A 72089-nucleotide genomic window follows, 5' to 3' on the forward strand; every position below is an offset into this window, starting at 1 on the left:
GTTAACCATTTCACACAGATACTGCCATATATAATTAATAAAAGGCATTTTTTGTATTCATTCCCATTTCATAATTTGGCCACTCCTTCTTTAGGATCTTTCTCTCACCGGGTTATTCTGAATCTGTTCAGTTGAAAGGTATTCAGGTTTTGCAGTAGCCCATCCCTAAATCCAAGGAAAGAAAGAAAAATGAAAAAGAAAATCACCTTTGGATTTAAATTCCCTTTATTGTCTAAGTAACAGACATGAGCTGACATGCTTTGTACAAGCTTTTCTGTAGACAAGGGCCTGGGGTAGCTGACATCACTCACTGTCTTGAAGATATATTTCATTTCACCATCTCACGCAAACCTTTCTGTGCCTGGACTTGCACATCCAGCTAGGGTCACAGGATTTGCAAAGCTTGCATTCTCTCCTGCAAGAGATCTAAAGGGTCCCATAGAAAATTCATCTAAATTCTATTTATCTCATATAAATCACATTTGAGATAGCATGGCATGTGAGTGTGAATAGTAGAGAAGATGTAAGGATATGTATGAGATACATGAGGTACACATTACATTGTTCTGACATTAAAAAGACGTATATTTGGCTATTTTCTGGATGTTTCCTTGTTCTCTCTCTCTCTCTCAGTGGTGAGTTGTATGCATGAAGAAATACCCCTCTTTCATCCAGGATTTTCTTCTAATTAAAATCATTGAATGATCTTAAGCAGGGCTTTTTTACAGCAGGAGCTCATTCACATATTAGGCCATACCCTCTGACATCACCATTGTTTAGCACAGGGCTTTTTTTTGCAGAAAAAGCCCAGCAAGAATTTATTTGCATATTAGGCCACACACCCTGACACCAAGCCAGCCGGCACTGTTTTTCTGTGTGTTCCTGCTCAAAAAACCCCCTGATCTTAAGTTTTAATATTTTGAGAAACAGTAAATAATTTTCCCTTGTGCTCCTCTTTTTTTTGTAAGCTAAGTTTCTTATGCTCTTTTTTTTAATGACAATCAACCCCCTTGGCAATTTTAAATGTACCTTCTCAAGCTTTGTTCTTGGAAACCTTTCTTTATCTATCTGTGTCTCTGTCAAAAGCATCTCATGCATGGTCATGCTGGAGATCCAAAAGGTAGGAGAGGATCCTTCCCAATCAGCTCTGGGCATGGGTGGCATGCACATATTCACCCCTGCCAAAAAGAAATAATACTGGACAGTAGTCCTGAAATTTGTATCAACAACATTAAATCAGTTGGTTTGAGGGTTAATTGTGTTGCTGTCAGGAAAAAGTTGTGACTCCCTTTCCAGAGTCAAAAGAAGGAGCTACAGATCCCTCCCTCCAGCTGAACTCTCCTGGCCTCTTTCCCTACAAAGTGACCATGAAAGAAAGAACAATGGGATTAAAGCTGTCTCTGAGCCCATGTGTCCTCCAGTTTCCTTATGACTCCATCCCCACATAGGAGATTGCTGGGAATGGATTTCCTTCACAAGTACATGCTTTCCCAATCTCACAAAAAAATCACAAAACTCCATGAGCTCTCCAAGTTACTTCTATTAAAATGCTTATCTTATTCTGTTTATAATTTTAAAAAGTTTTAAAAATGTATTATTAATGCATAAAGTTGGAAATTTTGCAGACTATATTCTTATATGAGAAATAGGTATTTCAAAGATTTTTACATATGACTGGTGGACTCCTATAGTAACTTTGCTGAAGCTAAAACAGATTGACACCTGGACATTGTCTTGATGGGAAACCCTGGTAAGCAACTTTGAATTTCATGGTGGAAGAAAAGTGAAAATATCTAACAACAGCAACAAAAAGGTCCATAGACCTTTTCAATGAGATTGATTTACTTAGGCTTCAGATTGGTTTCAGTTTCTCATTTGCTTTCATTCATGATTTTCCCCTTTTCCAAATTCATTTAAACTTAAGAATTTTTAAGTCTTAATGTAGGAGAACAAGAGTGAGAAATTGCAGGAACTATAAATCACACACAGTCCATTGAAGACAACATTGAATTATAGCAGCTGAGATTCTAACCTTTTTATTTGTAGAAAAGAAGCAGGTGTGTGTAGTTTCTGAAACTTCCATTCAACAGATGTGTGCCTGGAGTAGCACTTCCTGACTAAAAGAGTAAAGGAAAAGATTAAGCTTTACATTTGTGTATGTGCTTCATTGCTCTTGATTTGAGCATTTCTTCTAGTCAGTGGCTATCTCTTGCAATGCCTCTGTCTTCATTATTAAAATTAAACATCACAGGTGTGTTTTTTTTAAAATAAAATTATCTGCTCTTTCAAGGATAATGTGCTGACAAGAACTAGCAGATAGTTTCAATCACTCAGCTCAGTAATTTCTGAGTTTATAAGAGTTCATTTTCCAAGCAAGTATGGGTTGGGCTATATAGTAGGAGGACAGCATGATTGCAGGGATCTGTTGGAACTTAGGCCTTTAGAAGATATTCAGATGTGAAATTTACCAGGAGCAGATAGCTATCAGAAATGCTGTGGCTTAGCAGCTAAACACAAGGTTTGCATGTACTGTAGATAGGTTCCATCCATGGCCTCTCCCGTTAAGGAAGGAAGGAAGGAATCTAAGATTCTATGAAGTCCTGGGAAAGAACTTTCTTTATAGCTGAGGCTCTGGAGACCTGCAGTTAGTCCGAGAAGCTGACATTAATCTAGATAACTAATAATTGAACTTGGTGTTAGGCAGCTTCATATACGTTCATAATGTGTAAGCAGTGATTAAAGGTTCATATGTTGTTAACAGCTTTGTGGTCCTACCATAAAGGTGTAGCAGACTTCTTCTGCAAGATTCTAATGTAACTGGAATATTATTTATAAATTTTATGAGTTTTTGAAAATGGCTTAAAAATAGTCTTTGAGGCTTGATACATTATCTATGTAATTTCGTTTTTAAATGGATTGTAAACTGTCTAGTGGACCCAGTGATAGGGAGGACAAGGGTTGAAGTATTTGATTAAATGATTTTAACCACAGACTTGTGAAGTAAGCCAGTCTTACTGTCTTCACCACAGGGATGGCAGAGGCTGAGCAATTGTGACTTTAGTGAAGGTCAATAGTGAGTTGGTAACCCTTTAAAATCTGCTTGGGGGTGTTAAATGGAGGACTGAAGTGATAATAAAGAGGATCAGGCTGCAGGTCTCCTCTGCTTCATTTTCAAAGAATAAATGAAGAAAAACAATGGGGATTATTCCCCAGTTTAGTGATGTGGAATAAGGGGGAAAACAATGAATTAAAACTGTTAAATACTGGATTCATTGGAAAGAACGAGGACTCACAGAGTAGTGATCAGCATCTTTTACTTAGTAATTTCAAGCAACTATATACAGCATGCAAACCTTAGACCCTGTCCTGGTTAAATACAGTGAAACTCTACTCCCCGCACATAGGTGCATAGCCTCCTATGTCCAGGGCAGTGATCCAACCAGACTGCAGTTGCTTCAATCCTAGTGCTTTATTGTTTTCAGGGTTGAAGCTCACAGAGACTCTAAGAAACTTCAGCTCAGATATAACGAAAAGCAATACTCTTTTTCTTTCTTCCTTTTTCTTCCCCAGTAAACCACCCCCCTCTCTCCTTGTGTACATTTGCAGTATATTCTTTCTAAAGACAGAGGAGTCACACCATTTATGCTGTAGTGGTTAATTTTGGGTCAGCTGTTATAACCCCCTACAGTATTAGGACACATTTCTATAGTGTATCTGCAAGAACTTGTTTATGGCAGTAGAAAGGCAGGAAAAGGGCACTGTGTTTCTTCTTAAAAGATGAATAAAATACACTGGAATGGATTCATTTTCAGCAGATTTCTTAGCTAGGCTAATAAACTGCAAATTTGAAAAAACTATGAACAAAGCACTCAGTACAGGACAGGATTGGTTGGTCCTTCAGGTGTTCCCTAGGAGGGATATTACCAGATGTTGCTTCCTTGTCTGCCATAATAGAGATGCATTTTGCCCAAAATTTTCTCTTCTAACAGCTATTAAATATACCTAAGAACCAGTCTGCATTTTGGGCAGGAACTCACAGGAGTGGAGCACTGGGGAACCTCTAAATTTTATTGTGCTCCTTCTTTCTTCCTCCCCTCCTAAAAGACCCCCCTCTTTCTTCTGGGCTCCATTGTTCAAACTCCCTGAATTTTGCTGACCTCTAAGATTTGACATACTTTCTAATATTTCCCCTCACAAAAAATGGGGAAATAGCCAAAACATATAAAGCAGACAGATGGAAATTTGCCTCAGGTCACTGTGGCCACTTAGGAGAAAGTAATTTTAAAAGTATGGTGGGAGTAAGGTTTTATTACAACAATTATAATTCAAGAAGCATTTTAAGATAGATGCTAGTAATGATAAAAATAGTCCCCTGTGCAAGCACCAGTCGTTTTTCGACTCTGGGGTGATGTTGCTTTCACAACGTTTTCACGGCAGACTTTGTGAGTGCGTATATGTGCATGTATGTGCACAATTCTGTCTGTGAGCAATTTGCAATGAAAAAGCTCTTAATGGCCTAGGACCCATATATCTAAAGTTCTGTCACTCTCCATGGGTTGAATCCAGCCAGCTTTTTTGCTTAATTTACACCAGATTGCCTCCTTATTACAGCCACAGTTCCACTTTACATTTGTCCAAGGAGGTTCTAAGATTCCAAACATAGCCTTTTTGGTGGTTAAAGGGGACCCCTTTCTCCCTTTTCCACCAGTGGAAAACAGGGTTGCCAAGTCCTCCTCAAGCTCCGGTTGTCAAGCATCGATATTTTGTAATAATCAAGCTTTTGTTTTTTAATCAAAGACTTGCTTTATTGAAACTCCATGACTTGCTCCAAGGACAGATTCCTTGGAAGTAATCTCCATTTCTCACACATTCTCAGCTAGCTGATAAGACATGGCTGTGTGAATCTGGGGGAGAGGCACTTTGCACCATTAATACAAGGTTACTCTAAACATCCTGGAGTCAGAGGAGTTTATTATGCATCCACGGGAGGGAAGGGAGGGGGGGGAGTGAAGAAAGGTATGGATAAACCTGCACTTAGAAATAGCATGCTTGACACCGATGAGGGACATTCGTGCACACTCAATGCACACATGTGACAAAGTGACGTCACCCAGAAGTGACATCATCAAAATGGCAGCATGCACGCAGACCTCTCTAGGCATTTATGGTAAAACTCTATGGTTTTCTCGAATGCTCTAGCCATTTGGGAGGTTAAAACTCTATGGTACCTATTGTACCATAGAGTTTTATCTCCCAAATGGCTAGAGCATCTGGGGAAACCATAGAGTTTTCCCGGAAACACCTAGAGTGGCCCCGCGTGTGTGCCACCATTTTGATTATGTCACTTCCAGGTGATGTCATCATGCCGGTGACGCAGGGGGAGGTTCTTCCCGCCGGCCCAATGTTGGCCAGTGGGTTGGGAACCTCCAGGGCGGGAAATTCCCTGCCCGAACCGGGGTCTTGGCAGCCCTAGTGGAAAAACTGGTTGGATTCAACTCTGCATATCCCCATGCACTAACTATGCTCCTTGAATTGCTATCCTCTGGCTCTTCCCCATATAAAGTAACCCATCTGGCATCAACTAAAATTCATACTTTTTCTATTGCAGCTTGCCCTTTGTGGAAAGGGATTCCTGAGGTGGGAAAGGGTTGCCACCTTTACAAGACTTTTGGAGATGCTGAAAAGCCTTTTTTATTTCTAGCACTTTTAATGAGGAGTAAACTGCAAGCATTTTATAGGAAAGGGGGTTAATTAGGATTTTATTCTACTTTGTATATTTTTAAAAATTAGGAATTGTAAGTCACTTTGATTCACAAGAGAATGGTAGGGTACCTCATAATGAGATTATAGTAAGAATAAAATGGAGGAGAGGAGAACAATATTGCAAACCACTTTGGGTTTCCATTGGGAAGAAAAGCAGAGTATAAATACCTAAATGAAATGAGCATACATACCTACATGAAAGCAGTGTTTAAAACAAAGGTCGGTTTTAGTTCATAATTTCATAGTGAAATTCACAAAATATTATGCAATGATGAGACTACCAAATTTACACCTCTTTTCACCCCCTCCCTTTTCATGTATGCTTGCTGTCAGGACACGAGTGAAAATTAACAAGAGTTACACAAATAGAGAAGAAAACCCTGTAGTCTAAAAGATAAACACATTTCACAGCATGACATTTCCAATTAATATTGCCTAGTCCTATTGCATTTCCTCATTTGAGGCAAAGTATGCACATAGATAGACACTTGAGTCATGAATTCCAGAAATTTGTACTTGTGCTCAGTTTAGTTTTTGCATTTTTAGGAAGCAAGGTAAAAAGTGCTTCCCTTGCAAAGATGGCAGGTCCTTTGTTTAAGTCTGCATTTGACAGGGGTGTTAGTGTGTGTATGGCTGGGCGTATCCACTTCTTAAATTACTTACTAAACTAACTCTTGCACTTATTGGATTTATCATGCATTCCAAAAGTTAAGCTGGTCTGGCCTCAGGAAAGATAAAATCTGCTTCGCACTGGGGATTCTTGCAATCCATAGCTAGCTCACCAATTCAGTGGAGCTCTAGCAAGGGATTTCTACTAATGTTGTGTCGGGGTGGGGTAACCTGAGATCCAAACTCCAGCATAGTTATCTTCTTCCATGAACTCATAACCTTGTGTCTGGCCCCTTCAGAAGTGCTTTTCAGATTAGGAGTGTAAAAGAGATATTTTGACCACAGAAAGGTAAATACAGTCTTGAGAAATTGTCTGCTTCTTGAGTCCTCTCTACAGCCTGCATGAACAATATCCTAAACTTCTAAGAGCTGTTGCAAGCTTGGAGATTTTCAGTGATGGCTAATGTCTAGTGTTTTACAACACTGTCAACCTCAGGTAGAAGGTACTGTCACTAGGATGGCAGCTGTATTGAGCAACTGAGGTCTTCAGTATCTGCATCTGTTGAATACTACTAAGAAGAGGGGACTGGGTAAAAAGCTGCCCTGGCAAAAAATAGCCTCTTTTACAAAACAATGAAAAACATGAGCCCCATCCTGTCCTACACACTCTGACAAGAAACATTATGGAAACAGAACAGCTCCATGATTTCCTGGATGATACATCTGCCCTTGGCCCATTTCAGTCTGATTTCAGACTTGCATTTGGTACCAAGGCAGCTTTAGCTGCACTGAGGGATAATCTTCATTTAAAGATGGATATAGAATAATCTTTCCTGTTGATACAGTTGAACCTTTCAGCAGCCTTTGACACAGCTGACCATTCCATTCTTACCTACTGGCTTGAATATGGAGTTGGTATTAATGGTGTAGCCTTCAGTAGTTTCACTCTTTTCTGTTTGACTAGATACAAAGAGTTTCCACTACAGTGGCAGAATCAACTGTATGGTATTTATCTTGCGGAATGCATCAGGGTTCTGTTATCTCACCCATGCTCTTTAATGAGGCTGCTGAATGAAATTGTCTGGAGCTTTGTGGTTGGGTATCATCAATATGCACATGATACCCAGCTCTGTCTTTCATTATCCAAACCTCCAGATGTGTGTGTCTTGGTTCTGAACTGGCATTTTGAAGCTGCAGTCATAAGAGCATAAGAGAAGCCATGTTGAATAAGGCCAGTGGTTTATCCAGTCCAAAACTCTGTATCACACAGTGGCCAAAACCCAGGTAGTTAAAGTAGAGCAAATGAAACCTGAATCCAGGTAATACAGAAGTAGGGCACAGTTTGAACATGGCATTCAGTCTGAATTTAAGCAAACATCTAGTAAAAGTGATCTAGTAAAAGGCCCAACTTGTGTTTCAATGAATATTTTGGATGGTAGATGAATATTTTAAGCTAAGTTTAAATGTAAACTTTTTACATGTGAAAGATCTTACCTTCACTGGAGCTTCTGCTTTTGTTCTGGCAGATCCTCTTCAATTTTCTTCCATCCAGGTTCTAGTCTGGTAGTGATCCTAGTTGAGAAAGCAAGTGAGAATGAGGTGGTAGTGGTAGTGGTTTCAAGGGAAGAGCCATCAGTGCTCTGCTTATCCACACCTTTTGTATATTAATCTTCACATTTATTTCCCAAGTTTCACAAGCCTGGCATAGAACTGTGTTTTAAACCTGAACTGTTTTAAGTGTTATATGGTCCTTAGGTAGGATAATTTTTTGTGCAGTGCAGTGGTCATTAAAAGATGCAAACAGAGCAAAAGAAAAAAATGGCTTGAAGAAAAAGCATCTTAGCACCGCTGGGCTATTTGTGAAGTGGAGCCTTATCAGAAGGGGAAATCTGATGGCAAATATAAAGACAAAAATCTGTGAAACGTGTCTGAGAGGCAGCTCAAAAGGTAATGATGTGAGAACTATGAAGCACAAGAATTACAGGAGTAAACATCATATGAGGCTGGATCCAGGTGCTAGGATTCCCTCTCACTGTGATTTTCCCATTTCCTTCCTGCTGAAACGGCCTGAAATGCTCTCTGAAATCTTGTTCCTGGGGGTCTCTTCTCCTCCAAGGAAAGGATTTTGAGAGTAGGAGTTGAGCTACCACGGAGGTGGGAGTGGGAAAGTCATACTTCATAAGGGGACAGCCTTGCATCTGCAGAAATATCTAGTTTGGATCCAAAGTCATGGATGAATGGGCTAAAATGATTGAGGGTCTACATTTATGGTTTAGGCTGAGACTTATTAATGAAATTCATTTTCATAATAGTATTTGTAGTAATCTCCTCCTCTTCAGATTGAAGAAAGATAACAAGGAGGTACCGGAGAATACTCCTGGTTAATTTTATGTTGACAGACCAGATAATATGTTTTGCAGGCTGATAGAACGTACTACTACTACTACTAAAAGAGAGGCATGTATGAGGTTTAAAGGCTGCTACTAAGGTCCTCTAAGTGGCATCTGAGCAAAATATGAAAAGGATGCAAAACCATATTTTGGTTTTGATATTATTTATTTGCTGTGTAAGGCTTTTTAAAATGACTGCATTTCAGTAAGAAGCCACAAGAAAGTAGGTATCATAATTTTAAGAAATCTGAGGGTTGCTCATGTGATTAAATATACAGTGGATGACTCTGAAAATCCAGGATAGGGTTGCCAAGTCCAAGTCAAGAAATATCTGGGTACTTTGGGGGTGGAGCCAGGAGACATTGGGGGGTGGAGCCAGAAGACAGTGGGGGTGGAGCCAGGAACAAGGGTGTGACAAGCATAATTGAACTCCAAGGGAGTTCTGGCCATCACATTTAAAGGGACAGCACACCTTTTTAAATGCCTTTCTTCCATAGGAAATAATGAAGGATAGGGGCACCATCTTTTGGGGCTCATAGAATTGGACCCCCTGGTCCAATCATTTTGAAACTTGGGGGGTATTTTGGGGAGAGGCACTAGATGCTATACTAAAAATTTGGTGCCTCTACCTCAAAACATAGCCCCCCCCAGAGCCCCCAATACCCACGGATCAATTCCCCATTATTCCCTATGGGAATCATTCAGTAGACATTTCCCTCCCTCCCCACGCTTTCTAAAGCGGGGGGAGGGCCTCCAAACCAGGGAATCTCCTGACCCCTCCCTCTCTCTCACACACACAAATACTTACTGGGTCTTGTTCCTGCAGAACTTTACTTGATGCGAAAACAAAAGCAAAACAAAGGGAGGGGCCTTTCTCCAAAGCCCTTCCTGTTTCCTTTGTCCTGCTCAGCCTTAAAGGCACATATTTTAAAAACTGACCTGCAGGAGCTCTAAAACTACATGGTGATTGTGGAGGGCAGGGTGGGGAGAAGCCTGTAAAAATGGAGGCTCCCCCGCTGGGACCTGGGGATTGGGAAGCCTAATCCAGGAGCACAAAACATTTGGTATTTTGATGCTCCCAAAGGTCACAATGTGGTCTTAGCTTTCCTAAAACTCTCTAAACAGACCACATTCTAAATAATGCAATGAGGAAATTGAATTAGAAATGGCACATTTTCCCCTGTGTATTAAGTACATTAGGTAAAAAAATTCAGCTACTAATATCAGCACTGGGCCAAAGACTCTTGCAGTGGAAGTGAAAAGCAATGCATTGATGGAAGTTTATGTCTTGTTATAAGGGATAATGAAATACAAATCTTTTTCAAATAAGCATCGCTTAGACCAGGAGTGTTGAACTCATTTGTTATGAGGCCCATATCTGACATATAGGCTTCCCAACCCTCCCGCCCTGGCGGGGGACCCCCGAATTTGCAGCCTCCTCCCCCGCTCTCAAAAAATCTGGGGGCGGGGGGGGGAGAGAGAACATACCTGTAGGCATCATGTTATTGTAGAGCTTCTGATCCGTTTTTAAAATGTGTCCCTTTAAGGCTGCACAGGAAACAGGAAGGGCTTCATGGGAAAGGGTCAGTAACAGTTTCCATGGAGAACAGCCCCTCCCTTTCTTTTCCTGTGCAGCCTTGCTTTCGTTTTCACAGCAACGTAAGTATTTGTATGTGTGAGAGAGAGGGGGGGCAGGGAGGGGGGATTCCCTGGTATGGAGGCCCTCCCCCCCTTTAGAAAGCGTGGGCGGGAGGGAAATGTCTACTAGGCACTCTATTATTCCCTATGGAGAACGATTCCCATAGGGAATAATAGGGAATTGATCTGTGGGTATTGGGGGCTCTGGGGGGGCTATTTTTTTAGGTATAGGCACCAGATTTTTAGTATAGCATCTAGTACCTCTCCCCAAAATACCCCCCAAGTTTCAAAACAATTGGACCAGGGGGTCCAATTCTATGAGCCCCAAAAGATGGTGCCCCTATCCTTAATTATTTCCTATGGAAGAAAGGCATTTAAAAAGGTTTGCTGTCCCTTTAAATGTGATGGCCAGAACTCCCTTTGGAGTTCAATTATGCTGGTCACAGCCTTGTCCCTGGCTCCACCCCCAAAGTCTCCTGGCTCCGCCCCCAAAGTCCCCATGTGTGTACCTATTTAAGATTAGTAGCAGAGATATAAATTTTATAAAGAACACAAATATATATTTTTAAAAACTTAAAACATGGTTAAAACATTAGCACTCATTGGTCTTAAATATGCTTTCTTTGTATTTCTCCCAGGGCTGGTGCGTGCGGTTCTGCTGCCTGAGGCAGAACCCTGACATGTGCCCATCCCTCCCCCCCCTGGTGAAAAGTTTTCACACATGTGCAAAGTGTGCAGGCAGTGTGATGACATCACCCAGAGGTGATGTTGATCACTTTAGCGCTGTTGTTTCTGGGTGCTGAGTGGGCGGGGGAATTCCTCCGACCCCTCAGTGTCCAGTTGGAAGCTTGGGAACAGCGCAAGTGGGGAGGGGGTGCCACAAGATATAACAATCTTTCCCTCTCTTTTCGTTCATTTTTCTGCCTTTCCCACACTTTCCTCATTCATTTTTCTCTCCATCCACCTAATTTTTCTATGCCCCTCCCCCATTTTTACTTCTTGGCCTCAAGACCTTCTCATCCCTATTTTGCTTGGTGACAGAATGTACTTAGAAGTAGCATACTGGCAAACCTTTGTTAATATTATGAATAGATGGGGTGGAATTAATATTTTTTTGTGCTCTAACAACATAGTAAAAGAATACTACCACTCTTTACATGCATGGTAATGGAACCCCATGTGAGCCCCATGGCGCAGTGGCAAAGCTGCAGTACTGCAGTCCTAAACTCTGCTCATGACCTGAATTCAATTCCAGCAGAAGCTGGGTTCACATAGCCGGCTCTAGGTTGACTCAGTCTTCCATCCTTCCAAAGTCGGTAAAATGAGTACCCAGCTTGCTGGGGGGGGGGGGGGAAGTGTAGATGACTGGGGAAGGCAATGGAAAACCACCCCGTAAAAAGTCTGCCATGAAAACGTTGTGAAAGCAACGTCACCTCAGAGTTAGAAACGACTGGTGCTTGCATAGGGGACTACCTTTACCTTTTTAATGGAACATTAATTTGTTAATTATTGTATAATAATAATCAGCATTGTGATGTTGTTGAAAAATTCAATAAGCCTTTGTAATATTATTAAAATTAGATTTATAACAAATGTCATACCATCTTTCTCCCCACTGGAGCCCCAAAGTTGCATTGTCCTCTTGCCCTCCATTTATTTATTTATTCTTTAATTTATACCCTGCCCCTCCCCCAAATTCATTTATCCTCACAGCAACCTATTTAACCTTGTAACATTCCATGGTAGGTTGGAGAACTAACTATTAATGATCTATGACAGGTTGCTTAAAAGTGCACTTATTACATGTTGCCTGTTGTGAAGATAACTTGCTTCAGGGTGTTCCAATGCCCTTAATTTTTGGCACTACAACTTCCATCATCATTCTGTGGTTGGAGGCCAGTTTTCAAACATGCAGCATTATATGCTAAGTTATGTCTGCCACAGAGATCATTAGTTTCCATTACAAACGGCATGATGTGGATATAGTTTGTCTGATTTGGGCCAGGATTTTCCCATGCCTTTCAATTTTGGCCCTGGAAATCCCACAATCATCCTGCAGCTGGTGGCCAGTTTTGAGTCTCCTGGCTTTATTCTCTAATGAGTTATGTCTGCCAGCTTGTTGGGTGTCCTTTGGCCAGTCACACACTCTCATTCTCCAGGCTTGTTGGGAGGATAAAATGGAGGAGAGGAGAATGATTTAGACAGGAGTGGAATTCCAGCAGGAGCTCATTTGCATATTAAACCACACACCCCGATGTGGCCAATCCTCCAAGAGCTTACAAGGCTCTTTTTTTGTAAGCTCCTGGAGGATTGGCTACATCAGGGGTGTGTGGCCTAATATGCAAAGGAGCTCCTGCTAGAATTCCATTCCTGGATTTAGGGTTCCCAATCACTAGTTAGCACCTGCAGATCTCCTGCTATTTCGATTGATCTCCAGATGACCAAATAATTTTTCCTGGAGAAAATGGCTGCTATGGAGGGTGGACTCTATGGTATTATATTCTGCTGAGCTTCCCTCCCCTCCCCAAATTCCTCGCACCCCAGGCTCCACCCCCAAAAACCTCCAGGTATTTCCTAATCCAGAGCTGGTAACTCTTTCACTATTGGAGAGAAAGGTGGGATATAAACAAACAAACAAATGATGGACAAGCAGACTAATTCTTTTATTACTATACAATCATGGTAACAGCAAGCCAAATGATTTGTTTTGTTATATTTGGTTTGGATCAATGTCATATGAGGGGGGGACAGGTGGAATCTTTATCCATAGTGGCTCATAGCAGCCCTGCTTAACAAGGGGTTTGCTTGATCCATGTAGAAATCACACACAGTTGGTTCCTGAGACTGGCAAAAAGTTTTGATCTGTTTTCATTTTTTTCTGCCAGGAATGCAAGCTGAAGCATATAGATTCTGGATAATTACTTGTTTTAACTCTGTGGTTGGTCTTATCTTGTTAGCATACTTGTAAAAAAGTTTCAGTTAATTATATTGTGTTTTCCTAAATAAAAATATGAATTAAAAACCCATATTTTAACAGCCCCAATGGCATTAGGCTCAGAAAAATCTTTAAAAGCTAGCTGTACCATTTTGGGTAACATTCATCTGACCTTCCTAACAGCAGCTGAATGATTGCTCTGCAGGAAACCCTTTTGACACCACTTTGGGAGGTGGTGGGTAGGGGTGTGCATTTGGTACGGCCGAACTGAAAAAACCACAGAACCACCCCTGATTCGGAAGTATACGGCGCCGTATACTTCCGAATCCAATCTGCATAATACGGGAGCTATATATGGCTCACAGTATACTTCCGAATAGATATTCGGAGCTCAGAGCTGCCTTGGCCCCTCCCCAGGCTCAACCCTCAACTGGCCACACAACACATATCCAGCCAGCCTGGAAGTTTGGCAGCAACATGGAATTTGCAATCTTTTGCCAAGGTGATCAGCTGCCAGCCAGTGAACACTTCCTGTCCAGAGCTATAATTTTCACACAGATACTCTGTGAATGAAGTGCATTTTCAGTACATGGATGAGTTAAATCTTCCTGAACTCTTCTGTTTTCCTTCAGAACTCTTCAAATGTTCACATGAGCAGAAGCCTCCAAAAACACTTTAAATTTTGCTCTAGATGAAGTCTGGTGAAAGCCAGTAATCACTCCCTCAAGGCAGGTCAAAGCTGCCTTCCGAATAGATATTCGGAAGTATACGGAACTCCATGAAAAAGGTGGGAAAGGAGTTTCTGCAGCCTCAGGGGAGCTGCTTGCCTCCTTTCCTGTCTTTGGAAGCCTTTTCCCGCCTCTCCCATAGCCTCCCTGTGATCAGGGAGGGAAAAGGAGAGGAGCCCCAGCAGCCAGTCCAAAGCATTCATTTGCAAAATGCATTGCAAATGCATGCTTTGAAGGGCTGTAGTGTAGGTGATGGCTGGGCTAATCCCCCAGCCATCAGCAACATTGTTGTTCTTTTGTTTACTTGGGTATCCAAGTAAACAGTGTTCTCTGGCCAATCACAGAGCAGTGGTATTTTTTGAAACTGCTCTGTGTAGGGCCAGAGAACCTTTTTAAGGAGTCTGCCTGGCTGGACTCCATTCCATTACTGCTGTGTTGGTGTGCGAGAGAGATTGTGCTGCGCTGGCCCTTGGCCTCAGCTGCTGCTCTCTCGCAGCCTTGCCTGACCTGCCTGGAGAAGAGAAGACATCTAAGATAAGACAGTCTTGGGGTTCTTGTTTTTATTTTAGTTAGTAAAAGGACTTTTTAAGACTCAGAGTCCCTTTACTTATCCAGATTTTGGTGGGTGAGTACTGGGTAGCTTATTTGGGGTTAGGGTTAGGGGGTTCTGCTGGGGGTGGGGGCCTGGGGTGGGGGGTTGCCAATTTGCCCATATCTTATTTTAGTGAGAGGACTTTTAAAAGTGCAGTGTCATTTTACTTTTCCTGATTTGGGTGGCTTGAATTTCTTGGGGTTAGGGTGAAGGTTTTTTGGGGGGAAGGGGTTGGTAAAGTTCCTGTATTGTTAAAAGTCAAGTTTTTACTGTTTTAAATGGATTCTGTGTTTGATTTGTTGCTGCTGTGCTGTGCTGCTGCTGTTCCTTTTCTCTTCTGGTTCTTGGGGAGGGGCCATTTGGCCTAATTTTTACTGTTGAAAAGGTCATTTTTTAACAGTTGAGTTTGTTGGCCTTTTCTCAGTGCTCTGTTTGGATCTATTCTCCGTTGTTGCTGGTTTTGCATCCTGTCCTGTTGTCCCTTTTCCTGGTTCTGGTTTTTTTCTTTGGGGGGGGGTTAAAAGTTAAGTTTCTTTCTGTCACTTTTTTTTTAAAAAAAAATTACCTTTGGTTGGTGTGGGGGTTGATGTGTGGGCTGTATGTGGTGGATCACTTTCATGTTTTTATAGAGGTTCTTTTGGAGTCTGAGGGTGCTTTCGTTTTGGCTAGGGCCACTAAATAGGCTGTCCCACTAATAAGGGTGTTTTCAGGGATTCTGTTTTTTTAAATTTAAAAAAAAAATTAATCCAGTTTAGGGCTTTATCTTCTTTCAAAATTCAACTAGGCCAGATAGGGGTGATTTAAAAAAGATTTTAGGTTTCTCATAAAAGGCAGCATGATTATTAGACCACATCAGGCTCCCTTTTAAAGAGACTAGGGTTGCAGTGCATCTTGCTTTCAGCCACTGAAAGCTGGTGCATCCTTAGATTTCCATAGGGTAAACCACAGCTTCTCTCAAGTTATAGGGGACACCTGATTTCTAGGTTGCAAAGAAAACTGGTTTGTCCCAGGATGACATCAGCACATGCTGGAACTCCACCTGTGCCATGTTGGAGCGCATGGTGGAGCAGAGAGCAGCCCTGGATGCCTTTGTCTCTGAGATGAGGGTCTTTCAGGATGAGAACCGTCTCATCCAAGATAATTGGGTAGTCATTTCTCAGACTGTGGAGGTTCTTGGACCCTTCAAGACCCTCACAGAAATGTTCTCGTCTGACACGGCGACCATCGCACTGGTCGTCCCCATGGTTCACATGGCCCGTGAGGACCTGGCCTCATTTCTAGTGCCAGCTCAAGGCTGTGCAGATGTTCTTGCAGTGGCGTGCACCCTGGTTGTTAGGCTGCAGGAAGGGTTTGAGGCCCGCTTTCAGATTTTCACCCAGGATAAGAGCTACATGATGGCGACCATGTTAGACCTGTGCCTTAAGGGCATGATTGCTGAGCAAGCCAACAAGCTCGATCGCTGGCGAGATGAGCTCTCCCAGAAGGTCGAGTGCTGCAGAGTCAGGGCAGCCCAGTGCCAGTAGCTGAGGAAGAGGGGGGTGGAAGCAGCTCATTTCCCACTTCCACTGCTGTTCATCCCCAACCTCCCTAGCTAGGCAGTGTTTCCCACCAGACTCACGCCATGAAGAGTCCTGAGATGACACTCATCGGGCGGCTCATTGGCCCCTCTGGGAGTGATAGGCCCCTGAGAGTGGAGATGGGTGCTGAGATGGTGAGGGACTATCTTTTGGAGCCCAAGGAGTCACAGGAAACATCCCCTTTGGACTACTAGGTCATGAAGGAGGGGTTCTGACTGGCTTTCTCCTCCGTGGCCAAGGCGTTCCTCTCATGCTGACCGACAAGTGTGCAGAATGAGCGCATCTTTTTTCATATGGGTGACTGTCTGCCCACATCGCAATGGCCTGCAACCCTGGACAGTTGAGCAGTTGGTCTTATTGAAGGTCAACTTGCCTCTGTTTGGCTCCCTGAATGTAGACTTTGAGAGTGAAGCACCTACTTGTGCCTGCATCCTCTCTTGGACTGCACTTGGAACGTGGTTGTAAAACGGTCTCCCACTAAACATAGACTAGAGACCAAAGACAGCCCAAAAACTCACTCACAAATTGATTGGCAGTGCACTCCCCCACCCCTCATCCATCCCTAAACCAAAAGTGAATGCTGGTTTAAAATCTGCAAAGCAATTCAAATTTCCCCAGTCTCCATCCACACATGCCTAATAATACTGAAAGGGCAATTGCAGCCCCCAACTGTAATTGACAGCACCCACAGGCCCAGCCAGGATAACCCAGGTTCTTTTTTTTTTTCAGAGGCAGGAGGAAGAAAGAGGTAGGTGCCAGTGATGATGACAGGCAGCCAGCAGCCATACCAATGCTGAGGTCCCTCTAATGGGACAGTGATAGCTGGTGTGCTGATGCTGAGCTGAGAGAGAAGGAATGGTTCCCTTCCTCTCACACAATCTGAGGCCCTCCCAGTGATCTTCCTCATTTGGGGTGTAACTCTGGCTCGCCTCCTCGTGGTGCACCCTGGGTAACACAAAAGAGCCTGGACCAGCCAACCATCCATCACTCAAAGTAAGTCTAAATGCTTCTTGCTTTGTGTCAGTTACAGAATGATGTGGAGCTAGGTGTGGTCCACTGCTTCTCTTGTTTGAGAGTTGTGTTGTTCTGTGGCAGGGAAGGTGACATCTGGGTGAGAGACCCAAAACGAAACATACTTGTTGTGCTTGGCCAACTCTCCCCGCGTTGTTTGGGGCAGGGCTGGAGAGCTGGCATCTGTAGATTGTGTGTTCTGTGGCAGGGAAGGTGACATCTGGGTGAGAGACCCAAAACCAACATGCTTGTTGTGCTTGGCCAGCTCTCCCCATGTTGTTTGGGGCAGGGCTGGAGAGCTGGCATCTGGGTTTGCTGCAGCCAGATCTGTAGAGGAGACCTTGAGCAAATTGTGTTTTGTGTGGCAGTGACACTGGCAACTGGGTTTATATTGGTTCCAGGCCAGCAAGGTTCATAGAGTAGATAGATGGATGTAGTGCATTTGGGTCCTATAGAGATTCTCTGGTGTGAAGTTAGGTTTGGCTTTGGGTTCCCCAGGAAATGGACACCCGGCACATTTTTTTTTTTTTGGCCTTGTGGGTTTTGTTTGGGACAGTGCCCTGAATCTGCACAACAGTTTTTTTGGGGGGGTGGGCTCTCCTCAAAACCGCCTGCTCCCCAGATCCACTTTTCCCACGACAATTACAGTGGGGGAAGTGGCTCTAATTGTTTTTTCCTCACCATTGGAAACAGTGTTCCTTTTGGGGTGCTCACAGATGGGTGTAGTCTTTTTGGGTCAGGGGGGTTGCATGCGGGAGAGTCCCCTGAAGCTGCCCTGCAGTTTTGTGGCCTCTCCCTCAAACCCCCCTCTGGCCAGAGCCACTTTCCCCACAGCAATTATAGCGGAGGAAGTGGCTAATTGGGCTTTCTCCAGCATTGGTGGCAATGGGCCTTTTGAGAGCCCAAAGACAGGGACCCACTGGCCCAATCTTTTTGGGACTTGGGGGTTTTGTAGGGGAGAGTCTCCTGTGGGTTCCCTGCAGTTTTGGGGTCTCTCCCTTAAACCCCCTGCCCCCCAGTAACCTCTAATTATGCCCTATGTTTCCATTGATTTCAATGGCCCTTAGGGTATAATGGTGGAATGGGACCCCCTGGCCCAATCTTTTTGGGAAAAAATCTTTTTTTTTGCACACCCCTAGTGGTGGGCTCTACTTCCTTGGAGGTTTTTAAACAGAGGCTAGATGGCCATCTGACAGCAATGAAGATCCTGTGAATTTAGGGGTAGGTGTTTCTAAGTTTTCTGCATTTTGCAGGGGGTTGGACTAGATGACCCTGGAGGTCCCTTCCAACTCTATGATTCTATGACATTGTTGGTCTTTGATTGATGAAAGTAGTTTCTTTGCTCTTCAAGGTTTTAGTTCAGGCATTGCTTGAGAGTTCTCAGATGAGGATTCAGTTTTTACTCTACCTCTGAAATCCTGAAGGAGTCTTAAAGGGTGAAAAAGTTCCTTTAATTAAACACCAGACCTCTCAATGCATATTATTCTGCTGGGGTTTTTTTCCTGTGTGTGTGCGCTTTTTTTTTGTCAAGAAAAAGAAATCCACACATAGAATTAACCTGAGGAACTGTGGCTAAGAAGACCTCCTGGGACTGTGCCTACCTTCCTGCCATTTTAGGACACTTTCATGCATCCTGTAAAAAGGCTGCAAGGTGGAGCTTTATAGACATAGTTTCATCAGTATGTCTTCTATTTATTTCTGTCATCAGCAGTAGGGGAGAGAGAGAGAGAGAATTTCAACAGAAAATAGGAAACCACCTTTTAAAACTTGGGTTCACTTTGCATTTGAGTAGCTGTAAATCTGCTTGGGGCCTCCCTTGTATGTTGAAATCATGTTCATAAACATTTTCATGCACACCAAAAACTACCACTGTATGTAGAAAGGTGCAAATTCTTCTCTTTGCTGGTAGTTATGGGTTTTGTTTGCATGATTTTTTTGAGCTAGCTGAAACATTACACAACGTGGTCCTTCATGATTATTCACATACACTGAAGTGGAAGCAGTCTATTCTTTTACTTCATTCACACACCATTCTGCTGCATGTGTGTGAACTAGACCCAAATAATCTTCAGATATTTCTGTGGACCTTGGGCTTTGTTGGAGAAAGGTGGGCTATAAATGTTTTAAAATAAGATCCCATCACAAGTAGTTGCCCTTCTGCAAATCAAGCCAAAATCTTCTTGATGAAAGGCTGCAGTGGGAAAGGACCCTGTGGGATGGGTGTCAAATGACTGATTGAATAAGAAACTGTTCTGCTCAGCAAAGTGCAGGACAGGCTGAGGGGGAAATATTATGAACATATGAAGTTGCCTTATACTGAATCAGATCCTTGGTCCATCAAAGTCAGTATTGTCTTCTCAGACTGGCAGCGGCTCTCCAGGGTCTCAAGCTGAGGATTTTAACGTCTACTTGCCTGGACCCTTTTTGGAGATGTCAGGGATTGAACCTGGGAAGGGTTAAGAGAAGGGCTGAGCCAAAATTGGGAGCATGTTTTGCAAAGATTCTGTAACACTGAAGTGTGTGTCTCCCCTCTCTCAATTGTAGAATGTCAAAAGAGAGTGAAAGTGTTTTCACCTCCCCCAACAAATTCAGGCAGCCATACTTCCCTCAGAGAACTTCCATGGAGAACTTCCTTCAAAAGAACAGCCTTTCTATAATACCAATTGGCAGTAGCTGTCTCGTACCTTCAGGTAGTTGCATTCCAAATAATAATCTGTAGACCAGGAGTGGGGAACATCCATCCCAAGGGCCATTTACAGCCCTTGAGACCACTTGGTGTGACCCTCAGGGATTGCTGGGCTGAGCTGAGCTATGTGGCAGCCTCCCTGGGGCCTGGCTGCCAGCAAGGATTGCTGCGGGGCCTGGAAAAATTACTGTCACAGTTCATGTAAGTTTCCCCCTCATTTCTTCTTTCCCATTTCTTTCCATTTCTTCTCCCCATTTCTTTATTTCCATTTATTTCCCTTTATTCCCATTTCTTTATTTTCCTTTCTTTCCATTTCTTTCTTCCTTGTTTACCTTTATTCCCTTTTCTTCCTCCCATTTCATTTCCCTTTATTCTTCTTTCTTCCCCCCATTTCTTTATTTTCCTTTATTACCCTTTCTTTCCTCCATTTCATTTCCCTTCCCTCCATTTCTGTTGTGGGGGAGGAAGGTAAAGGAGATTGTGAGCCGCTCTGAGACTCTTCAGAGTGGAGGGCAGGATATAAATCCAATATCTTCTTCTCTCTCTGTGGAGCTTGTGTGGTGGGCATTATGAAGGACTGCTGCTGGGGTATGTGAGCACCTTTAAAGGTCTACTGGGAGCAGCTGCAGTTTCCACATGGAGGGAGGGAGGGGTGGCAAGGGTGGGTACCACCAGTTCAAGTTGCACTTGATTATCCCTTTTTTTCTGCCAAGGGCCATATAGATATTTATAACATCATTTGCGGGCCATACAAAATTATCAACTTAAAAAAAACAGTGCTCCACTGAGGGAGAATGATTCAGGCTGGCAAAATTAATGCAAATAATTGTTTTTCTATTTGAAGTCATGTGGGAAGAGACTAATTTGGCACACATCCCTAATATTAGCAGATTAGGTCACAAACTCATTAGCATATTAGGCCACACCATCTGGGATAATCAAGTGCAACTTGAACTGGTGGTAGCTGGCTCCCACCCCACCCTCCCTTCATGTGGAAACTCCAGCTGCTCCCAGCAGACCTTTAAAGGCATCCACATAGCCCAGCAGCAGTCCTTTACAATGCCCACCACACAGAGAGAAAGAAAGAGGGAGGGAGGGAGGAAGGAAGGAAAATAAAGAAATGGGAGGAAGAAAGGGAAATTAAATGGAGGGAAGAAAGGGTAATGGAGGGAAATGAAAGGGAAATGAAGGGAAGAGAGAGGCAAACTTGGTGACTCTGTCAGCAGCAGCCATACCAGGCAAGTTAGGCAAAGAGCAGCTCAGTTGCAGGTTGTGAGGGCTGCAAACAGGAGGGAAACGGGGGGGGGGGGGCAGCCCGGGGCCCCTAAATGCATGGGGGCCCATAGGTCAGTACCTGCATGGCCTGTTTCCAGCCCAGTTTTTCAGCCTGTCAAGATCATCTTGGATCCTATTTCTGTCTTCTATTGTATTTGCAACCCCTCCCAATTTAGTATCATCTGCAAATTTGACAAGGATTCCCTCTATTCCTTCATCCAAATCAATAATAAAGATGTTGTTTTAACTGTTTTAATTACATATTTATATATGAAACATTTTATGTTGTGCATCACCCTGAGCCCTGTTCCCACAGGAGAGGGCGGTTTAAAATCCAATTTAATAAATAATAAAAAATAGTTGTTTCCAAATTTCATGTCTATGTATCTACTTCACTATTTTCAGCAGGAAAGGAATGAAAGAGGTAGTCATAGTTATTCTGGAGCAGAAGTCTAGGATGGGGCCCTAGAGATACCACCACCCACTGTTGCCAGTGACATGCAAAGGGTGGCTCTCACCCCATACAAAGTAGCCACTGTTGCTACCAAAGCCCTGGATAGGGTAAGTGCAAGTGGTGGCAAGACCCTGTTATTTTCCTTCTTTCTCCCCTCTTGGTGGGGGCATGGGCAGTTGGGGCTTGAAGAAGCCCTCCTGTTGCCAATGGACACTGCTTTTGGAAAAGGAAAATGATTCCTATGAAACCACCACTGGTTGTGATCACCAGTGAACTGAAAATGTTTGCCAATGAACATTTAGCTTACCCCTAATTCAGAATTAGATACACCAAGAAGTTTAAAAACAGCTTTAAATTCCAAGAGTTTCATGGTTGCAAGGTTCTCCTGGAAATAAAGAATAATTGACAGAAGATATTTTTGTCTTTAGAAAGTCTGGTACAATGTTTAGGATGAAAGTTTTCCACTCAGAACTGTTGATTGTTTTGGGTTGCTAAGGAACACTTGTGAAAATGCTTGTGTGAATCACCTTGGATCTAAGCCATAGGTCTGTAAAGATATTGAAGATGCCACTGCAGTTAGGGAGGTAGTGGAAAGGAATGGAGCTGGTTCTCAGAGATGCTGACGAATAAACCACCTGAGTAATGAAAGAAATGATACATAAAGCAAAATAGAATGTACCCATCCCTGTGGAAAATAGACAGTTGCATATATCACAATTAGGAGAAAAGAATAGATACTTTGAAGAGTGGGCAGAGTTATAGTTTTAATCAGGAAGCTCAAATACTTGATTCTCTTGTTTGTCTCCAAACTCATTCTGAGAAAATTGTATTCTAGCTGCCTATGTCATTCCTTTTATGAGGTATTGGTACCTTTTGTTTCACTGGCTCAGCTTATAGGGGGTTTGAATGGAGGGGGAGATGGGGGAGGAGGAGGAAAAATAATAAATCTTTACCACCTGCTGCCTAATAATCACTTCCTCAGATAATTCTGTTTTAAGGTGCATTCCAGACATGATGGGCTTGCCCAGACATAGCAAACAGCAGCTTAAAGAAGTTCTGGTTACACAAAAGGAAGGCATAAAGGAAAGGAAAGATTTCAATCCTCACCCAGTGCTTAGAGTTCTAATTCTAGACCCAAATAACCTACATGTCTATTTGGCAGCTAGTGCTAGAAAGCTGAATTAACATGATCTAAAGCAAATCAAATATTGCAAAGAAGAAACTGTTGTGCCAGGGAATCTGAAGGACAAAAACTTTCCTTTTAAGACAGGCCAGTGAAACTTGACCTGATGGTGAAAGTAAATCACATATTTATTTATTTCTGAAAGACAGTTTTTTTTTCTCCCTGTAATGATGAACCAGAAACCACTCAGAAGTTCTTTGTAAACACAGTAGCTTCTCTTCACTTAAGAACAGTGTGTGTGGGGGGGGGGTCACTGGGTTTAGTGAAGTTATTTCTGGCTAGTACTATGGAGTAGGATCAAAAGCACTCCTTTTAACACTGTTGGCATAGTTAGATTTATAGAAGTTGTATGGTTGTTTGGCTTCCACCCTTTTTTCAGATGCTGCAAAATGCAGGGTGTAAGATTTAGGATGAAGCCCTATCCCATTAGACACTTGGCAGGCCTGGAATGCCAACCCATCCTATTGTGCTGAAGTCTGCTCTTTAAGAGACTACATTTCCAAAGCACGTGCCACTTGTTCTTTATGGGCGTTTTCGCACTCACCTTCAGCCGGCGCGACCCCCCTCTTCACCGCGCAGGATCTGCGCAGATTTCGCACTAAATGCCGCGGAGCAGCCGGAAGAGCCGGAAGCTCCCGGCGCAAAAGCCGCTCAAACGTAAACCGCCAAAAAGCAGTTTCCATTTGCGCGGCTTTTGCGACGGGAGTTTCCGGCTCTTCTGGCTGCTCCGTGGCATTTAGTGTGAAATCCGCGCAGATCCTGCGCGGTGAAGAGGGGGGTCGCGCCGGCTGAAGGTGAGTGCGAAAACGCCCTATGTCAATCAAATAAGGGATGTTGGCTATTCATCTCATTACATATACCTAACCCATTTTCATTTTATGTATTCTTGTTTTCTAATGGCAGACTAGAATGATGTTTATAATGTATATATTGATGCTGATAAGTAAATTAGGTAGCCTACAACTACAAAATACATGTCCTTCTGTGATTTGCAAAAATATCAATTGGCAGGGAACAAACTTTCAGTTTGTTAATTTCACTATGAGTTGTTTTTTTCTAAACTAAGAACTCAGTATTCAGGTTAAATTGCCGTGTTGGCACTTTGCGATAAATAAGTGGGTTTTGGGTTGCAGTTCGGGCACTCAGTCTCTAAAAGGTCCGCCATCACTGTTATAGAGGTTTACAAGATTATGCATGGGATAGAGAAGGTAGAGAAAGAACTACTTTTCTCCCTTTCTCACAATAAGAGAACTCGTGGGCACTCAATGAAATTGCTGAGCAGTTGGGTTAGAATGGATAAAAGGAAGTACTTCTTCACCCAAAGGATAATTAAAACATGGAATTAACTGCCACAGGAGGTGGCGCCGGCTGCAAACATAGCCAGCTTCAGGAGGGGATTGGATAAATATATGGAGCAGAGGTTCATCAGTGGCTATTAGCCTCAGTATATTGTCTGGGGCAAGTGATGCTATGTATTCTTGGTGCCCGGGGGGGGGGGTAACAGTGGGAGGGCTTCTAGTGTCCTGGCCCCACTGATGGACCTCCTGATGGCACCTGGGTTTTGGCCACTGTGTGACACAGAGTGTTGGACTGGATGGGCCTTTGGCCTGATCCAGTATGGCTTCTCTTATATTCTTAACTTTATTACCTTTTATGGCTATTCAGACCAAATGGCCAAGCCACACTGTTTTATCACATGACCATAGCCAGTTTGCACTCTTAAACAACAAACTGCATGTATTTCAGCCCACAATACCTGGTCCCCTCATCTGATGAAGTGTGCTTAGAGAGCACACGAAAACTTATGTTCTGAATAAAACTTTGTTGGTCTTAAAGGTGCACTTAACTCCTGCTTTGTTCAACTGCTTCAGACCAACATGGCTGCCCTCTTGGATCTATCTACATAAATGAGTCAAGTGCTCCCAAAGTGGCAGACGCAACAAAACAGAAGAAAACCCCCAAATTATAGCAGGTACAAGAGAGAAATACTTTCTTACAGTGTGTATATCCCAGTACACTTCATGCAGCTCTGGATGGCTTTATACCATCTGTGCTGGACCACAGGCATATGCATACTTAGAGGCAGTGCATATGAGTGACAGCTAAATGGGACTGCAAATTAGTGACAGCTAATGGAACTCACTCTGATTGGGGAACTGCAGCTATCTGTTGAGAAAGGGGGTCAGTTAGGCTGTTGGAGAAAGCAGCAGGAGAGAAAAGAAGTTGGAGATTGGATGGAGAAGGGAGTGGTTGCTTGAGACACTCTGTCATGTGAGAAAAGCCTAATAAAGCAGAGTCTGTGCCAGAGCCAGTGTGGAGTGGCTTGGAATATATGAGAGACTGTTCCCAAAAGTACAAACAGTCTGTTTGTGTGTGAAACAAAGAATAGCACATTGAGAGGGAATTTTAGTTCTCCAGTATTAAATTTACTCTCCAGTGGGAAAAGACTGTCAGTCTGGAAGATCAGGATTTGGCAAAGGGTGTGCAGTGGCATTGAAAGGTCCTCAAATGCCAAGGTCCCAAGTTATTTATCTTAAAGAGGAGGTAATGTCTTGCCAGCGAAAAGGGGTCTAGAGGGAAGACCTTAATCTGAACCAAAGGGACAACACTGAGTACAATCTTAAAACTGTATGATTATCAAGTGTAAAGTTTAAAAAAGGAAATCTGTGCCAAGCATCTTCTAAGACTAACCATTATAACATTAACTAAAGCTTTAGTGAAAGTCAAACAGTTTTAAGTGTAAAACCATCTCTTGCAAAGTCAGCAATCTCAGAGACAGTTCTGTGTTTAGTTTTTAACTGTCTGCCTACATATTCCTAATCCCAGACCCTATGTACATATCGATTCCCTTCCCTGCCAGTCTGTTCAAATAAACCCAAAGTTGTTTAAATCTTTAACTATGCCTCTTGTGCCAATTTCTGAAGAGAAATATTTGACAACACAGGGGGCGTTTTCGCACTCACCTTCAGCCGGCACGACCCCCCTCTTCACCGCGCAGGATCTGCGCGGATTTCGCACTAAATGCCGCGGAGCAGCCGGAAGAGCCGGAAGCTCCCGGCACAAAAGCCGCTCAAATGTAAGCCACCAAAAAGCAGTTTCCATTTGCGCGGCTTTTGCGACGGGAGTTTCCGGCTCTTCCGGCTGCTCCACGGCATTTAGTGCGAAATCTGCGCAGATCCTGCGCGGTGAAGAGGGGGGTCGCGCCGGCTGAAGGTGAGTGCGAAAATGCCCAGGGTGATCATTTTAGTGGGGATATAAATAAAGTAGTCACCTTGTCACACAACCCAACTTGCATGACTCAATAGACATGATAGCTTGCTACTGTTTAACAGCTGCCACTGTATGAAAGCCAGTTTGGTGTAGCAGTTAGAGCTTCAGAGTAGGGTCTGAGATACACAGGTCTGAATTGCCATCTTGCTATGGTTGCTCACTGGATGAATTTGGCCCAGTTACATATTTTCAGCTAAACCTACCTCACAGGGTTGTTGTGTGGACAGAAAGGAGGAAAGGAAAATAATGGCAGCTGATTTGGTCTCCACTCTGGGGAAAGGTCAAGTAAATAAATAAATATAGGCAAAGATAGGATACAGATCGAAAGCTTTGGTAAGGTCGACAAAAGTCACATATAGACCCTTGTTCTGTTCCCTGCATTTCTCTTGGAGCTGCCTGAGAACAAATACCATGTCGGTGGTGCTCCTGTTAGCTCTGAAGCCGCACTGGCTCTCTAGGAGGAGTTCTTCTGCAATGGTGGGCACCAGTCTGTTCAGGAGTATTCTGGCAAGGATTTTGCCTGCGATGGAGAGCAGGGTTATCCCCCGGTAGTTGGAGCAGTCTGACTTTTCTCCTTTGTTCTTGTGTAGAGTGATGATGATTGCATCGTGAAAGTCCTGTGGTAGTTTGCCTTGTCAACCTTACCAAAGCTTTCGATACTGTTAGCAGGAAAGGCCTGTGTCAAATCTTGGAACGTTTAGGATGTCCCCCAAGGTTCCTCAGCATGATCATCCAGCTACATGAAGACCAGCGAGGCCAAGTCAGACATTGCAACGACCTCTCGGAGCCCTTCCCAATAGGCACAGGTGTAAAGCAAGGCTGCGTTCTCGCGCCAACTCTCTTTACGATCTTCTTTAGCATGATGCTTCAAAGAGCCGCAGTAGATCTAGATGATGACGATGGTGTCTACATCTGCTATCGCACTGATGGCAGCCTGTTCAACCTGAGGCGACTAAAGGTTCACTCCAAGACAATGGAAAAACTCATCCGAGAGCTACTATTTGCTGATGATGCTGCACTCGTCTCCCACTCGGTATCAGCTCTGTAGCATATGACGTCCTGCTTTGCAGAGGCTGCCAAGCTATTCGGCCTAGAAGTTAGTCTGAAGAAGACAGAAGTTCTCCACCAGCCTGCACCCCAGGAAGATTATCACCCTCCCTGCATCACTGTGGGTGAATCAGTTCTGAAGACAGTCCAGCAGTTCAGCTATCTGGGGTGCATCATCTCCTCAGATGCCAAGATCGACAAGGAGATTGACAACAGGCTGGCAAAGGCAAATCATGCATTAGGCCGACTGCACAAAAGAGTGTGGAGCAACAAGCATCTGAAAAAAGGCACAAAGATCAATGTTTACAAAGCGGTTGTGATGACAACCCTCATCTACGGCTCCGAATCGTGGGTTTTATACCGTCATCACCTGCGACTCCTTGAGCGCTTCCATTAGCGCTGCCTTCGCACCATCCTCAACATCCACTGGAGTGACTTTGTGACAAACACTGAAGTCCTCAAGAGGGCGGAGGTTACAAGCATCGAAGCACTGCTGTTGAAGACGCAGCTGCGCTGGGCAGGGCATATTTCTAGGATGGAAAACCACTGCCTTCCCAAGATTGCTCTGTATGGCGAACTTTCCACCGGCCATCGAAATAGAGGGGCACCAAAGAAGAGGCACAAGGACTCCTTGAAGAAATCCCTTGGCACCTGTCGCATCAACCATCACCAGTGGTCTGACCTAGCCTCAGATCGCAAAGCATGGAGGCACACCATCCACCAGGCTGTCTCTTCCTTTGAGAACGCACGCATAGCTGGTCTTGAGGACAAAAGGAGATTGAGGAAGAATCGCACTGCTACAGCACCAACCCCAAATCAGAGTTTTCCCTGCAGCCACTGTGGCCGGATCTGCCTGTCCCGCATTGGTCTTGTCAGCCACCAGCGAGCCTGCAGCAGACGTGGACTACTGCACCCTTCTTAAATCTTCGTTCGCGAAGTCAAGCCGAGAGAGAGGATACAGATCAAAGGTAGGTTGGTGAATGGCTGAGAAGAGAATGAGGCAAGGAAAAGATTATCATCAGAAGGGAAAGAGGAAATAATGTAGGGAGGGTGATAATGGGGAAAGTGAAATACTACCCCACAGTTCTTTGTAGCATTGCCAAGTTTCCCATGGCCTCCAGTGGTATCATAGAGTTTTCCTCCCAAATTACTAGAGTGTCAGGGAAAATCATAGAGTTTTCCTGGAAGCTCCTAGAGCAGCTGACGTGCGACATCACTGGCACAATGACATCACTTATGAGTGATGTCATCATGCTGGCAATGTTGGGAGGTGATCTCCCCACCAGCCCACTGCAGGCTGGTAAGTTGGGGACCCCCAAAGCGGGAGAACCCTCAATCTGCCCGGGAGCTTGGCAGCCCTGGTTCTTTGAGAGTTTCAAGTGGGCCTGGCTCAGTGGCCATCACCATGCAACTGGGTCAGTTTTCCTAGGTAAAGGCTGCTGGGAAGGGGATAGAGGGAAAGCTAAAGTCCAAGGACAGATAAAGGTAGGATGGCTGTTGGGTGTGATGGAGATAGGACTACCAATTCCAAGTTAGAAAATTCCTAGAGATATGGGGGATAGGTCCTGTGGATGAGATTTGAGAAGTAACAGTAATTTTCTCCAAGGGAACTAGGGTTGCCAACCTCCAGGTGGGGGTTGGAGTTCACCCAGAATTACAACCAAACTCCCCTGGAGAAAATGGCTGCTTTGGAAGGTGGACATTATACTGTATCACATTATACTCTTCTGAGGTCTCTTCCCTATCCAAACCTTACCTTCCCAAGTCTCTACCTCCAAATCTCTGCAAATTTCCCAGTCTGGAGCTGGCATCCCTGAAGGGGAACTGACCTTTGCAGCGGAAAGATCTGTTTTGATTCCAGGAGATCTCTTGGCCCCACCTGGAGGTTCGCAGTCCTAGAAAGAGAGAAGGAATCAGGAAAATGGACGAGGCTACAGGGTTTTTTTGGAAATGCAAAGAACTAGTGGAGGAGGAGTGAAATGAGATTACTCCCACAAGTTCTTGTGAGTTCCCACTTGTATTAATATAGAGTGTCATCACATGAGCAGTTTGGTCCACCAGAGCCTCCCCTCCAGATTAAATGGGTGCGATCACATGTGCACATCTAACATTCACAAAAGGCACAAGCTCATCTAGGGGACTTGGATATGCTTCAACAATAAGGGCTATGAACTTATGCTCTAAAAGAAAGTTTCAACAAGGAACTTCTCTATAAAAATTGTATGGAGCAGTGATGTTAAAATTGGTTAGAAATGTGTGTTGTGGAATCCACCCCTTTGGAAAAATTTTCTGTACTGTGTATAAGGTATCTTTGGAAAATAAGAAAAGGCTCTTCAGGTTTATAAATTCTTTATTGTTTATATACACAGTGGTGTTAATTTTGGCTCCCTCCAAAGTGGAAGAGGGCTGGGCAAGGGGCGGGACAAGCAATCGGAGTGAAGAAAGAAGGATGTGGCCCCTGCCCAGCTCCCTCTGAAGCAGAAGAGGGCTGGGCAAGGGGCTGGCCAAGCGTTCTTCTCAACTCTGAGTGATCAGAACTGAGAAAGAATACTTGTGCAAAGTGTGCCATCACAATGGCATCACTTCTGGATGACATCATCGTGCCACATGTGCTTTGCATGTGCAATTAGAGGCCAGTGGGGGGGGGGGGCACAGGGTTCTCCCTGGGGTGGCAGAACCAGTAGCACCAGGGCTGGCTTCAGGGGCTTGGTTGTGGCACATTAGCAATGTGGAGGACTAGCCATGAGCCTGTGGCACTATGATGTGGGCTTAGGGGGCACTTTCTGATTGACATAAACTGCCCCAAACTCACATGGTTTATTTATGGGATTCTGCAAGTCTCCTGCAATATGCAAGAGGTTGAACTTTAGAGAATCAGAATGATCCCCTTTGGACTTTAAGGTTTGCAGATCATCATCAGTAGCAAAAATGACTGTTCAGCCTTTTCTTCATGGTGCTACTGAAGATACAGTAAAATTTCAGTAGGGTACAAGGCATGCTTCTCTTTTTGACAGGTACACTATAAAATGCCTAATTCATTTGGATTTCTCCCAGTGAAATAGAAAGCTGGAACAATGTGTTAGGGGGAAAAAAGTTTCCTGTGATAAAAATAAAATCAACCTGTAAAAATGTTTTTGCAGAGTTCCTAAATTTCAGTTTCTATTTGTCATTCAATCTTAGGGTTGCCAAGTCCAATTCAAGAAATATCTGGGGACTTTGGAGGTGGAGCCAGGAGACTTTGGGGGTGGAGCCAGGAGACATTGGAGGCAGAGTCAGGAACAAGGGTGTGACAAACATAATTGAACTTCAAGGGAGTTCTGGCCATCACATTTAAAGGGACCACACATCTTTTAAATCCCTTCCCTCCATAAGAAATAATGAAGGATAGGGGCACCTTCCCCTCAGCCTCGCCTGGCCTCAGCGCCGCCACCGCTCACCACAAGCCTTCCAGCCCTGGGCCGCCGCTGCTCCTGGCACATGCCTCACTCCGCTCCTTTGCTCGCTCACTCGTCGACGACGGGGGGTCGAGGAGGGACGGCACGGCATGGGAGGCAGGGAAGGCAGAGGTTCTCTCACGCCCAAGCAGGCAGCGCCGGCCCCTGCGGGAGGGAGGGAGGAGAGAAAAGCGGGAGGGCGAGGAGGAGGAAAGCAACGTCACCCCAGAGTTGGAAACGACTGGTGCTTGCACAGGGGACCTTTCCTTTTTCCTTGCCATTACCATTTAAACAAAGGTGCAATAAAGAACTGCAACCAGTCACAAAGCTCCAAGTCTACCGAATAGCCAGCACAGAGACAATCACCCTTGACGTTTGGAGTTGGCTACAGGGCGCAAAACTAAACCAGGATAACCCCCAGACCAGACTCTTAAGAAAGACGGGTTTTTTTCCCCCCATGCGCATTTACATTTCTTAGTACAGCAATAAAAGTTTGCATTCTGGGAAAAAGGAACACTTTGCATTCCCTCTCCCGCTCCACCACAGTCCTCCCTCGGGGAGGAGAGAAAAATAACAAGCAGACTAGATCAAAGGCTGTGACTTTGGAAGCAAGGGAGATTTGTTGCCTGGTGCAGTGGTGCCACTAATAAATACTTCTATAAATGTGATCACAGTAGCTGAAACGGAGGAGGGCCAGTGTCACAGGGTGGGGGGGGATTGCAAGGCTCTCCTAACGGCTAGTTTGTTGGGCTAGTTAAGGCAACAACAATGAGAGAGAGAACATGCATACAAATAGGAGTCTGTTCTTCCTCTCTCCCACCCGCGCTCTACCTCTTCCTGGGCCATTCTCTGGAGTTGTCGTTGCCAGGGTTAGATCTGGACAAGCTGCCTCCAGCCAGCTCCTTTCACCTTCTCCTCCCTACCAGGCAGAGTTAAGAGGCAGCTTTCCACACAGGCTGGCGGCCCAGGCATTGGCACGCCCCCTACCCCCGCACACAGAGCTTGGCCCTGGATCAGTTCCCCCAGCTAAGCTGCTGGGTGGCAAAGGGCTTCTTCCCCTGAAAACAAAGCAATGCAAAGCGTTGGTACTGGCGACCCCACCCCCGCCGCTTTCAAAGTTACTAGCTCGCTTGTTCCCCTCACCTGGCCAGGGAGCAGGCAGGCAGATCCCAGCTGGTGGCGCCAAAGGGCTCGAGCCCAACCTCCCCCCCCCCCGACGGCAAAGCAAAACGCGGGCATTGGGACCCCACCCCCACTGCTGGCCCACTTGTTTACTCGCTGACTGCTGATTGCCCTCACAGAACCTAACTGGGAAACTCAACAGGGAAGAGTGGCACTAAAATTGGTGCCGTTTCCCACCCCCCACCTCCCGCTTCCGGATTTTTGGAGAGCGGGGGCAGAGGCTGCAAATTTGGGGGTCCCCCGCCAGGGCGGAGGGGTTGGGAAGCCTATTCAATCTCCAAGAAAATGTGCCCTCTTCTGGGTTATAAAAATTAAGTGGTAGGAAGGAAAAGTCAAAACATATCACTACAGGACAAACATAAGTTTGGATCTGAGCAGCATTTTTCCCCTTTTCCAAAAGGTAGCTATTTTCAATAAAGAGTCTGCCAGATATTTCAGCAGTGATCCCTGCCTCCTAAACCTTTCTAAGAAGAATATTGCTGAGAAGTGATCCCGAAAGATTCTACAAACCCTAATGATTGCTGAGAAATGTTAATAAGTTCAGTAATAATAGCTTGCACAATCATGCAGAATGCCAGTCTGAATAAGAAAACTGAACTGGAGAAAAGAATTTTAACAGTAGCTTAAATCGTTTTTCTCCCATGTCATCTGCAATTTCTCTAAATGTACTCTCTTTAATTAATACAAAAAGAAATCTTCTCTAATTTATTTTTAATCAAAGAAGTATTTTTTTCCTAAGGATATAGTTAAAGTTTCTCTGCCTTTAGAGCTGTATTATGGGCTGTAATTAAACAAAAATGAGCAGTTTAACATAAATATGCATAACAGTGAATAAAATCTGGCTTTTGTGAAATTACGGTCCTGGGGCTTTTGTGAAATTACAGTCCTGGGGCCAGACATTGCTCCCCTCAGAATTAACAGTGGGCATGAGGAGAATTTCAGAAAATACAATGCTACAATAGCTTAATGTTTTGTTAAAATATGCTGCAATTCTTGATTTCTGTATGTCCACATTAATGATTTTTCACAGACATCCCATATCAAGACTGGTGATGAATCTCTCTCACTCTGGAGCCTGTGCCTGATTAGAAGATGAAGATATTGAATTTATATCCCGCCCTCCACTCCAAAGAGTCTCAGAGCGGTTCACAATCTCCTTTACCTTTCTCCCCCACAACAGACACCCTGTGAGGTGGGTGGGGCTGGAGAGGGCTCTCACAGCAGCTGCCCTTTCAAGGACAACCTCTGCCAGAGCTATGGCTGACCCAAGGCCATGCTAGCAGGTGCAAGTGGAGGAGTGGGGAATCAAACCCGGTTCTCCCAGATAAGAGTCCGCACACTTAACCACTACACCAAACTGGCTCTCCTGACTTTTGGCAACTCATGACTTTTGGAGGGTATTTTAGGCTTAGTCACATCCCCAGGTTGTCCATCCATCACCATGATAGGAGAAGGCCTCACCATTTTGGAATCTGAGACCATGCTCAAACTACCGTTATAAGACGCAATATACAAATATTTCCTCTTTTCCACTTTTCTCCAGTCTTCTAGTGTTCCCTTCCAGCCTCCCTCACTGAAGCTCTCATTCTCCACTGCAGCAGATTCCTTTGAGGTGTACCTGGCATAGCTACAACTTCCTTGTCTCATCTTTCTGTTCCTCACATTCAACACCCCCTCCCTCTGCTTTTAGGACATCATACTGCATCTCTGGTGGGCAGGCTCCATTTGGCCTAGCTGTGCGTGATGACATGGTGCAGCTTTCACTAGGAAACATCCCATTTGCCTGTTGAATATTTATTCTATGGTTTGTACAATTCATTATCTTTTAGTACACCCTCCAATCTTGGTGCATGTTATTACATAGGCCTTTTATCTGATGTCCTTTCTCATCTTTTCTTTCTACTTACATATATTGAAAGATCAAATCTATTCAGTTCATAGTTGCCCTCTCTCCCCCCATCTTTTCACAGCTCCACCAAAGATATTGTACTGAAGATTATATCTATGTACACACAGACTAAGGTCCTTTGCGTGGTTTGGAAGGTGCATGTACAAAAGCCACACATGGCTATCCCCCAGTCCCTTGGGAATCCTTTAGGAACACTAATATGACTCATACCAAAGGATCCTAGAGTGCCAAGCAAGAGTATGTGGGGAAGGTGCAGAGTGGCTGCAGTAGGGAGGAACAATGTGCACTTCCCCCACATATTTTTGCATGGCATTGTAGGATTCTTTGGGGTAAGACAGCAAGGCTGCAGGTTTGGAACATGGAGCACTTAAAAGTGCACACACATGCGTACTTTTCAAATCTAGAATAAAATGCCTTTCTGTCTCTGTTTTCCATGATAGGACTTAGATGGCTTTGATGGGACTTAGGGCTTGTTTTTTGTCTGCAATTAATTTATATTAGTTAATTATTCTAACTTAAGTTTCTCCAGGAAGACAACCTGGCCACAAACAATCCAATACGGCCTCAGGTGTGCCTTTAAGACCCTTCAAATCAGTAAGTTTAATTGTGCATAACTTTGGGCCCTGGTGTTTGCTAATTATTCTGGTTTAATACATTTTCAATTAATTTATTTATTGTTAAACATCAGTGTAACAGAATCTGTCATAGGTTAGTGAACAGAAATGCCTAGCTGTGATTGTGAGACTGAGTAGTTTGACCTAGTTTGTCTAATTTTACTAATGAGGGTCTGGATAGAGAAACCTTTCTCCTCCCTCTTTAGAGTTCTCAATCTGGGGAAGGGGAATGAGAGAAACTAAACCCTGTCCTCTGCCATACCGTAACTTGCTGTGTTCTATTCCTCCCCCCTTAGCATTTTCTCACAGCATAGCTGAGTTTCTATATCAAAATCTTTTCAAGAGAAAATATGCTGCAGGCAGCAGGGCACAGTGATGTAAATTGAGGAGAGGATTAAGTCCTCTTGACTATGTGTTTTGCCTTTGTTTAAAAGTAAACCATGGGGAATATGACAGGACAGGCTTTATACACACACACACACACACACACACACACAGAGTCTCCCTGGGTTACAGTTCTTTTGAATGTAATAGAGATGTCTGAGAGATATCAGATCCTGAATCAGCTGTTTCCTCTAGTTGATGAGCTGATTCTTTATCATCACTGATTTCTTCTCTGGGGTATCCTAAATGCATGTTTGTGTTTTTTTTTTGCTTTTTCTATTATGACAATGGGAAACCTTAACCCTGGTCATCTATTTCTCATAGGTCGTTTTCGCACTCACCTTCCGCCGGCGCGACCCCCCTCTTCACCGTGCAGGATCTGCGCTGATTTTGCACTAAACGCTGCGGAGCAGCCAGAAAAGCCGGAAGCTCCCGTCGCAAAAGCCGCGCAAACGCCAAACTGCTTTTTGGCGGTTTCCGTTTGAGCGGCTTTTGCGCCGGGAGCTTCCGGCTTTTCTGGCTGCTCCGCAGCGTTTAGTATGAAATCCGCGCAGATCCTGCGCGGTGAAGAGGGGGGTCGTGCCGGCAGAAGGTGAGTGCGAAAACGACCATAGTCTCTGTAACTTTATATGCTTCCCTGCAAATTCCAGCAAATTCTTTGCTTCTTTGCTGTGCTGCAAGTGTGCTTCCTACCACTGGGGGCATACAGTCTGAGACTGGACTTTGTTTCCCTCTCTACTCTTCCATACAGTGCATGTAAACAAACCTAGTAGGCATCAAGTACAGTACCAAGAAATGAAATAGTTCATATATACCAGCCCAATATACTGTTGGAAAGTATAAGCCAGTTATAAGCTAGTGAGATGGCATACTGATTGACAGGAAGTGGACATACTTTCCACAGAAATGCCTTTCAGGATTAATCATGTTTGCAAGAAAGTATTTGTAGGATGACACCCCTATCATTGTTTCCTACTTGTTGCCTTTCCTACTGTCCAGGAAAAGAAAACAATACAGCCTGGACCCAAAATTGTCAGAATGGGAAATTTCCGGTCATTCTTGAATGATGATAATAATTCCAGTTAAATTCAAATCATTTACAACTTTGGCATATTTTTGGTTTTTATATTGGGTTGGTCACTATTGTGTGTATCAAGTACTGTCAAGTTGTTTCTGACTTATGGTGACCCTGTAATTTAATGACCTCCAAAAAGTTTTGTTGCTAACAGCCTTGCTCAGGTCTTGCAAACTGAGGGTTGTGGTTTCCTTTATTGAGTCAATCCATCTCATGTTGGATCCTCTTATTTTCCTGCTACCTTCAGCTTTTCCCAGCATGCATTTCTTTTCCAGTGACTCTTATCGTCTCATAATGTGACCAAAGTATGATAGCCTCAGTTTGGTCATTTTAGTATCTAGGGAGAGTCCAGGCTTGATTTGATCTATAACCCACTTATTTGTCTTTTTTGCAGTACATGGCATCTGTAAAACTCTATTCCAGCTAATGTTCCCTCTCAGCTGTAGAGTCTTGTGAGCAAAAATTCTACTTTGCGAGCTACTGGCATTAAAGTTTTGAGCTACTGCATAAATTAGTGTGCTCTAGGGCTATTTTTTCTGAGCTAAGACAAAAATGTGTGAGCTGGAGGCTAAAAACCTGTGAGCTAGCTCACGCTAACTCAGCTTAGAGGGAACACTGCTTCCAACACTACATTTCAAGTTAATCAACTTTCTTCCTGTCAGCTTTCTTCAATGTCCAGCTTCCATACCCACAGAGAGAAATGGGGAATACTATAGTATGAATTATCTTGATCTTGGTCACCAAGATCTTTTCTAGCTCCTTTTTTGCAGTCTCCTTTTTGGTTGATGATGCAGCCAAAGAATATTTATTTAATTATTTAATTAGATTTGTCAACAACCATCCCCCAGCAAGCCAGGCTTTAGAGCAGTGTACAACATAGGCCTAAAACAATATTTAAAAACTTTAAAACAGTAGCAAACAAGAATAACAATTTCAATTTCTGTTAACTTTAAAGTTGTGTAATCCCTCAGTAATGATTGTGCCTTCTTAATGTTCAGCTATTATCCTGTTTCAGCACTTTCTGCTTTGGTCACTATTACTCAGTATAAAATAAATAAATGTGTGTTATATATTTAAAAAAAAACCTAAAGTGTTCAGAAACTTAAATTGGTACAAAATGGTGCTGCTAGGATACTGATTGCAGTGGGTTGTATCGCTTCAGTCTTGGCTCATCTGCACTGGCTCCCAGTTTGTTTCCAAGCATAATTCAAGGTGCTAGTGTTGACCTTTGAATCCCTATATTGTTTGGGAGCAATATATTTGAAGGACCGGTCAATCCCTTATGAACCTATGCTACCACTAAGGCTATCTTTAGAGGCTCTGCATCAGTTACCCCCACCTTCTGAGATTAGGCAGCTAGCAACCTGGTCAACCTGGCCTTCTTTGTCATGGCACCAGAATTCTGGAACTCTCTCCCCAAGGTGTTCCATCTGCTCCCTTTTGTTGCCATCTGCTGCCAGCAGATAAAGATGCTTTTTGTTTCATTTGTTGTTCCCTCAATAATCCCTCCTTCTTGTCCAATATTTTAATTGTTCTCTTTGGCTGATAACAGATGGCCGGAAAGACAAACTGCCCCAAAGACAACTGGCCAGAAATAGAGCACCATGGAGCTGCCGGATGGCGCTCGGAAAAGGGGTGGGCCGTGGGCACCTGGGGAGCATCCCTGGGCACTGTCTGGGCACTTCCTGGCCTTCCAGGTGACCGGGGAGGTGCCTTGGAGGTGCCCCAGTTAAAAGGCACCACTTTCAAAGTGGTGCCTTTTTGAACCAGCTCCCAGCAAGCTGTGGGCAACTCAGAGGCAGGAAAGGGACAGGTGGCAGATGTGCACATGTGGACACGCTTTTCTGGTCCACCTGCCTCCCACCCCCCAGGTGGCTTTAAAAACCCATCTGTTATTGGCCTTTATGCACTTATATGTATTTTAACTCTAGTTTTAATTGTTTTAATGATGTGGGGGTTAATGGTTGATTTTAATTGATTTAAAGATTGGTTTTAATAGTTTCAAATGCAATTTTATTGTGCATGTTTTAATTTGTTAGCTGGCTTGGTTGCCCTTGTGAGGGTAGAAGGAAAGGAAAGGTCCCCTGTGCAAGCACCAGTCGTTTCCAACTCTGGGGTGACTTTGCTTTTACAACGTTTTCACGGCAGACTTTTTATGGAGTGGTTTGCCATTGCCTTCCCCAGTCATCTACAGTTTCCCCCCAGCAAGCTGGGTACTCATTTTACTGACCTCAGAAGGATGGAAGGCTGAGTCAACCTCGAGCCGGCTACCTGAAAACCCAGCTACTGCCAGGGATCGAACTCAGGTCATGAGCAGAGCTTAGGACTGCAGTACTGCAGCTTTAACACTCTGCACCATGGGGCTCTTGTAAGGGTAGAAAGGAGGTTATAAATTGTGCAAAATGAATAAATTGCTAAAGTATATTTGGGGACGAAACTGAAACTGACACACCAATAAAACTTTGGTCCTTTTATCTGCTCCATTATTTCAAAACAGAATCTCAAGAAGAGCTACTTTACACTTCTAACATTCCACCTTAAACAAATTATTTGATCTAACAAAGGAATAACTTAAGCAATTAGCATGTGGGTAGAAAACACACACCTGCATTGTAATGTTCTTCCAGGCCACCAGATTTAAGATTACAGGATTGGTTTTTTAATGCAAATGTAAATGCACATCCACATATGGGGCAATGCTATTTATAATTGATGGAAGCATGATCATTTGTAACCACTGCAAGCACATTTCTTTTTGTCTTTCAGATACATATCCCAGGGATCATTTTTGAGTATGAATTACACAGGAATGAAAAAGAAAAAAGAAAACAATTCAAAGTGACAGACAAAGAGCAAACAGTTCCTGTCCCCAATTGTTATAGAAATTATCCTTGTAAATTCAGAACATCGGTGGGTTGGAACACAGAGCAGCACAAGCCTATAATGGGAAGACATATTATAAAATTACACATGGGGTGGAGAGAGTTGATTTAAAAAAAAAAAAAACCCTTTTCTCCCTCTCTCAAAATACTCAGACTCATGGGCATCCAATGAAGCTGAAAGACAATAGACAATAGATTCAATAGAAGCTGAAAGACAATAGATTCAAAACAGATAAAAGGAAATACTTCTTTAAACAGAAACTGATTGAAATATGGGATTCACTGCCTAAGGATGTAGTTATAGCCATAGGAATAGAGAGCTTTAAAAGGGGACTAGATAGATTTGTGGAGGATAGATTTATCAGGGGCTACTAGCCAAAGTGACTAAAGGGATCTCCACATTCAGAGGCAATTAGCCTCTGAATCCCCGTGCCAGGAGGCAACATCAGGGGAAGGTCTCAGCCTCTGTGTCTTGTTGTTGGTCCTCCAGAGCAACTGGTTCACCACTGTGTGAGACAGAGTGCTGGACTAGATGGACCACTTTTCTGATTCAACAGAGTTTTTTCTTATCTTATAGAGGAGCAACACAGAATCATAGAGTTGAAAGGGTCATCTTGTCCAACCCACTGCACAATGCAGGAAATTCACAAATACCCTCCCACACACACCTAGTGACACTGGGTCATTTATTGAAATTCAGATATTTGGGTCATTGTACAGCTTCCAATCTGTATGTATGTTGTTTGTACTATCACTTATGTGCCAGTGAGACATGGTGGTTTTTTAAAAAAATATGGATTTTTTATAAAATATTTTTAAAAAACGATACAAATATATCGAATGTTCATTTAACTGTTTATTACAGTTTTTGTAAGCCATATTAATACATATAGCTGTCTGTAGCACATTTCACAGTGAGGTTGTATGTTTAGTACCATACCCAGAAGATGCCCCCTTCCACCCCCCCCCCAAAAAAAAATCTAGGATCCCCGGCCAAATTGTCCTGGAGAAAAATTCCTGCCTGACCCCAAAGTGGTGAACAGCATTCCCCTGGGCATGTAAGAAAGGGCCACAAAAACAAAGCACTCATGCTACCCTTCCTGCCCTCCTTCCCATGATCTGCCTAAATTCATAGAATCAGCATTGCTCATGGAAGAATGGAGATAATTCATCTATTTCTTGTCCATAAAAGGTGGCAGCCTTAACCATGCATTATTTCAGGATTCCATTGTCCACTAAGGCCAAGATCTACAAACCAGTTCAAATAAATGAAATTCACATAAGATTAAATTGGCCAAATTCCAGAACACTTCAGGCTTTGCTTGTTTGTCTGTTGACCGGTAACTTATCTGGCAATAATAATCAAAAGTCCCCGAGATGCTGCTGCTAATGCTGTATTGCTACATAAATATTCAATGAGAAAAGTAATGAAATTGCAGGATTTACAAAGAATTAAAATCTCTGTCATCATCTTTCCTCCTGGCACTTCACCTTCAATAATAGATGATCTCCCCTTCCAAATAACTTATTTTAAAATTAAGTCCTTGTAAGTTTCCTTCTGCCCTGAAGTGAAAGAACCTTATATCTGAAGCTGGTTATAAAGTGAACCAAAATATCCATCATCCTCAATAGCAGCCTTGAATAACTTAAGTACATAATTTGGGGCAAACTCACTTCTATGTAAATGACCAAATATAATGCAAATATCTACTGAAATTTCTTCTAAAAAAACTTTTTTCAAACTTTAGTGGTTTCTTGCTTGCAGCTACTACATGTGAAACTATAAAAAATATCATATCAGTCTCCCGTTGGATAATTGCCTAAGAAGGAAACAGACAAAATAATACTAGTATTTTACACTCCTCCACCTCCATAATTGGTGGGAGTTCCAGGCCATCCTTTTTTTATAGGATAAATTCTATGTGAGTAAATTGCAAAAACAACAACAAAAGTGTCCTGTGGCACCATAAAAGCTGAAAGATTTATTATACCTTTCGTTTTTATGGGTGAAGAATGCACATGAAGTGAGCCCTCAGTTGGAATACGCACAGGGAGAGAGAGAGAGAGAGAGAGAGAGAAAGAGAGAACACTATTTAAAATGAGGCATAAACTGAAGGGTGAGAGCCAAAGGTTTTTGCTCTGTGGCTCACAGTCTGGAGACCTGATGAATTTCTAAAGTCCTAGATGTGTCCTGAGCTGCAGTGAACTGGTGAATGATCCTGGTTGAAGCCACTGAACCTGGGTTACTGTTTGAATTGGTGTGAGGAAAAGACCCCTAATTCCAGAACATCGTAGTCACCCGTTTGGTTGCCAGGGTGCCTGGAGACTCAACTCACACATCTGCCAGGAGAATGTGGGTTTTGTCTACCAGACTGGAAGGGACTTATGAGTACTAACAGCCACAATGTTGCAGCAGCACTCTGTGTCTCTCAAGGAGGGCTAGCCAGGAGAACAGATGGTTTCCAGTTGCTCCGTGCGATCCCCATCTCGGCCGTTGTAGCGGAAGAAGTTGCGCCGCCAGGAACTGTCCAGGCAAGCAGTTTCCAGCCTTGACCAGAGACTCCATCTTGGAAGGCTAACATCACCAGCAGCTATCTTCCTGCAGTGCCAGACTCCATAACAGCGAAGCGGGAGGCTCACGTACTCAACAGATGTCACCTATGCATAAAGCCATCAAGCTTATCTTAGGCGTGGATCCTGCCAGATCGCCTAAGCCTTTGTCTAACGGAACCCAAGACAAAGACTGGTGCCAATAGAAGACTGAAGAGGAGGAAGAACATCTTCACCTAGAGCCAAGTGACTTTGTATAGACCAGGTGTTACCTTAGGTAGCAATTTGGCCATCTATTTTTAGATAAGATTGATAGTTTTAATCACTCCCACCCCAATCATTTCTCCCATTCTTTCCCTTAATGGTCATCCTGGAGCCTCCCACATTGGCTCATTGGCCAGATATGGACGTCCAATCAGATGCCATCAATAAACTGGCTATTGGCTACCGCATAAGTCCAGCCCTTATGGTCATTGCGGAGCCTCCCCTTTTTCTGAGGTCATGTACCAGCTGACCACTGTCATCCGCCCCTGTACCTCCCATCCCCTAAGGGCTCAAGGTAGTCCTTATAACCTGTGGTCCAGCTCCCCACAGGTGTGCATCTAGCAGTACCCCAGTTCCACTGTCTAGATACATCCCCGATTCTTGGCCAGTTGAGCGTCCCCTTCCCCCTAGTCTTCGTTCGTCTCCATTGGAGCCTTCCTTGAAGACTATGATTGGTAATTATCACCCTGTTTGTCAATCCCTTGTGTTATCTCAGCATTTCTCTCTATTTTTATTAGGACTGTATGTGTGTTGTATGTATTCATTACCCTGTATGTGTGTTCTATATTTTCTGGAATAAATTTTTAAGCAATAATTTCTGGATGTGTATCCTGTATACATAGATTCTAGATCCTTTTTAAGCCAGGTGCCCACCTGTCAATTCCCCAGCCTCATTTTGAGGGCATTTTGGCTTACAGATATTGGGGGAGAAAGCATTGGGCTGAATCCTGACTATATGAACACATGTAAGTCGACATGCGTGTCTTCAGACAGCCAGACGTGGGAATACACCATCCAGAAAATCTTGCTAGATAGGCTGTTGTGTGAATGAATGAGTGAGTTTTGTCTTGTGTGAATGGCTCTAGAGAGCATTTCAATATTGTGGGTTGGGCTGTTCCTGCTCTATCATTCAGCACTGATTCTCTAGCCATACCCAGAGGGCCAGATACTGCCTGTACAGGAGTTCAGCCTGCCTGGAATGCAAGGGGAGAATCACATGAAGTCTGGCCGCTTCCCGAGGCCATTCTGAGCACGTCTGTCTGGGGAGGGAACGTGAAGATAGGTCAGGATTGTTTAAGAACAGATAGGGCCCCCTTCCCTCGTTTTTCTCTTTTACTTTGAGCACCGTGTATCTTATACACACTCACATGCACATTACACATGCTTCAACACACTAAAAAAGTTCTAGGGATGGGCAAGTTAAACGGATCAGCTTCTACCTTGCATCTACCAAGAAAATGTCCCGGAGCTGGACAAGTTAAAAGGATCAGCTTCTACTAAGCACCTACCAAGAAAAAGTCCCGAAGCTGGGCAAGTTAAAAGGATCAGCTTTTTCTGGGCACCAAGAAAAAGTCCTAGGGCTGGGCAAGCTAAATGGATCAGCTTTTACTAGGTATCTTCCCCCAAAAGTCCTGGGGTCCGCTTAGCTACTGCAAGTGATCTTAGTGTAGGGCATTGATTCCCCCAAAAGTCCCAGAGTCAGCTTTGCTACCACAAGTGACCTTAGTGCAGGGCATTGCTTCCCCAAGAAACCAAACCACATGTTTACCATGGCATTCTTTGCAAAAGAAGAAAATGAACTTTTAAAGCTAGAGAAATGGCTTGCGAAGAAGGAGTAACCCATGGTTAAAGGGATCGTTTACAAGTCCTGATCCCTACCAACTCTTCCGAGATACGTTCCAAGACCATTGCACCAAGAGAAAGCTTAGTCCCAACAAACAAGACCTTTTTGCATCATGGGGACTGTTCACAGCCTTAAAGGATAGCTCCACTGTTATTAAACAGTTGCAGGAACAGCTGGAACAGAAGGACCAAAAGGCAGAACAGATGCGTAAAAGCCATGAAGCTGAGAAAGAGGACATGCGTAAAACATGTGAGAGAGAGGTGGCCCAAGCCCAGAATAAGATCCCCGATCTGGAAAAGGGCCCATGATGTGTACATCCAAGAAATTATGTAGGAGAATAATAGCTTGGAGATAGAGAATCAGGACTTAAAGGAAGAGGTGTACCAGCTTAAATTGGAAAAGCGCACCTTGACCATTGCTCAACAAGACACGTTGCTGGCATTAAAACAAGCACAGCAGCAAGTAGCAACAAGTAGCCAAATTTGAGTACAAATTTGAAGATAGCCAAGCTCAAGTCAGCAAGCTACAGCACGCTGCTGAGTATTTGGCAGAGAAAAACAAGAAGACACGTGACACTGTCAGTCACGAAGCTTGTCAAAAGGAGATAACAGAACTCAAAAAGAAATTGGAAGTAAAGGGAGCTCTGATCTCAGCAATTTTGCCCTCTGCACTTTATGATTTCTCGTCTGACGAGGAATCAGGAGAGGACGAAGATGTTGAGTTTCACAACATAGAAGAGGCAGCCCCAGTCCATCTAGTAGTTACTCGAAAAACTACCACTAGGAAGGAGGATGGATCTGAGTCTGTAAAAGTGGTGAGGGAAACTAGAGCATGGCGATTGGAAGACATCAAAATGGCACAGCAGTTTTTAGGTCCATACAACCGAGACACATCAATCATGTGGATGGCTCGGGCTCGGAAGCAATATCTGGGCATTTCAATTAATGAATTGAACCAGGTCCTAAAAGTAGCTGCAACAGGTCAGGAATTGACTGCCATAGAACCATAGATCGCAGCGACGCTAACATCCTCACCACCCTGGAGTGGATGGCTGAAATAATATCTGCCATGTGGGATGGAGATACTATAAAATACCTCTACCATCATACTGTACAGAGTCATGATGAGGATCCAGTTGACTATCTAACAAAGAAAAAGTTCTTAGCAATGGCAGCAGATATATTCCCTTCTGAAAATGCAGACCCTGCCTACCATAACGAAGGTTTTGCCAGTGATGTCATTATGGGTCTTAACATGCCCACGCAGCAGCTGCTAGGTCTAGGAAATGTTAGAGACCCCGAGTGGGACAACTTGGAGGCTAACATAGTACATGTTAGCAAGCTCATGAACAAATTGAGAAGGTACAGTAAAGCTAGGAAGAAAGAGAAAGGAAAAGAGGACATCCATACTGTGATGTATGCCAAGAATGGACCTCATTCCCAGTACCAAAAGAGGCAAGCCAAAACTCCATGCCAAACACTGGAGAGGCTCCACCGCATAAGAGCGGGGCAGGGGGCAAGCAAAACAAGGAGGAAAGTCAGGGAAGTGCAAACAGCCTGCTAACGTTCAGCGAAATAATCCATTTGTGAACAATGGTGATGCACCCCAAGGCGTAGCAATCCCAAGCCAGGGGACCCCAAAAACCCTCCAGGAAGGAAGCAGTCAACCGGGACCACAGCCAAGTCTGTACCCGGACTTAAGCGCAGTCTGCCAGCAAACCCAGGCTGAAAGGGATAAAAGAAGGGAAGTTTGGAGATTCCTGGTTAATGCAGGAGAGAACGTGGGGCCATATGACAAAGCAGCAACTTCAGTATTGCTTTGGAGACAAGCTCAGATACTGAAAGAAAGAAGAAGCATAGTACTGTCAGCACCTCCTCTACCTCTGTCTCCAGCTCCTCACATTCCCATGACGGTTGTGCAAATGTAGGACTGCATGCACAACCCATTTTCCCAAAGTCCGGATTTGTGCTAGGGATGCCTGGAGCCCACTGATCTCCCCAACGGAATCATAGCTAGATTACAGCCTGATGTGTGGGGGAGACCAATGGTAAAGGCAGGCATTGGGGCTCCAGGGAACAGTAAATCTTTGCTAGTGGATACTGAAGCCTCCATCAATGTACTCTATCCTAGGTTAGTATCACAAGGGACTCAAACTGAGAGAACCATGGAACTGGCAGGATATGCAGGAGGTAGTCATGTCTCACATATCTGGAAGAATATCCCAGTCACCTAGGCAAGCTTCAAGCTGTCATGAAATCCTGTAGCAATCAGGGAGAAGATGATGGCATGATAGAAGCCCCTTTTCTAACCAAGAATAAGCTAACTATTGATATGGCCAACTGCCTCCTTTGGCAGATTCCAGGAGGGCCAGAATTCATTAATGCTATTCACCGGCGCGCAGCTCTAAAAGCACCTCTCCCAAAAGCACCCCTCTCCAACGATGAATGGGTCCAAAGGTTTCCCGGTGTATGGATCACTGACAAAGCTGAGTGCGGGACTGTAAAGAAAGCCTGTGTCCTCATAGAAGGCAAGGATTCCCCTCCGCAGCATCAGTACAAATACCCAGCCGAAGCAGAGGCAGGCATAGGGAAAACCATTGAAGGACTTTTAAAATGGGATGTCATTCTTCCAATGCAATCCATCTGCAATGCCCCCTTTTGAAAACAGTTTTGAAAGCAGACGGGGTTACATGGAGAACGACAGTGGATTTCAGGGCTCTGAATGCTGTAACTCTTCCAGTTGCCCCTGTGGTCACCAAATACAATGAGATCGTGGCCGCCATTGCTGCAGGGTCCAAATTCTACAGCATTCCATTCTATCCGCTGACATGAGTCCTGCTGGTACAAATTCACATTCACTTTTCACGGCCAGCAGTACGTCTTTAAGCGGACACCCCAAGGCTTCCACTCAAGTCCTAGCATTTCCCATGCACGTGTGGTACAGATGTGGGACCACTTGCAACCTGATTCAAAGAACCACGTATTAAGTTACGTAGATGATGTCCTTATACACGTAGAAACAGAACAAAAGGTCCGTGAAGTCACAGAGGAAGTGCTCAGTATCATTCAGGAAACTGGGTTCAAGGCAAACCGCGCCAAAGCTCAGCTAGTGCAAACTGAGGTGAAGTACCTAAGAATTACTCTAGGGGCAGAAGGTAGAACACCAGACTCCCAAAGAGTAGAAGTAATTTCCAAGCTCCCTGCTCCCACAGACACTCATTCACTGAGAGCCCTACTGGAAACTTTCAATTTCTCTAGAGATTTCATCAAGTTGTTTTCAGAGAAAGCGTGCCCTCTTTATGAGTTATTGGGAAAGGATGTGGCTTGGAGCTGGGGGCCTGAGCAGCAGAAAGCGTTTGTAGAGCTTAAGATGAGCCTAGCAAAAGCTCCTGCTCTCGCGCAACCAGATGTGACAGTCCTTCTATATTCAATTGGCTATCTCTGAACACAGTTTAGGCGCCACCCTGAACCAGCAGCAGACAAGAGTTCAAAGGGTGATAGCTTATGCTTCATGGAACCTTTCTGCTTTGGAATAGAAGTTTTCCCTGTGTGAGAAAGTCTGTCTGGCGCTTGTCTGGAGCCTTACTCACTGGGAATTCATCATAGGGGGAGTCAGAGTAGTAATGCAAACCACGCATTCTCCTCTTAAATACATCTTGTCAGGGAAAGTGAAAGATGGGCAGGTTTCCAACCAACACATTGCCCAGTGGACCAACAGAGGGGTAGACTTTCAGAAGGAACAAAAAGAGCTTCCTTCCCCGTATGGTCTCATAGTAACTGGGGAAGAGCAGGAGTGCCCGTTGCCCATTGTGCAACATGCACCCTGGCCAGCAACAGGAGGAATGTCTTTAGCAGAAGCCAAACAAAAGGGATTTGTGTGCTGGTTCTGTGATTCTGGTTCTTCTTTAAGCCAGGGTGATGTTGATACAATACAAACATCCCATTGTGCTATATCTTTTCTTTGTAGGTCAGTTACAGACAAAACAATGGTCACCCAGGATTTAATTCTGGATGAAAGGGCTGATCTGGCATGTGTCACTAAGCCCTTGCTGGGTTTTTCCCCCAGGGTACTTAACAGTGTATCATCAGAAGGTAAGGAGGTAGTGTTGCTGTAGTCTATCAGAAGTCTACCACTCTGTGCCCTGTCCAAGACTCTGCTAATTTTGAGAGTGTGTAGTGATGGGAATACAAGATAGGGTTGGAATTCTTTGGTATAATGTCCACCCCACTGCCCAACCATCTTTGTGACTGAGCTGGTAGAGGTAATCACAGAGGTGTTGTTGAATACTCCTACACTGGTTTTGGGAGGGACTTCAACATCCATTTTCAGCAATGGCTTAGGATTTCATTGTTTCCCTGGGCTTGTCCAGAGAAATAAGAGGCCACAACATTGTGCAGGTCACACCACTGATCTGGTGTTCTCCCCTGGGCAAGAAGATGATCCAAAGATGGGGACTTGCAGAAAGTCTCATTCTCATGGACAGATCACTACTTCCTGGAGTTTAAACATACAGGGGTACCAAGACTCTGCAGGGAGTGGGGGATCAATTTAGATTATTTGTTCCTGTAGTGTGGGGGATCTGACTGATTTTCAGACAGTGTTATGAGATTTTCCCGCTGATATGGTTAGCACTCCTGTCAATGTTCTTTTTGATCTCTGAAATGAGGAAATGACCTGGGCAATTGACATGATCAGCACTGTCTCTCAAATCGAGGAGCCTGAGTGGCCCCTCAGTTTACTGAGGGACTTTGGATGATAAAGAGGCAAGGAAGATAGTTAGAATGGAAAATAACTTGGGATGAATATGATTAGACATGGGCTAGAGCCCATTTTCTCAGCCTTTCATCCTTCTGAGGTCGGTAAAATGAGTACCGAGCTTTGCTGGAGGAAACATGTAGATGACTGGGGAAGGCAATGGCAAACCATCCCATAAAAAGTCTGCCATGAAAATGTTATGAAAGCAACGTCATCCCAGAGTCAAAAACGATTGGTGCTTGCACAGGGGACTATCTTTACCTTTTAGAGCCCATTTTAAAGCCTACTCCCAGCAAAATAGAGTTGCTACTGGTGGGGGGGAAGGTTTGACCCAGGAACTGGGATAGGGTTTTGGATGGAGTTGCTTTCCTCCTAAAAAAAGCATATTGGTGCTTGGGATGCTGCTGGATCTGGGCCTACTGTTGGATAAACAGGTGGCAGTGGTAGCCAGGGGCTTGCTTCACCAGCTTCTGCAGCTCTTCTTGGATGGGAAAAATCTTGCCATTGTGGTGCATGCTCTGGTAACAGCTAAATTAGATTACTAGTGCAATGCATTCTTCATGGGGCTTCCTTTGAATACTGTCTGGAAGATACAGTTGGCACAGAATGCTGCATCCAGAATGTTGACTATAGTGGATTATAAGTACCATATCACTCCAGTCTTGTTCCATCTACACCAGGAGTCCCCAATCCCCGGACCGGTACCAGTCCATGGCCCACCAGCAACTGAGCTGCCAGCCTCGCTGCCCCCCCAAGGCACCCCCCAGTGTCTACACCTCTCCCATGGCGCCTCCTCCCCCCTCTGCTTTTATGATGTTAAGCCAGGGAAAGTGTCTTGTGGGCTCTTGAAAATCTCACCCCCCCCCCCCCCATGGTAGCAGCAGTGAGTGACTGCTGAACAAGCAGCACTACCCTGGCCTCCGGAGGCAAGTGCAGTGCCGCTTGTTCAGCTGGTTGCTCGCTGCTGCCGTTTTCCCTGCGGATCAGCTGATCAGCGAGGGTTTGGGTTTTTTTGAGCTTTTAAAGAGCCTGGAAGTCACTTTCCCTGACTTAACATCGTAAAAACAGAGGGAGGAGGAGGCACTGCAGTGGGGTGGCAGGGCTGTGCGGGGGGAGCCAAATTCAGTTCTCCCACCCTGCTGGCTATGTGGTCACGGTAGGCGGGCTGGCCAGTCCCTGGTGCCAAAAAGGTTGGCGACCACAGATCTACACTAGTTCCCATTTTGCTTTTACACTGAATTCAAGGACATGGTATTGATCGTTAAAACCTTTAATTGCTTGGGGCAATCCTGAAGGATATCTTTCTCCCATATGAACCTACTTGTCCTCTCCAGTGATTGTTAAAGGCTTTGATTCAAGTGTTCCTGCAATCTGAGCATAGATGGATGGTAACCTGAGAAAGGGCCTGCTCTATCATGGTACTGAAATTTTGGATCTCTTCCCCCCAGGGAAGTTCATCTGTCTCCCTCTATTGTTGTCTTCTGCCACTGGGTGAAGGCTTTTTTGTTTTGTATGGCATACCCAGAGTAATTCTTATTGGCCCTTATTCCTGATTGTGTTGTATTGTGTGTTTGCATGTATATTAGGGGTATGCATTATGAAATTCTGAAGTCAAAGATCTACATGCAATTCACTGGATTGGGTCCTTTCCATGTTTTTCCAGAATTGTAACACAAATCTGGGATCCTTAGATATTATGACCTCCCCACCCCTTGAACAATTTGTGTGCTGTTGTTGTTTTTTTTTTTAAAGATCTCCAGGTACCACTAGCTGCCTGCACTCATGTTTTTCTTTGATTCTACTGATTTACCAGTCAATGACATTTTCATTTATTATTTTAAACATTTATTATCTGCGGTTCTCCCTTGCAGAATTCAAGGTGTCTTACAGTATAAACAAAGCATTATTAAAATAAATAATAAAAACACAATAAAACAACTATTATAAAATAAAACCATCAACTTAAAAACTCCAATCAGGACTACCATTTTTAAATAAAAATCCAAACCCCTAAATCAATCAAATGCAGTCCTAGAACTGTCGTCAGCTGCCTCCTGAAGATCAATGAGGAGCCAATCAATGCGGATCCTGAAGATCCCTGGGGAGGTTGTTCCAAAAGTGTGAACTGCGATCAAAGAGGCCCTCTCTTGTGAGCCCACCAGACAAACCTCTTTCATTGGTGGGACAAGCAGGAGAGCTAGTCTCTGCATTCTTAATTCCTGAACAGATACATATGGAACAAGATTCTCCTTCATGTATTAAAATTCCAAGCAATATAGTTTTAAAGGACAAAACCAACACCTTGAATTGGGCTTGGGAGTAGATCAGTAGACTGTGTAATTGCTGTTGTATCTGGAATATATGCTTCCAATAGTTGGCTGTGACCAACAGTCTAGCCACAGCATTCTGCACTAGCTGTAGCTTCTGATTCTGAACACTCCTCAAGTGTAGCCCCAAGTACAGCGCATTGCAATAGTCTGGTCTTGATGTAACTAAGGCATGGATAACTGTGGCTAGATCTGACTGAACCAGGAACAGGTGCAGCTAATACACCAGCTGAAGCTCAGCAAATATACTGTGAGTTACAACACCCACTCATGACCTGAGTTCAATCCTGGCGGAAGCTGGGTTCAAGTAGCCAGCTCAAGGTTGACTCACCCTTCCATCCTCCTGAGGTCGGTAAAATGAGTACCCAGTTTGCTGGGGGGAAAGTGTAGATGACCAGGGAAGGCAATGGCAAACCACCCTATAAAAAGTCTGCCATGAAAACGTTGTGAAAGCAACGTCACCCTAGAGACAGAAACGACTGGTGCTTGCATAGGAGACTACCTTTACCTTTACAACACTCCACCTCATAGTCTAAGGTGACTGCTGTGTCAAGAGCACTCCAAGCTGTGAACCTGGCTTTTAATAGAGAGCATAACACCATTCAAGATGTGAGAGATCTGAAATTCCTGATTTGCCTTTCTACTAACCCAGAGAACATACATTTTGTCAGTATTAAGTTTTTGCTTGTTTACCCTTATTCAGCCCATAACGTAACTCCAAGCACTGGTTCAGAACATCAGTAGCATCCTTGCAAGGCTGATTCCTGTAGAGGGAGAAGAACCTGGACTTCCCTTGGAGCCCTAATTATATAATAAATCCTAAATCAGCACTTTCACAATTGAATCTGTCATTCTTTTGTTGAAGAATTATGAGGCACAGGGTTCTTCTCCTTCTACTGGGATCAGTCTTGAAAGACTGTGTCTTGTTACTACTGTTATGACTATGAGTGGTCATTGCCTCCCCAGTCGGAATAATGAGACAGACACAAGTATGGATTAAAGGGCCACTTTATTTAACTTAACTCAATGGCAAGGGCAAAACAGTGGGGATAGGTCAAGCCAGGAGTCAGTACCAGACCACCTCCTTAACCCAGAACTGGATGAGCCCCAAAGCCCTGGATGTGAGCCAACCCAATGGTCAGACCTGGCCGGCCAGGCCACAAGATCCCATTAACCTGAGCTCCACCCTCCCCCAAGCTGTACAGCCTGAGATGTGAACAACTCTCCATGTGACGGGATCCTAAGGCTCCCTAAAGCCAACCTTGGGCCGTACAGCTTAACGGTCACCCCAGGGAGGCTATTCATAACAATGGTGTGGTGCCACAGGAGCTCACCAATACCCCACAAAACATGTTCCCAACAGTAAACAGCCACAGGCAGAGCCAAGCCTTAGCTTAGGCCACTGTACCCACACTAACACCTAGAACATGTTCCAGCCCTTGCCGTTGCCCTTTACCGAAAGATGGACCCCATCTGGTCTGTACAAGTCCTTAAAACAGGCCTTAATGGATAGATGTGGCACATAAACTCCTAGGGCTATTTGCAAGGCCCTGTTGGCCTTCTTCTGGGCTCGCTCCAAACCTGCTGGGTCCCAAGCCGCCCTCCACTCCTGGCGCGGCAGCATGGCCGACCCCAGGATAAGGATGCCCGGCCACCTTTCACCAATCAAGGTGATGACATCCCGGGCCTGAAGTGAAAGGACCTTTCCCTTCATTAGGCCCAAATCATTCTCCCCCAGGTGAATCACCAAAATATGCAATGGAGGGTCACTCCTCTCACTAAAAAGAAGTGAAAGGAGCCCTGACCACCTCATGCCCCAATGGCCCTGCCACTCAATGACAGCCTGCTCACTCAGGCCCAGCTGTGAGCCGACTGACATCCGTTGGGCCTGATGTACCGCCCAAAAAACGATACTGTGGCCACATATGAGGATCCTCCTCCTTTCAATACCCGCCACAGCACCTAGAAAAGAAAGACCATTAGAATTTTTCCCAGCATAACAGAACAGAACACTTAAACAACTTGGAGGGAAAGGTAGCCAAAGGGGAAACTGCCTCACGGCTGCAAAGACCATATATAGGCCCACACGACGAATGGCCTCGCCCTCATAACCCATAGCTGCAGCTGTAGATGCAGCTCCAATCCTGAAAGAATGAGTGCCTAATTTCACACCCCCAAGATCTAACTTTGCCAATGCCTGGCTAGTAACGGTCCAAAATTGATATTTAGTCAAGGGAGTTGTGTCATCATGGCGAAACAGAGGACCATCTGCCGCCCCTCGCAAATCCACATAATGCACGAGGGCAGCAACCGAACACAACTCCCTCTCCAAGCAAGGTCCCAAACTGACTGTTCAACCCCGCTGCCTCTGATCAGTCTTTGACTGACGAACACGTAGCGCCACATGACCATCAACAAATTTGACATCCCCAACCTGGAGAGCCCTGACTGAAGTATCATTGCAAGAGAGCGCCACCAGCTCAGACACCCGAAAGGGGCCCGAAAAAGGCCATCAAGGTGGCTGCATGAAATAGCGCCTCCTCGAAAACTGAGGCACAAACCAAAGCCCAAGTGGCATGTAGCCCTTGAAGGATAGATGGGGAAATCGGTTGCCTATGGTCAACTCGTTGCCCCACCTCCCGTGACCATCCCTCCAGCATCTTTAAAATAAGAAAATCCTTAGTCGCTTCCTGATACCCCCGAGCCTTACTAAGGAAGGACAGTGCTGCCAGCTGTCCCTTGATGGATTTCACCGATAGGCCTCTCTCTTTCTGCCAAACACAAAACTGCAGCAGATGTTCCACTGGTGCAGGCCAGGCCTCAGGTAGCCCCGCCCTTCCTGAAAAGCAGTAAACTGACTAGCCACCCAGTCATACGACCTTTTTGTACTAGGTGCTATAGTGAGGTGGATTGCCTGGCTAACTTCATCCCTCCAATCTGCCACAATTCTGCTGGGATGCGTGCGGGTAAAGGGTCGGCCTCTGGAGCTAGCTGATGAAAACACACCATCTGTTGGCGAGACAGGGCATCCGCCACACCATTACAAATGCCTGGGACATGCTTTGCCAAAAACAAAACATTAAACTTAGGGCAACGCAAAGTGAACACCCTAATATGTCTCATGACCGGCTGGGACCTAGAGGTCAGGTTGTTGATTACATGGTCGACCACCATGTTGTCACACCAGAAGTGTACCATGTGATTGGCAAGAGAGTTCCCCCAGAGAAAAATAGCAACTACAATGGGAAACAACTTCAAGAAAGTCAAGTTACGACATAACTTGGAGCCTAACCACTCCCTCGGCCAACACTCGGCACAGCAATGCCCCCAAAAGTACACCCAAAACCAGTGGTGCCGGCAGCATCTGAGACAATCTGAAGCTCCGCTTCCAACTGCATAATACCCCACCAGAAGGAGATGCCGTTAAAATCCTTCAAAAAAGTCTCCCAAACCTCAAGGTCACTGTGCATCCCCCTGGTAACTCGGGTATAGTGATGCGATAAATGCAGGGCAGCCATGCCACCACAAAACTGCCTAAGAAACGCACGGCTGGGGGCCACCACTTTGCACTCAAAGTTCAGGTGTCCCACCAATTGCTGTAACTCGAGAAGAGTGACCTTACGCTTAACCTGCATGGCCCGCACTCTAGACAAAAGGTTCTCCAACTTATCACGCGGCAGCCTAGATAGCTGACGCACCATATCAAGCTCGATCCCCCAAAAAGTCAAAACTGTAGTTGGGCCCTCAGTCTTCTCCCAGGCCAATGGAATACCTAGTTCCTTGGCCAATGGTTCAAATGCCGCTAACAAACGTGGGCACTGACTGGAGCCCGCAGTACCCACAAAGAGAAAGTCATCCAAGTAATGTGTCGTATCACGCACCCCTGTTTTAAACTGTAGCGCCCACTCTAAAAATGTGCTAAACTGCTCAAAAGCAGCACATGATATGGAACACCCCATCAGCAGAGCTCTGTCTAGATAAAAACTGCCTTCAAATGCAAAACCTAACAATTCAAAATCATCCGGGTGCACGGGGAGGAGGTGAAAAGCCGATTTAATGTCACATTTTGCCAGCTCCGCACCAACACCGCAACAACGCACTATCCGCACTGCACGATCAAAAGACGTGTATTTAACAGAACACAATTCAGCGGGGGTGGTGTCATTCACTGACCACCCCCTCGAGTAGGACAGATGGTGGATTAATCGAAACTCCCCTATCGCTTTTTTAGGTACAACCCCCAAGGGAGACACCTGCAAGTTGGGCACTGGAGGAACCGCAAAAGGGTCCAACACTCGCCCCTCTGCACACTCCTCCTTAATTTTTGCCCTAACAACCTGCTCTAAACCGTGAACAGACCATAAATTTGAACAAGAAAATGGGGTCCGAGGACCTTGGTAAGGAATTCTGAACCCCTGGGAAAACCCTTCCAACAAATAACGTCTCTCATCCAAACGTGGATAGGCCCGCAACAACTCCCTAAGAACCTTCAGATGAATGGGGCTGGACCCCTTTTCGAGGATGCTGATTCCCCCCCCCCTCACAGCCGCTTGCTGGCCCCTTTTGGTTTGGACCTATTGCAAGCTGTGAAGGCATGGGGCCTGCCACACAGCGGACATTCGTGTTTATACCTGCAAGCTTTTCTGGCGCACACGCCTTGGGAGGTGAATTCCCAGCAAAGCAGCCGTGGCTGAACTGACTGCCCTGCAGGTGCCAACAGAATGAACTGTCTTCCGAACAAGATGACCAGTGTCAGATCTATCCCCAGCATTTGTCTTCACAGGTGCCATAAGCTGCAGCCAAAGCTGCTGATTGATCTGGTCCCAAGGAAGGCTGGGATTAACTGCTGCTCGCATACAGAATTCCTCATCGTATTGTAGCCACACCCCTCCCGTAAAGTCATTATATGCCCGATAAATAATATCGCAGTACTGAAAGAGGGGGGCGGCCTTCCATGGCTGGGCCCTGGCAATGGCCCCCGCATATATGAGAAATCCTGGCAGCCAATTTGACCATGACCTGATACCTTCCTACACTTCAGCTTCTCCTTATCCTTCTCATCTAGCTCTTCCTTGGACTTTTTCTCTAACTCCCTATATAAAAGGCTGAACACGTCCACGTATTTCCCTTTTAATATCTTCTCCCTAGTTTCCACCGTAAGGTGATCACCTAGGGGCATGGCTGGATCCCCAAATGGTAGTGCATGAAAAGCCACTGTACTGTAAGGGACTGGGGGATGAGATGGAAATTCCTAGCTTCCCCACTGTTGCGGGGACAAGGTTGGAGGCAAAGAAGCAGTTTGCTGCCATCCCCAAAGCAACACGCCACCTGCCACCAAAAACCCCACTGTCCGCGAGCTCCCAGCCTGCCCTCCTACAGCTGAAGTCGAGGGCCAAGGCGACCAGAATCCCCCTTGTACAGGAAGTGGAAGCGAACTGCCCAACTGATTGGGCATCAAACCTGACGCCAGTTGCTGACTTATGGGCGCCCCCCCCCCACATAGGGCAACCCTTTGGCTGGGGACACAAACACCGGCCCTGAACCTGACAACACTTGGGCCCCAGGGACCCCATGGACACACTATCCCCTGCTGCCGAGCCAGTGATTTACCTTCCACCTTGGAAGGCACCACTGCAACTGCTTCAGGCTCCTCCCGCTGCTCCTTGTCCATCGGCACCACCTCACTTGTGCTATTACTGCCTTCCTTGCCACCCTGTAAGGCAGAAAGCCAAGTGAGCACCTCTTTTTGAAAGGATATGGTGGTGGCCCTACCAGAACCCTTAAGCCTAGCAAATCTACGTGACAGGCCTGCCACCCCTTTTGCCTCCTCCAGAACAGCCAATCATTCTAAGATGGCCTGCAGTGTCCTCACATCATCCCCGTTATCAGCCTGGGGCTGGACAGGAAGAGGCCTCTTAAGGGGCCTCTTAACAGGCTGCTTCCCTTTGGGCAGGCCTTGACCTTTCTTAGGCCCCATGTTACCTCCTCAGCTGCCACCCACACAAATAAGCCTGGCCTCCTGCCACTCTGATCAACCCTGGACTTTCTGTAGGCCTCCCTGTCCGGGGACAACAGAGTGGGCCTTGCTCCCTCCTAGTGAAAGGAGCTCAGGCCAGCCTCCTCAACCTACTCAGGGCCCCTGCAGCTGGCGCCCCACCCAGCTACCCCGCTGGATGCAGGCCCCGGCCGACACACTGCCTAGCCCCCGCCTCAGGCCAACTGCAAACCGTTTGAAGGGGGGGAACCTTCCCCGATCCCCTTTACAACTGCTCCTGAAAGGCTCCACTGGCATTCATGAAGGCTGCTCCCCCACCAAGCTGAAAACCGCCACGACACTCCTCACGGCCAAAAGAGACACCGGGAACGTGTGCTTCCCTGGCGCTGGAGGCTGCTGAGCCGCTCCAAACTGCCCCAACCGCACCAGCTGATATGCGGTCAAGCGGCTTCCCCGAGAGCGGCTTCCCCGAGAGCGGCTTCAAAACTGTGCCACTGGAGGCGGGGGTGGCCTTTTAAGGCGGCCCATGCCCCCACCCAGATCGGACGAGTCCACTGCCTCCCATGCTTCCGGGGAGGAAATGGACAGCCCCCAGCCTAAGCGGCCGATCGGGGGCCGAATTGTATTTGAGCTTTGCATTAAAATGTCATAGTATGACAGTACATCCTTTCCTGGGATCAAGCTCCGCTGAATAGACCAGAGTAGGATTCTGAGTAGACCTGCTTAGGACTGCTTAACCTAGAGCTATCCAATTCCAAAACAGAGAAAATCCTGAAATCTGCCACTCTTGTGGTTACTCTGACTCACACAATTCATCCCACATCAGAAGAATGTTTTGTTGTTTTCCTCATACATGATGCCATGCATACTACCATTCAGCTCAATGTTTGAAGCCTTCTTCCAGTCTAAGGAGCATTCTTCCAACGTAGGTGGCTCTACCTCTGGTGGGAGCATGCTATTATATTTTACACTGGTCGTTTTCGCACTCACCTTCCGCCGGCGCGACCCCCCTCTTCACCGCACAGGATCTGCGCGGATTTCGCACTAAACGCTGCGGAGCAGCCAGAAAAGCCAGAAACTCCCGGCGCAAAAGCCGCTCAAACTGAAACCGCCAAAAAGCAGTTTGGCGTTTGCGCAGCTTTTGCGACGGGAGCTTCCGGCTTTTCTGGCTGCTCCGCAGCGTTTAGTGCGAAATCCGCGCAGATCCTGCGCGGTGAAGAGGGGGGTCGCGCCGGCGGAAGGTGAGTGCGAAAACGACCCAAGTCTTTATTCTCAGAATATTGTAATCCAATTCACATCAAACAATCCCACAGATTGCTTTGTGCTTCAAGATTTTTTTTTAATTAGTACTTTGCTATGCATACCACGAAGCCCATGATGCAGTTACTACATATAGCAGATTCATTGAATTTGTATTGTGGATTCAAAGCTGATATCTCAAGGAGGATTTGAATCAGCACTAATGAAAAATGTCATTGGTATTTGGCTAATACCTTCCAATAATGATCCCTTTTCTTCTTCACACGATTGCTTTCACAGTTATGGATAATTAGGGCTAATATTTTACTCCCTTAGGACATATATCAGGATTGACAACTATACTTTAAACTCTGTGACCATGTGTTCAACTTCAGTGCCATTTTAGAGATTAATTACTGAGCTATAAACAGATGGTCAAGAAGTCTCCATAGTGCAAAAAGGAAAAATATAACATGAAAGAGTTTATAACTGTAACTCTTTTCTCTGCTTCTGTTTTGCTTTTGTCTAGTATCTTCACCTTATCTTTGCCATATATTTCAATAGAGAAGAAAATGCAGTCATTGAGTTAGAATTACAGGCAAGTGTTTGGCCTTTCATTCCCAAGATGCAGCCATGTTGATCTATTGCAGCAAAAACAGCAGAGCCTTGTGGCACCTTCAAGACTAATATATTGTGGCATAAACTTTTGTGGCCCAAGTCTATAAAATTTACACCACAATAAATGTCTTAGCCTTTATGGTGCCCCAGGGCTCATTGTTGTTATGGCCTCTGATGAATTAATTTACCCTATAGCTCCTTAGCGTTATTCTGAATTAGGTAAAATACAAATAATATATTTAAAATGAGCTGAAACAATCTTCATGCTTTGAGAATCATAACTACTGTTTTTCAAGTGAGTTCCAGGCTGTCCATCTTCTCTCCTGTCTTCTCTCCTGGATTTAGCCCAACAATGAATGTTTGAGTCTCATTACCAATGAAAGTGAAATTCAAAGAAGGGGAAAACAGAGGGGGAAAACCCGTGTCTATAAATATTTAAAATGCTCAGAGTGAGGTGTGTGTATTTTTTTCACTCCTCAGGTACAAAGGGAATGTTGATTTCCCAAGAGGTCAGCGTTTTAGAGCTGACAGTTTAAAACATAATCTTTAAAGCATATATATATATTCAAATAAATTCAAAAGAGACTGCAGACCTGATAAAGGCCAGGCAATCTCTTTAAGCCATTATTCTAATTCTGGTTTTCTTATCTCAATGCTTTATACAGCTTTCTGACCACTGAGTCAATTTCAATTCAACTCTTGGATGCACCTTGGTAATTACCTGCCCCAGGCTTATTCCCTTAGGTCTCAAAAATGCAAAGCAATTCTTTGCAAGATAGAGATTGCTTTTTACTCTGAGCTTTAACAAAAAATAAGAAAAGGCACTGCCAGCACTGATGTGATCAGACAGAACTTCCGTGCAGGCCTGTTGTGGATCAGAATTATTTATTTGGCATATAAATACATATAAAGAACAATCGCTAAAGGGTCTTGAGGACCCTTCAGCTTGCTTGCTGCACTTGAGCTGAACTCGCAGTTCATTTGGGATGCATTATTATCAATTGATAGCATTTTTACTCACAAATACACATTAGGATTGCTTACATAGGCTGAGATAATAACACAACTAGCTAAAAGAGTAGCACTTGATCCTTTGGGTTAGTTAAGAACTATAGGCTGGCACAAAGGTTCTATCCTACTAAACTTGGAGCTTGTGTTCAATACAGGGAGAGTTCCATCAGTGCAGGGAGACTTTTCCAGAAGAAACATGGAAGAAATCTCCTTACAGTGGCAGAAGGCTTCATCGAAATGAACCTTTAAATCCACTTCTGCAGTCACTGGATGAAGGGTGGCATTAGTTCTTTGACCTTTCTGATGTTACCATGGGAACAGAAGACCCACATAACAGCAACTCCCCTCTAAGAACTCAGCAACATTGACATGGGAAGAAGAAGAAGAAGAAGAATTGCAGATTTATACCCCGCCCTTCTCTCTGAGACCCAGAGCGGTTTACAATCTCCTTTATCTTCTTCCCCCACAACAGACACCCTGTGAGGTAAGTGGGGCTGAGAGGACTGTAACAGCAGCTGCCCTTTCAAGGACAACCTCTGAGATAGCTATGGCTACGGCTATGGCTCTGTGAAGCACAGTGTACGATACAGGGTTCTTCTATATAATCTATAGTTAAAATTGTAATGGTGTATGCATGTCCTGATGGCATCCCTGAATGGAGATAACAGTGCTATTTCATCCAAAGCCTGCAAGCCCGGGATAAGATTAAGATAAGCTAGTCACAGAAGGTTATCAGTCTGGATTTGGAGTTGAACTGAGGTATTGTTTACTATTACATTTTCAATTGTTATTATTACATTTTCAATAGTATCAAATTTAACTGATTCAGTTTTTTAATTTTGAATACAAATATTACTAAGTGAAATTACTGAACCAAACAGTAAAATGAAATGAAATATATTGAAATAGAAATGAAAAGTTTATTGGATGATAGCATAATGTAGTTTGATCAAAAGATGGTAAACCAAGTAAACTCAAACAAGGATGATTTCTTTTCAAACAGTTCGAAATGTGAATAGAACTTGGACATGGAAAAGTAAGCCATTTTTGCTTTAGCCTTACTAAAATGCTGAGCTTCTTCTACATATTTGTCTCCTAAATCTCACCTTCCTAAACTGGCTTTGTTCCACACACAATCAGCACCTTGAAGATGCACTACATTGCCTCACCCATGCAGTAAAGAATCAGGGCTCCCATCCAATGCTTATAGTCATTCAGCTGCCATGAGACTTCATTTGTCTTTGCTGAAAGAAATTTCAATATTTTATGAAAAGCATTTGAATACAAGGAAAATCTTTTGGCAAATACCAGCATAATTTAGCTATGATTTAACAGTTCCTTTCACTGACTTGTTAAATTATGCTGCTCCATCATCTACCCTATGGTCCTTGCCTTGTCCCCCATTACTGATTAACTCCCACACAATGTGTGGAAGAAGCAGAAATGTGCAAAATGTTCTGTTGGGGGAGGGAGTGATTTAATAGCCCCTTGGTGATTTAGGCAACCCAGGATAAAGTATATGTGTTTAGTATTTCCACTGTGTATGTTCTCTTAGTTTAGAAATGTTAAGCAATACATTCCATTCCTGAGCTGAAGAGTATATACACACACACACATACACACTATTGTGCAGTTTGATATCTTGCCTGTTCTAAAGCATTTTTTATTATGAACTCACACTGACAACACATTTTTTCTGAGTCAACACTTTGTCACTTAATATTGTCATGTTTTTTCTGCATTTCATAGAAGATCCAATAGCCTGGATGAGGCCATTTCATCCTCTTCTCTCTGTTAGCGAATGCATTAAATATCTTAAGGAAACAAACCCATTTTGACCTCTTTGCATTCTAGGGATGCTAGATGTGGAGAGGGCTGTTAGGACCCAGTCCAGTTAGGGCAGAGCTTTGTGTGGGGAGACAGGTACAGGTAATTGTGTGGGTGCATATGAGGACATTTTCTCATGTCCTTCCCCTGTTCCCTTTGGTTCTGCCACCACCCAACTACACCAAGCCTTTCATATTAACTAGCAGTCTGGGCTCTCTTTGTGCATGTGCGAAGGGTAGAATTTCCCAACACCTGCATCCCCTTCTGCGTGTGCATGTGTATGCATGTTTCCAAGTTGCTAGGTATGTGGCAAAATCTTTCAATGCTGTCTGCTTTCTTAAACAGGCAAAGAACTTTTATTTAGGACAATATCATATACATAGGCTATAATAGATCTAAAGAAAACAAAACACATTCAATAGCCTAGCTTAGAGTTACTGACCTATTTTGCACTAGGTTTGTTCTGGGTGGAGAGCCCTTTTGCTCCTGGCACTTCTCTCCATTTTCACACAAGCTGCCCAGGAGCTGCAAGTTGGCCTGCTGCTTTTCCACAGCAAGCAAGATCCTTTTACAAGCAGTTTTTATTTGCTATGGAAAAAGAGCATGCCAACTTGCAGCTTTGGGGCAGCTTGTGTAAAAACTGAGAGAAGCGCCAGGGGCAAAAGGGCTCTCCACCCGGAACAAGCCCTAGTGCAAAATTGGTCGATGTCTTTTACCTCAGCATACCCGCTTTAGACATATTTGTGGAACAAAAGCTAAACAAGTGTCGGAACAAGCATCTGAAAGAGCATAGCAGTAACCAGGGCTTTTTTAAAAGCAGGAATGTACAGGAACATAGTTCATAAGAACATAAGAGAAGCCATGTTGGATCAGGCCAACGGCCCATCAAGTCCAACACTCTTGTGTCACACAGTGGCAAAAAATTTTATATACACACATACACTGTGGCTAATAGCCACTGATGGACCTGTGCTCCATATTTTTATCTAAACCCCTGTTGAAGGTGGCTATACTTGTGGCCGCCACCACCTCCTGTGGCAGTGAATTCCACATGTTAATCACCCTTTGGGTGAAGAAGTACTTCCTTTTATCCGTTTTAACCTTTCTGCTCAGCAATTTCATCGAATGCCCACGAGTTCTTGTATTGTGAGAAAGGGAGAAAAGTACTTCTTTCTCTACTTTCTCCATCCCATGCATTATCTTGTAAACCTCTATCATGTCACCCCGCAGTCGACGTTTCTCCAAGCTAAAGAGTCCCAAGTGTTTCAACCTGGCTTCAGCCAGTTCCAGCTGGCTTGGCTTCAGGGCTGAGTGGCCTCATATGCAAATGAGTTCCTGCTGGGCTTTTTCTACCAAAAAAAGAAAAGAAAAAAAAAGCCTTGGGAGTAACCTTCATGGATTGCTCAGATAGTTTAAAACTTTAACCCTTCCTGCCCTTGTGTCTCTCTGTGTGTATCTATTTTATTTTTATTTATTTATTTGATTTGGTTTATATCCCACCCTCCCCCCCAAAGCAGGCTCAGGGCGGCTCACAACATAAAATCCCACAAACAATTAAATTAATAAGTATTAAAATTACACATTCAGTAATAAAATAGATATGCAATGATTAAAACAGTTAAAACAGAATATTGAGTTGGTGCTATTCTGGTGGCAACGGTCTTTTTCCACTTCTCTTAAATATTAGTGCCGAGTCAATTGAATGCCAGCCGAAAGAGGGCAGTATAAGGCCCTGCGGAACTGCACAAGGTTCTGCAAGGCCCTCACTTCATCTGGCAGTTGGTTCCAACAGCAGGGGGCTACAATTGAGAAGGCCCGGTCTCTGGTTGATTTCAATCGGGCCTCCTTGAGCCCAGGGATTACTAATAGATTTTGTGATCCCGATCTAAGTACTCTCTGGGTAACATGTGGGGAGAGATGGTTCCTAAGGCAGGCAGGTACTAGGCCATATAGGGCTTTAAAGGTAATAACCAGCACCTTGTAATGAATATATATATATATATATATATATATATATATATATATATATATATATATATATATATATTTGCTCTGACCTGCGTATCCCAGGCTAGCCCAGTCTTGTCAGATCTCAGAAGCTAAGTAGGCCCTGGTCAGTGTTAGGATGAGAGACCTCCAAGGAATACCAGGATCACGACATGGAGGCAGGCCATGGCAAAGCACCTCTGAACATCTCTTGCCTTGAAAACTGCATGGGGTCTCCATATATCAGCTTTGACTTGATGGCAAAAAACCTATCATCCATCCATCCATTCCCCTGTGAGCAAGAGACCCCTAATTTCAGTTATATATGGACATTGCAATCACCCATTTGGTTGCCAGAGTGCCTGGAGATCCAACTCACACACATCTGCTGTGAAACGTGGGTTTTATCTAGCATTTTATAAGAGACTTATGTGAATACTAACAGCCTCAGCATTACAACAACACTCTATATCTCGGGAAGAGTTCTAGCCAGAAGTACAGATGGGTTTCCAGCCACTCCGTGCGTGCACCATCTCAGCTGTTGCAGTGGAAGAAGTCGGGTCGCAAGGAACTGCCTGGGCAAACGGTTTCCAGCCTTGACCATGAAAGCCATGTTGGTAGGCTAACATCATCAGTGACCATCCTCCTGCAGTGCCAGACTCCATGACAGAGAAGCGAGAGGCTCATATACTCAACAGCTGTTACATCTATATAAGGCAATCAAGCTCAGCTTAGGCGTGGATCCTGCCAGACCGCCCAAGTCTTTGTCAAACAGAACTTTAGACAATGGACAGAGCTAGCCAGAAGAGCAGAAGAGGAAGACCAGCTTTGGCTCTAGGTGGAGCCAGAGTTCTTTGTATAAATCGGGTGTCACCTTAGGTACCAATTTGGCTCTCTATTGTCACGCTTAGATAAGTTTGGATAGCTTGTTTAATCACCTCCACCCATACCTTCACCCATGCCATGCCCCAACTGCCATTCTGGAGCCTCCCCTTTTCCTGAGGTAATACACCATGTGACACCGCATCATGCCCCATCTGACCCAGTGTCATAATCCTTTTGCCCTCCTACCCCCTAAGGGCTTAAGGAAGATCTTATAAGCTCTGACCCTACATCCCACACATGTGCATCTGACAGTACCACACACTCTGCTGTTAGATATGCCCCCGATACCTGATCAGTTGAGGGTCCATCCCCCATCTCCTTTTTCATCGCCATTGGAGCCTTCCTTGAAGACTACGATAGGTAATTATTACCCTGTTTGTCAACCCTTGTGTTTACCCCTGTTTATTTCAACCCTATCTTTATTAGGACTGTATGTATGTTGTGTGATTTTATATCCTTGTATGTTTGCCTCTATTTTATAATAAAACCCCTTAATTATTAGACCATATTGCCTCATTATTGGGTAACTTCCAAAGAAGATGCCTTCTGTATAAACAGGTTTTTAGATCTCGCTGGAAGGCTGATTGCCCTCCACTCTAAATTCTCCCAAACCCTATTTTAGGGCAATTTGCCTACCCCCCCTCACCTTGCAGCAGAAGCATAGTCAGCATGCATTAGAACTTGGTGGTATTGTTTTCTCTGCTGAAAATGGATTCTTCCTTATTCCTAGATGATCTATGGAAAAATCTACACCAGATAGTTCTTCCATACATGTGAAGGGCTAGAAGATGATCTTAACACAGAACTTGGCATTCATTATTACTTTAATAAGAGCCTAGGGTCTGTTTGCAGAGAAAATTCTTGGGGGTATTTGCAACTTGGCCAATTGAGGGTCTATCCAATTTGTCAAATCAGATCAGCTTTATGGTACATGTGGCGATATCTCTAAAGCGTCAACACTTAAAGCTTATATTATAGTTTATTTATTAGTTAGATTTTTACCCCACCCTTCCCTGCACATGGGGCTCAGGGCGGCTTACAACAATTAAAGTACAGATCAAACAGTAAAAACAAACAACCTCCCCTTCTATCAATTTTACAGAAAAAAATCAAACCCAGGATGGCCCACAGACAGAGGCAGATAGTGTTCCTGATGATCTGTGCAAATATACCCAAGGAGGGTGGAGCAGGGGAGGCCAGAATAATGAGACATCCATCACCTCAGCCTAAGGCCTAGTGGAACTTCTCCATTTTACAGGCCCTGCAGAACTGAAGAAGATAGTTAACATTAATTTGAGAATTTTTTTGCAGCATAGAATGCACACATGTAGAAAAGTTCCTAACAATGAGGGAAATAGTGAATAAAAATTGTTCTCATGATGAATTTTGTCATTCTTAAAATAGTCTAGTGGACACAACTTATTTTGAACATAGTCAGAAATGCATTATTTCTGCCTATAGAATCTAAAAGCTGAATAGAATTCATAGTTGTATAAATATATGTGAAAAGATTAACTGACAGCCAATGATGATGACATTAAGGATGTTCTGCAGTGACGAAGAAGTGAAGAGATGCTCTGGATTTAGCAGGATGGAAGCTAATCCTCTGCTTAATGCTCCCACTTTTCTGTGTGAGAGGAAATGATTAACTCCCAAGCCTTGACTTGCAACTCTAATTAATATACATATTGATAGCTATATTCATACATGTGCAACTGAGGACTTGTCTCTAATGAGTTGGGCAGGATGAATGTCACTCATTTCATGCAATATTTGTTGCATAATTTTGCTGTAGCAGGTGTTCCATTTTACATCCTTCTGTTTATCCACCACAAATCCATTTGAATGTGTACACAGTGCCTATATTTTATATACATTACATATATGTTTCAAAGCATATTTCCATAGTATTTCCCATAAAGATAAGGTGTATTCAACATTCCCCTTCCCACATTTGGATCAGATTATCATGCAGTATGACTACCTCAGATCAGAATAGCATATTCTGGGGAGAATTCATTTTAAGGAATGGCCTATATATCTCAGCCACACTAAAGTTTACTATTGAAAAGGGTTTATAGGATTTAAATATTTCATTGTTTGCATTTCACAAAATTTATGTGAGTCTGTCATAATAGGCTGACTATAGCTTATGGGAGACTATACTGTGGAGGCATAAGTTTTGCTTCTAGTGCCAATCAAGTGGGCAACCATCATAAAAGTAAATTGATGTTTCATAAATCTCTGCCTACAATTGCCTCAGGGAAGGCAGTTATTAGAAGGCATAGCATAAGGTTTCTCTTAACAACAAAGGAGTATGAGGTTTTGGTACTGAAGTAGAAGCATTAGTCATACCTTCAAATTATTGCTTTGATTTATACTTTTACGAACAAGGGATGGGCCATTCAGATTAAAGAAAAATAAATTCCCTGAATCTTTGCCCATTTTTATAACTTTCTTTCTTTCCTTTAACTTTTAAATATTTTAATCAATACTTAATGTATGCTTCAGATTTCCAGAAATTCTGTCTGGATTTTGGGAATTTTTACAATGGAAACTGAAGCTACATAATCATAAATATTTCATTACCAAATGCAGGGTGCATGTGATAGTGGTAGGAACTGCTCCAGTCCTCCAAAATGAATTTCACCACAGTGGTGTAGGGAGGGGGGGGCGGGTCGCCCCAGGTCTGGGGGGTCCCCGCATTGCCAAGGGGGGTCCCGAACAATGGCCGTGTTGGCGCCGGCTCCAAGGTAATGGCAAGGCCAGAGAGACGCAGCGGAACCAGCCACTTTGGTAGATTTTCCTCCCTCTATTGGTCAACCTCGCGCTGCAGCTGAGAGACAAGCAAGTCCCGCCTCCACGAATGGAACTGCTGTTCAGTGCCTCCACAGCCTCTAGCCAATCAACAGCGTATAATATGAGGGAGAGTGGCGTCTTTAGGAGACTATGGCGGCATTGCAGTCATATACCGGGGAGCCGCCAATAGCGGGTGGGGCCAGCCGGCGAAAGTGGTGGTGGTGGTGGTGAGGAAAGTCGGCAGGAGTCACCCCAGTGGCCACGCAGGGCGCGGGAGGCTCCATCCGTTGCGCGGGCCGGCTGGCCTGAGGTGGGGGCGAAGGCGGTCCGGTGCTGAGGGGCTCTCGGCATTTGCAGAAATACGGTAGACAAAGACATGGGTGGCTGACCGTTGGAAGGAGGATGGGAGGGAGCTTCCTGCTGGGCACGCGAGGTGTTCCATTATAGGATGGGCAGCGGGGGGAAGGGAGATGGAGTTCGAGCGGAGGGAGGCCCCGGAGGAGAAGGGACGGGAGGCCGCTGGTTGGGGGTGAGGGAGGGTTCTGGGGTGGAAGCAACACCTGGACGAAACAAAAAGGGGTTCTTGGCAGGTGAGACGGGGGATTTTCTCAGTGTGTTGCGTGACCCTTTGTCAGGCGTCTAATGTCATTAATTAGAGACAGCCAGGGACTCAAAGAGCACTCCTATGGCCCTGAATGATGGGTTCGGCTTGTTCAGTGCTGCTGTTAAATGTCTTCCTTTGATTAGAATAGCGCTCGGTTGGAGACAGAGAGAGAAAATGAGGGCTGAGCTCGCCCGCTGAATTGGGTGCTTGGATTTCGAGAGCAGTGAGGCATGGGGAACGGAACTTGCGGCGTGTGGGAAGGTCGGGCCGTGAGGCCAGAATCTGAGGTGGAGCGTGTGTTTCGGGAAGAGGGCAGAGGCAGTGCATGTGGTTTCTAGCAATGTCATAACTTTTACTTTGCTATGACAATACTGAGGATTTCCCCTCCTTCTTGGGAACAGTAAATAAGGTTCTTCATACATGCTCTTTCAGAAGGGGCCTGGGAGTTTTGCCTCTTGATGCTTCTTTGCCTGTGAATTGTAGGTTAATGACCGTCTAATATAACAGCTGTGTGTGTGTGTGTGTGTAAAGGGACTGTGAATATTGGCTCACTGAATTCAGTAGCCTTTACCTCACAGCAGAAACATTTTAAACTTCAGTGCCAGTTCTGGCTCTTTAAATTGTTTTGACGGTATATCCATGGAACAAACCAAGAAATTTGTAATTGAAGAAGAATAATTGAAGATTTATACCCCATCCTTCTCTCTGAATCAGAGACTCAGAGTGGCTTACAATCTCCTTTATCTTCTCCCCCCACAACAGACACACTATGAGGTGGGTGGGGCTGAGAGGGCTCTCACAGCAGCTGCCCTTTCAAGGACAACCTCTGCGATAGCTATGGCTAACCCAAGGCCGTTCCAGCAGGTGCAAGTGAAGGAGTGGGGTATCAAACCCAGTTCTCCCAGATAAGAGTGTTAATTGTACAGTGGTGCCTCGCAAGACGAATGCCTCGCTCAACGAAAAACTCGCAGGGCGAAAGTGGTGGCCATCTTGCGGAAGTGACATCACCGGAAGTGACATCATATCCTGTTTCTGGCGGCGTGCACACACATAGGGGGGCCTATGCCCTAGCTACGCCCCTGTTTCACCACTAGCTTTTATTATCATCCTATGGTTAACATGGTAGCCTTCAGACAGGTGACCATTATATCTTTCTTGCTTCTCCATATGTATCTACTGTGGTCTTGGGCCACTAAGTTAATGTAGGAAGCAATCCAAAGCAGGTCTACTTGAAAGTAAGCCTCATTGTTTCAGTGGGGCTTACTTCCTGGAAAGTATTTTTAGGATTGCAGCTGTAACCTCTCATTAGTTCATAATCCTAGTGTTCCCTCTAAGCTGAGTAAGTGTGGGCTAGCTCACAGATATTTAGCCTCTGGCTCACACATTTTTTCTTAGCTAAGGAAAGATGTCCCTGAAACAAACTAATTTATGCAGTAACCAAATCACTGTGTCACAACTTTAATGCCAGTAGCTCACAAAGTAGAATTTTTGCTTACAAGATGCCACAGTTTAGAGGAAGCATTCCACTGCATGGAAGTACTGAGAAGTTACATTTAAATACATTTGAGCAATTTAAAACAGATCTTAACTGATCAATATGTTACTTAGACCATAGTGATCAGCATCAATGTACATTTTCTCATTTCTTTCCTGTCCCCCCATAATCCCATACAATTTATTATAACTCACCACATGAGACCTATCACCAAATGAGTTTCCTTGATGCTATTTAGATGAATAGTGAATTTGATATTGCATAGATGAACCCTTTTCCTTAGTTTTGGCTACTTCGGCAAAGTTCTTTGACTTTGAAGAAAGTGGGGCTAAGATACAACAACTCTTGGCATTGGTTAGGGAGGGGGGTCATTCAGCTTTCAAGGCAGAAAAACTGTAGGTTTTTTTTTCCAGTTTACAAAACAGAGGGGCTGTGGCTCACTGGTAGAGCATTTGCATGGCATGCAGACGGTCCCAGGTTCAAACCCTGGCATCTCTAGTTAAAAGGATCAGGGAGGAGTTGATGTGAAAGAGAGCCAGTTTGGTGTAGTGGTTAAGTGCACAGATACTAATCTGGGAGAACCAGGTTTGATTCCCCATTCCTTCACATACACCTGCTGAGTGACTTTGAATCAGTCACAGTTTTTGAAATAGCTGCTCTCTCAAGGGCAGTCCTTGAAAGAGCTCTCAGCCCCACCTACCTGTGTCTGTTGTGGGGAGGGGAAGGAAAAGGACATTATAAGACACTCTGAGTGAATAGTGGGGTATAAATCCAATCTCCTCCTCCTCCTCCTCCTAAAAGTATAGCAAGTGTTGCTGTGTCTGGGCATCTGTCAAGGACACAGCTCGACAGAGGGCCAACAAAAGGTCCATTTGGCTCATTTCCTGACAGCTGAGGGACCTGTTAGCAGCAAATGAGAAAGAAAGAACACAAAGGGGTGACATTGTTCTCATTTAAGGCTCACTGGCACTAATGGAGTCAAGAAGAGGGCAGGAACTAGTGTTGCCAACCTCCAGGTGGAGACCGTAGATGTCCTGGAATTACAACTGATATCCAGATCAGTTTCCCTAGAGAAAATGACTGCTTTGGACAATGAAATCTACGGCATTAGACCCCACTGAGGTCCCTTCCTCCCCAGTCTGGAGTTGATATCCCTAGCAGGAACAACAGTGGTGGATCTGTCACTGTGGGTGGGGAGAGTTAACAAGGTGTAAAATGGAGGACTTGGGAAAAGAGAAATAAGGAGGTAATTGAGGAAGGAAGTTGCAATATAAGAAGTGGCAAAGAGGTGTGCTGGGGCCCTGTGCCCAAGTCCATAAAGATATGCTGCTGTTTCTGGAAGTAGAGATCATTAATATGGTCTACCCTCAGAAACTTATAGAGTGACTAGCTATTAGATTCTGGAATTTTTGAAGGATATCAAGGAGAAACTTGTGAAAGTCTGGCAGATGTGTGAAATGGTTAGTTCAGGACAGATGGCAGGATTATTGCCCTTTCCAAAGAAAATGGCTTATCTTTTCCCACAATGGAAATATCTAAATTTTGCTCAAGGATCCAAACCTTTGGTTCTTCCAAAAACTACTGACAGCATTAGGATTTAACTGTTTTATGTCTATTTGATCTTTTCATAGTTGCAGCATCTTTTACTACCCCACACAGGAACACTGAAATATTCTTTTTTCTCATTCCTCACTGATTTACATTGCATACCCTATGGGCTTAGGAGGAGTTTTAAGTGAGCAAGCCTTTACTCATCATGCATATTGCCTTTACTCAAGCAGCTGGTTGTACCAAAGCCAACAGACACAACTGTGAAAGCATGATTATTCACACAACTAGGAGTGTAAAAAATTGGGCCTCAACTTGTTATCCCTTCAGGATTTGGCTTCAATTCCCCAAAATTGAGCTCTTATTAATCTTAATCTTTCACAAGGAGTAGTTTACGCCTGCTTCTTACAAACCTTTTCCTGAAAGGCCTTTTCACTAAAAAATGAGGGCTAGTAAAGAAAGATGTAAGAACTTCACAAAAGAAAAAGATGCTAATCTTTGTGAAATCCTCTAACATGGTGGAAAACAGCATATGGCCTGAAGGCTCACCACAGTTGCCAAGACTCCACCCTAATTATTCATCTCTCACAGCAGGGCATGTAAGCTTTTGCTTGCTTGCAATATCTAATTTATAAATTGGGGGTGGATGGGAAAGAGGATGGTTGCTGGCTCACAGGCCATGCTTTGTCTATCCTTATGAGTGGATGAATAATACAGCCATTTTATGGTTTAGTCAATATAGGGTGGTATAATTTATTATTGCCATTCAGACAAAGCTTGTGATGTTTTTCTTGCTTAGTGTTTTTGTTCCTTCAAAACAATAAAATAATATAAATGTCATTTTGATTTATATTTCTCTGAGATCATTCCGACTTTAGACTAGTTCAGATGATACTCCATCAAGAGGAGTGAAAAGAGATGAAGAACATGCATGTTCTCCACATTTCTTGGCACACCAGCCCTACCTCCATTGTCAGCAAACACCTTTGTCACATCTGCATGCACAGCTGAAATCTTGCATTTAAGCTAAAATCTAATGGCATATTCAGAGCCTATTCATGACAAATTGGAGAGTCATAACTATTTTCTAGCGATATCATTGGTGAAAGAGCACCACACAGGCATTGAGGTACATTACGCTCTCTACCTCCTCCTGCTCCTCACCATGTGTAGGGTTAGTTTACTGTCTAAACCAGCTTAGGGTTAAACAGAAGTTCTTCAGTGTTTATTTCTATCCTGCTTTTCTCCTCAGTTGGAACTCAATTTGGCTGACGATCATACAAACACGATAGAAAAGAACATGCATAGGAATAGCTTTGTTAATTAATATTTATATTATGCAAATATCTAAGTAAGCACAAGTATAATAGAATAGCAAAAAATATAAGTTGTTACAAAAGGAAACAAATACACTTTAACACACTCAAACATATAACAATTATTTTCTCTTTGAGACAGTGTAATTCCACAAAATTACAAGCAAAGTCTTCATTCATACACTTTAAATTTCAGAGTCCATTGAAGTCTCTCAGGTGGGTTGTGTTTTCATTCTTGATACCTCCTGCATCCTTCTCTGAGATAGAGATGGATCTGAGCAAATATCTACATGTGACATCACAGATTAAACTGGTTGCTTATCAAACTCTTTTCTGGCATGTATGTGTTCAATTGCCTGGTACACTGAAAGTACTAGATGTTTCAGCAGTCATAATAGTACTACACTTGGTTTATAAAGCTTGGTCATGCCAGATTGTATCAGATGCCACCTGTATGGGTTAATACAAAAGACTTAGTTTATTGACAGTATTTTGTATCATTTAGGCAAGTGCAAACACTATAATCAGTTCCTGCCTTTGGAGGGAGCCATTTTTGGCATATTCCTCCGTTTATAAAGAGGGCACCAGCTGGTCAAGAAAGAGAAGGG

This window comes from Heteronotia binoei, chromosome 2 (assembly GCF_032191835.1).
Source record: "Heteronotia binoei isolate CCM8104 ecotype False Entrance Well chromosome 2, APGP_CSIRO_Hbin_v1, whole genome shotgun sequence".
Classification (NCBI taxonomy): Eukaryota; Metazoa; Chordata; class Lepidosauria; order Squamata; family Gekkonidae; genus Heteronotia; species Heteronotia binoei.